Source organism: Lonchura striata, chromosome 8 (genome assembly GCF_046129695.1).
Source record: "Lonchura striata isolate bLonStr1 chromosome 8, bLonStr1.mat, whole genome shotgun sequence".
NCBI lineage: Eukaryota > Metazoa > Chordata > Aves > Passeriformes > Estrildidae > Lonchura > Lonchura striata.
In genome coordinates, this window is record NC_134610.1 from 28938795 (window position 1) to 29010883 (window position 72089).

Sequence of the window (72089 nt, forward strand, 5' to 3'; positions counted from 1 at the left end):
TGCAAAGGAAGGGGTACAGTTCAGCTCTCACATTCTGTTCAAAAAGGAATTATCTCATGCTTTTGAGAAAATTGATGTGTAATTGAATGGAGCATGTCTGTAGTGACAACTGCATTTCAAAAGGAAAACCATGACAGCAAACAGTCATGAACCATGCAGGAAATCAACCTGCAATTTATTTTGCTTTTCATTATGTTGAATAATATAAGATTTACACTAAGGCAACATAGATGGCATGTTTATAGATGGCACTTGTACATCGTAACAGAAATTTTATAAATTTGTATTTTTGCATGTATTTTATGTTTTCTTTAGAAACAAAAGATGATTTGGAATAATATCTTTTCACTGGAGAGGACACAGAATTTGACCCATCTGACTTGTAAATAGCTCATTTCTTCTTGAATGGTTTTACAGAATGAGAGAAGACAAGATTTCTTACTAATTTACCAAAATAATAACTGCCCTGGACTGTTAAAAAAAGAAGTTGATTTCTCATTTATACTCTTTGAATTTCATGTGAATTTGGCTGGTAGGATGAGGAAAACTTGGATCTTCTGTTTGTCAGATAAGGGATCTTAGGTGCATAGTAAAGAAATCTATATAAGTTGACTCAAAGGAGTTTACGAGATTTAAAAAGTGGCCTTGTGGGTTTGTTGCAGTTTCAGAGCAGTAGAAGCATGGTGTGTCATGCAACCTGCAGGCTTTATGCTTGCCATAACTCACTAAAGTGTGTATGGAAGAGGATAATTGCATACAAAGAAAAATATAGCACTTGCAAAGGGCAAACTGCACCAACATATATCCCTGCATGGAAGTATTACCTAGGAGAAAAGGAGGCCCATTTACTTGTCCAGGATTTCTGAATTAGTACCAGTCTGTCTTAATTTTTTTTTTTTCACTCGAGCCCTTTCTTGCAAAGGCAAATAGTGAACAGTCTTTCCTTGCACATACAGGGAAGCAAATAATTTTAATATATTGGAAGTCTATAAACACAGAGAAATTAATCATTGTGATCCACAAGATATTTCTCTGCACTTCTTCACCTGAGTCTTTAGTCAGCTACTCTTGCTCAAATTCACAGCCATTGATAGATACCTATTTCTCTCCCAGGCAGAATCCTAAATCTGAAATATGTGTTTTGGTGGAATGGATGTGCTTGGTAATCATGCCATGCTTTTTAATTCATCTTCAGACTTACGTGCAAGTCATGATAATGGTAGATTCACAGCTACTAGGAAGGAAGGACTAAAGGGGGAAGAAAGAGGGCAAAATGTTCCTAACAATTAATTCAGCCATTCTCAATGTTATGATATGGTCAGCTGAATACTTTTTGTAAACTTGAGGCAGGAGCCTCCTAAGAATTGTGTGCCTATACATCCTACTCCTTTTTAGGATAAAAATGACAGTTCATTTCTTTATGTCAGCTCTGATAAGAGCACATCTCTGCATGAAGACAGTTACTCTTTTTTTGCTCTGTTTTCATATCTCTCCACTCTCAGAGGAGAGGAGAGGGTTAGAGAAGGGGAGGAAGAACTGGAAAAGGCCTAACATATTTAGTGGAAAAAAACATCACAGAGAGTTAGAGGATTTTGGTACTGTTTTAAAACTGCTGTTTTATTGCTGTTAGCTCTGGCTTTTCTTTTTAAACATGGTGTTTTCCTATGCAATATGGTATTGTTGTATTACTTAATGAATAAAGAGATGAACTTAAAAATAATTTTTTATTTTTACCATATTATTAAAATTCCTAGACACACACAACAAAAGATTAATTTTCCTTTTGGCTCTGTAGGGAGGAGGATATGATTATATAATTCCTGTTCTGTTTCTCTTCCCTAATTTACACATACTGGTGCTTCTGTTTATCCTAGGTTATTATGGAAGGTGCTGTGGGAAATTTATGGCAATCAGGCAAATGAAAGGTTTAGATATAGAAGGCTAATTGACAAAAAAATCACTGGTAAAGAAAGTATAAAATAATCTCAGTGTTTAATTGGTGAGGCAAGGCTACCATATTTCTGCAGCTGCAGTCTCAGGTGCTGTACAGGGAGTCAACCCTTCGTGCATTGTCATCTTTCGCAGTTAAAGAAAGATAATACATAATTGGTACCTGCACTAGCTTCTCTCCATCACCTGCCCTGAAGCTTTCTTTCAGGCAAGTGTAAAGGCTCTGGGCAGTGTCTGCTCAGGATTAGAGTGCTGTGCATTTGCTGAAGGCAGCACCGTGTCCCTGTCTCCCAGACCATTCTTCAGTCTGTGCACAATCACACTCTCAGTGGCTTCTTCCCTTTCCTCATTTACAGAATCCAGCCTTGAAGAAACCTTTATTACTATTTTACACATCCCTTCTCATATAATTTTTCCATTTTTTGTTTCTTTGCCCCTGATCACTCCCCACTCCCTACCATGGTTTATAGTATTTTCCTTTACATTCTTCTCTTTCATATAAGTTTTCAACTTTTCCTTATGAGTTCCTACCAGGATTTGTCACTGTCTTTATCCATTTTCCAGGTTTTTCCTCATTCCTTCCTTTGCATTGATCTCTTATCTCCTTTACTTTATTCCTCTTTATAGTTCTGTGTCTCATTCCACTAGAAGTACCCTTATGTTGTTCTTTACTCTTCCTCCTGAATAGAGTGCCAGGGTGAAAAACGTCACCAAGAAATAGGAATCTCCTAAAAAGCAGTGCTTCTGAGGGCTCTAATACATGTCTGCTTTTTATAAACTTCAGAGAGAGAAAGCAACACAGAAATCTTATACAGAAAATAGCCATTTTCTCAACAGAGGAGAATTCACAGCAGAGACTTAGACCTCCTATTTTGACATATCCTCCCACAAAGAAGATGCCATGTCAAGGTATCAGAACCTGATATTGCCAGGTACACTCTCACCTGTAAAAGAGACACTGGAATAAGATGGGAACAATTCTGACCCAGCCAATGACTTACACTATGTTTGAAGAAAATGATGTGTTCTGGAGCTGCACTGCATGTTTTCCCAAAGGCAGATGAAGATAAGGCATTTAATATCTGCTTCTTTTCCTTGTTCCTGCACCACACACTGTGGAAGTGAAGTGCTGGTTAGAATTGTTCTGTTGACCTGAGATGTGCTGCAGCTGTGTGTCTCTGGGAGCACAAAGCAGTCCTGCAAGTGGGAAAGGATTCAGTTGGGATTAAATGGCTCAAATGGTCAAAGCCAGAGAGAATAAAGTCAGAGGGCAACAGCAACTCTTGAAGATCTTCACAGCAAGCACCACAATGAGCAGGGCTGGCTTGAAGGCAGTCTGCCCATCTGTTACAGGCTCCTGCTGTTTGTATGTGTAAATATGCCATTTATGTCTGAACTGCTCTTGTTTTTATTCACTGTGCGGGTGTAAATCCATGTAAAGGCAACGTCGGTGCCACTGGCAGTGTTGCCATCAAACAGTTCCCAGGATGTGCTGTGTGTCTGCAGAGCCCACTGGCTGTCAGAGCAGTGGGGTGCAGGGAGGGGGACCTGCAGGCACTGCCCTGCTTCCAGCCTGTGTGCAATAAAGGCAGAAGGGAGCACCCCACTTGGCTGAGTACTCCTGCTCACATCCACTGCTGCTGTGTGTGCAGACTGCTCAGGGAAAGGAAGCAGCCTGAGATGGCAATGGAAAGAAAGTGTTCTGCTTGCTGACTTATAACCTGTGAAATCTTGGACCTTCCAGTTATTGCCTCTTATGAATGTGTTAATTTTAAAACAGTACACTACAACAAGAAAATATTTTTAAACCACACTGGAAATATTCTGTAAGCCATTGTATACTCTCAGGTCTAACTCACTAGTATTGTAAATTTCTCTGTTGCAGGAATATCTGTATATTGAAAATGTTCTTATATTTCCTAACTGCTTTGTGAATGAAATGCCGTATGAGTGATATTTGTCAAGACTGTGGTCCAGAATCGTGGTGATGGCTGAATCACCATTCACTCCTTGTGGAAAGATGCATAGGAACTTATAAAGAGAAGAAACAAGTCTGAGCTCTCCCTGTCTCTCTCTCATTTTTTTTTTTTTTTTTTTTTATTTCCTAATAATACAGAACAAATACTATTTTGCACTTTAAGAGTTACAAAGCAAATCTATCTACTAATATATAACTATTTCTGGATTTGACTTTGATATTTTTCCTGTACATAAACCTCACAACATTTTACAAAAGAAGACAGCATTAGTGTCCCTCTTTTGCAGATAGGGAAATGAAATGATACATAAATGAAATACCATGAAGAAGAGCAAATCCTTCCAGTGGAAGAACTAGGCCAATGGCTGTTCTGGAGTATCTTAAGCACCTTCCACTCCAGACCTGTTGACTCCTACAGTTCGCTGGAATGACTTCTGAAGTGGTACCTAGCTAAGGAACACTGAGGTTATAGTCTTACTGAATGAATTCTCAACTCCAAATTCTCAGGATATATCATATCTTTGTATATAAACTTCTGCTTAAACAATTGTCTGGGCAGTGAGAGTTATATATTACTATTTTGGGACATAGAGATAATTATTAAAGTTAAAGCAATGAATACATTTACTCTTACTTGACAGTTTACATAATCCATGAAGTGTGCTGTGATTTATTGTTCACACTGGTTGATGAGAACTGAATATTTAAACCAACATTTCAGAAACTACACGTGGCAGGGTTGATTTTCCTGCATTTAAATTCTATGAGCAATTGCTCATTTTCATTTATATATAATTGTTGATACTAGAACAAATGTGAAATAGTCTGAAGAAAAATATTCAGAGTATGTCTCAAAAATATGCCCTTATAATTTTATTTTGCATAATAAATACCAGTATTGTATTAATATAATGTTGAAATTAATTGTGTGAGAAAGGTAATGGTAAGCATTCTGGTGCTTTCATAGCAGTAAGTATTACTGTCATTATATTTCATTACAGCTCCATTAAAATCTAAGATATCTCAATACACATCTTGGCCAGGAGTTCTGTGCTACAGTGTTGAAAATGCTAGTTAACTGCTTTTCAATAGTTTTATAATTGCTTATAATTGTATCAGACAGGGTTGTCAAAGGTGAGATTTTATTTTTTGCCCTCTAATATTTGTGTGGCAAATTTAATTTGCTTTAGAGCACTCATTTTCAAGAGATGAGCACTCTGCATTTCTGAAATATCACACATTAAGGGAAAACCACACTTCATAGAGTTTGAACAGCAAAAAACCCAATGAAAGTAGTTCTTAAAATGCTGAGACATTTTTAAAAAAACTCTTGTTTCTTTCCAGGATTGGTTGGAAGTACCACAGGAGTGTCATTAGTACCACAGAACTTGTGCATTCAAATACTAAAGAAGTGTACAGAATCACAGAGTCACAGAATATGCTGAGTTGGAAGGGACCTGGAAGGAAGAAAGCTTCTTGGTGAGTTAAAAAAAATGTTATTTGAATGATTTTAGCAATTTTTTAAGGAATGGCTTCTCTGTCTTTTTGTTTTTAAATGACTTATTTAATGAACCTCTTTCTCTCACTTGTGAAACTCTTCCTGGAAAAAAAAAAACAACCAAACAAAAAACCTGCAACAGGTTAACAAGTTAACAGGAAGAAGTGGAATTTGGGAAAAGAGACTGAAAACACTCTCCTGCCTCATCAGCATGTGGTGGTGGAGATCACTGTGCAGTAGGTGTCCAGACAATTTCCTGATTCTGCAATAAAGCTCATTTCTGAATAATAATAAAATTAATACCCTGCTGTTTCATAATTTGGTTTGCAAAGGAGTACTCTGCCTCATTGAAGTCAAATCACTTCAGATTTAGAGGGTAAGAGAACCATGAAATTTTAGCAGTATTGATAATAAATCATGCTTGACAAATTGTATTGCAGTGTATGGAAAAAGCCCCAAACTTAAATCAGTATTTGAAAGAACCACAAGACGCGTAGGGGGCAAATCTGTTGCTGGTACAGGGGCTCCACCACTGGCAATTACAGAAAAATGCACAGCAGAAAATTTGAAACTATTTCCTGTCCAATTTTAAATAAGAGCTGGGTCTGCATGCCCACACAAGGGTGTTATAAGGGCACAAGGTGCCCTCTGTGCTTTTTGTGGCTCCTTGTGCCCATTTCTCATTAGGTGATGCAAGAACTATTTGTTGTCTTCTGAAGACATGGCTACGGTAATTCTTTTCTTTTAAAATGGTGTTTTTACCTCAGGAAATATTTGGTTTCATCTCATAATTTTTTTGGCATTACATGGTCTTTTAAAAGCCAGCCTTACTTGCTTTTTCAGTTACAGGTCTTTCAATTTCTGACAGGCTGCTGGCAATCCAGCCAGGATGACACACTGTTTGATACCCCACGACTAAAGCATGTGCAGAATTCAGAAACTAGGCTGGGTTAGGCTCACAATTATTAATGAATTTTGAATTATGCAGCTAATCTATTTGTGAGTTTTCCAACTCTTTCATTCTGAAAGAAAAAAAAAGGAAAGAAATGCAAACAGACAGTCAAAAAATGATATCTAGTTATTGGGCCACATGTGGTAGAATGCTGAGATTTTATTTTCTTCTGGAAATACTACCTCTTATAAAGCCCATCCATCATATGTAATGAGGGCTGTCAGGAATATTTAGCTGAGAAATAGCTACTTGATATGCTAATGGTGCTCCCTTAGTGAATTCCTTTGGTTCTGCTGCCTGACATTAATGGTTTTCATAATCTAATGAATGATGTGTGTAATAGAGGTAAGGCCAGAGGGAATGACATTTTGAAACTAAGGGAAGTAGTATATATGTATTTTATAAATACGTGCATTTTTTATATATACACACATATAAACACACGTATATACACTCAGAGGGAGAACACAAAATTGCTTTTCCAAGCCAGATAAAATAAACACAAGGGAGAAACTACATAGATGAAGCAAATCTTTGATAGTGACACTTTAAATTCTAAAATATCTCTATTCCCAGGACCTCATGAAATATCCAGGAATGTAATAAGCATGAAGACTTCACTTCCAGAGCTCCTTCTGACTGAGACCTTGTCCTGCAGCTCTTGCCAAGGACAACAGCTCCTCTCTCCCAGCAGGATTCAGGTGGGTGGGAGGAACCAGGTCCCTGCTGCAAGGCTGAGAACTGGACCCTCAGCCTGGGGTGCTGAACTCATCCTGCTGACCAATATTACCATTTCTTGGTGAAATCCTATATTTGTATCTCCCCATGCCTCTCGTTTCTGGAGGAGGTGGGAAATGGATGCTAGTGCAACATTTGATATTCTAGAGCTGACAAATCCCTTGTGGGCTTATGTTTTGTCAGCTGTTTTTAACCACAAATGTTTGTGGCCATCTCTACCTGGCTAAAAAGACAGGGAAAGTAGGTTCTGAGATTGCCCTGAAAATCTACTGGAACCCAATTTGCTCTTTAGACAATTTCATCAGGTGGTGATATTCCAAATGACAACCTCAGCTTTTAGATGCAATGGAGCTTTTGCTGCCCCTCCATATCACAGCTGCAGATGTTTGCAGGTTTGATCCTATGATTTGCTCAACACCCAGTACCCATTTTTCTGTGGCTGAACTTCCTGTCTTTGTCTTCAGAGCACCTGACTTTGGCCCTGATCTCCCAACCAGCTCAGAATGCCAATAGTCACAGTGGATTTGGCATTCCACAGCAACTTTCTGTAGGGTAGTGATTAAAGCCCCTGGTGATCTAGACACATAAACCAGAAGTGATTTAGGTTCACAGAGGATTGCTGCTGCAGCTCCAGTGCTGTCTTTGCAAACATACAGCAGCATTAGGCACTGGGGAGAGTATGATGGGTGTAATATGAATTACATTAATTCTTCATGGATCTGAAAATGTGCACCCACAGCAATTACTTTGTGTGTGGACATGCAATATACATTACAATCCTGAAGAAGGATGAATACTGAAAGATAAAGTAGAATGTACAGGCTGCCACAAGAATGTTTCTTGGGTTTTAAGTTTCTTGTGTTCTGCTACAAGAATGTTTATTGTGTTTAATTTCATCTTAGAGGATACTTGCGTCAATTTTTTATACTTTTAAAAAGAGCAGGAAAATAAAATTAATGACAAAAAGATAAAATTAATGAAATCCATAGATGACATTAACTTGTAATCGGTTGCAAATACCATAGACCCAAACCAAATTAAAAAGAGCTTAAAGTACAGACCAAAAATAACAGGAAAGGTTTAGATGCCTTAGAGCCATCGAAAATTAAAGTATATCTAGAGGAAATTAACAGAAGAGAAATTCAGTAGAAGGGAGAGATCTAGGACAGCATTACCAATATTCAGGGAGATAACAGATCAGAAATTAGACATGATTTTGCAGCTTAGCACTGCAAAGTTAGGGAAGCATGCAGAGTCATTATGCCATGGAGCAAAAAAAAAAAAAAAAAAGGGTTCTTGTCTGTGGTTTTTTAGATGTAGGGATATCTGCATTGGAGATTAATGTCTGGGCAAATTAAATAAAGTTCAAAATAAGCCATAGAGTAATTATTATAGTTGGAGTGATTTACTTAAGATGAAAATTAGGAGATGGAAACATAGTTTATTTGGAAGATAAGAAGAGATGCTAGAAACTAGTAATGCTGAATGGGCATGAACAAAATGGGAACAGATCTTTTATATAGGAATAAAAATAACTGTGATTAAGAAAAAGCTGTTGGGAAAGCCTCCAGTACATTAAGATATATCAATTAGGAAGTAATCAATGGAAACTTCATTTTAATGACAATGCAGAAAATTTCAAACAAGGTTTTCCCTCAGTGGTTATTTTACACTGCTTTTTAGAGCCTTGTTGAGGCAGGCAAGGGCCTGGGTTGGAAAAGGTCTCATTGGTGATTCTGTCTTACAAGCAGGTGCTTGTAAACTATTTTTCATGGTTTCTTCCTACAACTCTTTTCAGGGAACTTGTGCAGCCTGACTGCCTTGTTCAGGTTCTCTGAGGATTCCTTTATCAAAGGGAGGGCACTTTCTATTTTTAGCGATAGTGAACAGACCTGATTTTTAGGATGGTTTTGTACAGCAAGATCCTGCTTGCTTCTAGGTTTTCTGTGAGTCCCCAGAACCAAAAAAGAGCAGTCCTTATGGCTTACATGACTCACGACCTTCCTTTACCTTTAGAATTTTCAAGTTGAGAAACATCATCTGCAAGGATTCCAGATCCTAAATTGTAATTGTGCTCCTATTTCCCATTTAGGCCAAAATTAAGAGAGTAAGGAACTTGGGTAGCTTGTTCCCAGGCTTATAACTTTTCTAAATAATAGGGAAGGTTTCATAAAATACTGTAATATTATATAATTAGGTGACAAATTCCCCATTAAGTCTGTATCTCACACATAAATAATGGCAACAGTATGTTCCTGTTTAAAAAATGTAATGATCTCTAATCTAATATGCTGAAAACATTTAACTATTCCCAGAAAGATTATTAATGATCTTATTTGATTTTTATTTGTCCTTCTACCTGACATACGGCACAGTACAGATGGTTCTGCATTGTAGCATCTTTTTTTTTTTGCTAAATTTAAATGAATGCATTAATTTATACATAATTTCTACATTATACCTTGTCCCAGTTGAATTAATACTCAGGTTTATTATTTAATACATTGTGCAATAGAAGGAAGTTGCAACAAGTGGGATATCTATCCTTTTCTTCTTTCTGACAAAGCCAGTGCCATAGTTAATTTTTTAAGGAAAGGTCCTGACATTAATTTCCCTGGGTGCAAAGACAGCTGCCTATCTTGCTGATTAAAATATTACTGTGGAGTTTTCACATTCTCCTCCAAATCATTAATTCTCTTTAATTTAACTATTAGAGAAAGTGTTTGTCTCTCTCTGATTTGTGTTTGTACCAAGTCAGCACAATGAACTAGGAGTCCAGACCACTGCTACTGTAAGAAATATTTGTGTTTAGTTCAGCTGTGATGTAAAAAGAATGGCTGTCATTTGACTTAATGTGAAATTGAAAGTGATAATTTCCTTTTTCTATATTGGACACTTCTAAGCTTTTTCTTCTAATAATTTCCAATATTTGTTTGCTAATACTTCCTCGCATTTCAGTTACCAGGTATAATCTAAGCAAAATGACTCCCCAGTTCCATTATTTATTCTTCAGTGTTGTTAACTGTTAGTCCTTTTTCCCCAAACATGCATAAAAGAGACTAACTTATGATGAAATTTAGCTGCAGTCTAAAAAGATACAGCTGGTTCATGCTGTAACATATTTTATGTCTCAAGAGACAAAAGGGTAAGTTGCTTTTTCTTTAAATTCAGATGATTGTGTAAAATACACAATTAATCACAGATGGGTTACATGGGAAAACAGCCTCCATTGTCAAATATACTTTACATTGCCAGAGCCAAAGTGTCACTTGTAAACAGTTTAAACAGCAAGTCCCATATGCTGGAGTCTTGAAATCATTCCCCAGTGGAAGTTAAATGGAAAACCTCATTAATACCCAGTAAGCAGAGGTGCATGTGAGAGATTCCCACTGGTTGATTTACTGTGGCACCTGCCACAAGTATGGAAATAAAGTAGAGAGTTATTTTCAAGTATACAAATAGAGAAAATGTAAAAAAAAATAGGGTACTCTGTTATCTAGAGGAATTTATACCATATATGTTTTAAACTGTTGGGGGAAGACTCCCTGGCACTGGGTTGGAAACCTCATTCATGAAATCTGGATAAAACATTTGTTTATTTGCTTGTTTGGTTCACATAATAATAAAAATTTGAGAAAATCCATGATATTCTTTACTTTTTCAAGCACAGTAGGACAAAAAGAGCTCTTTCAGTGATCTTAAATAGAAGAATGCATTCCAAGTTAGGCCCTTCCTACGACTGCACGTGGTGACCACCTGCTGTGGAGCAAACACATATTTTGTTAAGGAGTCATTTGAAGTTATTCAGCCTCTCTTTGTGCTTACTTGAGGTTAATTGCAGACATCTGAAAACCTATTCCAGTGTGATGCTCAGAGAGGCAGCCAAGTGATGCTCACCAACAGCAGGTGAACTGCCTATAAAACCCATTGATCTAAATTACACTCTTGGAGTAAGGGAAGCAGTGATGTTTAGTTAAAATGAGCTTTTAACACTCTGCTGGCATTTTAAACCAATGCTGGGTGTACTCAGAGTACTGCATTCATCTATTAAATAGGTAGAAGATATTTGACTGAGCCAAAATCAATCAATGTAGCTAACCAATAACTTCTACAAAGGTTTATTTTGTATTGGTTATGGATTTGGCTTGAGTTCAGGGAACCCACTCAGGTTAATGATTGGCCTGGATGTAGCCCTCCTAAAAGCAGTAAAGGAGTGTTCTTGCTCAGGATGCTTGTCTGTATCCATGTTTACTTTTCCTTCTGATGTTTCTCACACTGGAAAATTTCATTAAAAGCAAGTGGCCAACATGTATCCAGTCAGTTTTCTAGATCACATGCCAGAAAACTCCAGAAAGGGCTGCAGAGCCAGCCCTCCCCTCACCCTCAGCAGCTGAAATGTGAAGCTCCACTGAGGAGGTGAAGAATATGAGCTGTACCTAATAGAAATAAGAATGGGAGCGAGACCAGACATGAACAAATGTTGACACATTTAGTATGAAGAAAATATACTATTACGAACGAAGTGTCATATATGGTTTCAGAAAGCAAACAAGCAAACAAAACTAACAGCACAGAATATGAATTTGTTATTGCATTCACAGCATTATTGTATAGCTTCCTAAACTAATTTGTTGCTACAGGATGAAGAGAGAGGGGAAAAACTTCCTGTCTCCAGCATGTCACCTTTCATTAAAATTGTGTTTGTCTGAGATTTTGTTATTTGCAGTTGCTCATCTGTTAAATTAGAAGTTTTAATTCTTCACAGTTTGTCACCTTTTTAATTCTGGTCTGTTGACACATACTTCTCAGCAATGCAGGAAGGCTTGAAAATGAAATTTAAAAGAAAATTAGGTGAGAAGAGGATAATAAAGTGAAGCATTGGTTCCTTGCTTTTTCTCACTAAACACGAAATGGCTCTGGGAGTCTCAGATGGATGGATAACAGTGGAAGTTACCACCATGACATTGCACATACTTCTGTGTTTCTGATTTAGGAAAACCCACAGTCATGTTTCTGGAAAGCAGAGCGTATGGTAGCCTTGCTTAATTACGTTGAGGAATAGGTAACTCCTTTAAATCTCTGTTTATCTAAAGGAGTGAAGTGATTCTGAAGCACACATGGACAGGCACTGTCAGTGCTGTTTGCCTCGTGTACAGGGTGGCCCTGAGTGCAAGTTGAATGGAACTGTGCCTCAGCTGCTTTCCTGCCTGCTGAGCATTCCCTGGAGCGGGTGCCAGCCAGCTGGGAGGAAAGCCCAGCTGCTGTACAGAGCCTGGTGTTTCCTCACTGCCCTTCAGCAGCACCAAGCTTAGGCTGGATTCACAGTTTAATACAGGAATACTCAATAAGTTCTGGTTTTCTGTGAAGAAAATAATCCCCTCTCTCTGAAAGCACAAACACCTGCAGCTGCTGGAGTCAACCTCCACTAATGTGTTTGGTCCAGTGGCAGGTGAAGATTCAAAAGATTCACATTTCACCCTGGAGTGTGGCAATACTTGAGTCATTCAAAGCTGGTAAGGGAGAGGGAGCTTTTGCAACACCAAACCCTGAAACTGAACCTGGGGCTCCCATCCAGCATGTAGCACTCATCACAGGGTACCAGCCTCCTGACTGGGATTTGGGCATAAGCAGCTCTAAAATAAACCTTTTCAAGATTATAGTCAGGCTTGCCCAAACAGAGGCATTCCTTAGCTCTTGACTGACATTTTGGTTGGTTGTTTCTGTTTTCATCTCCAGAGGGAATCTGAGTGATACAAACCCCTACATTTAAAATCCTATGTACCTGCTGAAAATCACACAAAATCACACCAGAGCAGAAGAGTCCTCCACCACTTTTTCTCTTGACATGTACCATCTGGCTGCTTTGTAGCATCTCACGTTCTTCAAACTTCAGCAGCTTTGTTGGCAAAATTAAGCAGAACACTAATTCCTCATAAGACAGACTCATTTCTGGAAGTCAGTCTAAAGCTGCTTTCCTTGCATCTTTCCATTAATGCCAGAGAAAGAAAAGCTACCCCAATCAGAACTGGGTTTCAGCTGCCTATATAACCACATGCATAGATGTATGAAATACTGAAAAAGTAACATTTGGACATAATCAAAATTCTGATTTCACTGTAGACACAGCAACATGTGTACAGGCCAAGAATGTGGCACCATTCCTCAGCACATGGAATACATAAGGGGAAAGAAGAGGGGGAATAGAGAAAAAGAATCTTTTTTTTTTTTTAGAGAAGTAGTTTTTCTAATAAGCTGAATCATACAGCGAGGAAATGTATAAATGCAAGCTTAGGGCTCTATAGCCCTGCTTACTCCTGTAGCACCTCATCCTTTATCCATGGTATAGCTCTGTGGAAGAGAAAACACAGCAGACAGTTTCTCCAAAGGTGAGAATAATGAGAGCAAAACAGAGAGATAAAGACCCTCCTTAAATTCAGGAATGTGACCAGTTTAATCAGATGATGGTTTTCTCTGCCCAAACAGAGGACAACTTGATCTGCTGAAATTTCCACTGGGGTTCCTGAACCAGTTCAACTAAACTGACCAATTTTCGATGACAAAAAACTCTGTATGTGGCTCACATCTGTTCAATTTTTACCTTTAGCTGGCCAGAACTCTCACAGGTTCTACTGGAATTTTCCTTGAAGGAGAAACTGAGATGCTCTAGAATGAACTTAATGAAGCTTTGTGTAGTGTGCAGCATCATGAACTAAAGCATTTTGTCTTTTTAAATATTTATGTCGATTTTTCCCCCTCAGATTTGAATGGGTGGTTTTGATATGGCATTAGATTGAAAAAGCCTTAGGAGTAAGTGTACAAAAGTTTTCCTAATTCATATGGTTTTATAAACATTTCCAGTTCTAGGATGAAATTAATTGTAAAATTACTTTTGGTCTAATTGCTGTTATACTTTTTCTGCCCTCTTAAGGAATCAGGTTACATCCCCAAATTCCATGCTTCTGACAAATACAGAAAGGGTCATAATCAGCATCTGCACTACCAGTTACTTACTTACACCTGCAGTCAAAATGCCAGGGGGTTTTCTAAATGCATGAAATAGATGACATTGAAAAACTGGATATTTTCTACTCGCATTAATATAAAATTATAGCAACAAGAAACCAGTAGTTTTTTCTCCACAAATTTATGGTTAGAAAACATGGAAAAATATAAACCATATTGAGTTGGATTTATTTTTCTTGATTTCTTTTTTCTAGATTAACTACTAATTATTTCTTTTAATTCACTTTAAAAACTGATGTCAGTAGTTTGAATTAAGCAATTTAGTTTTTAAAATGTGCAAATAAAATAAGAAGGACATTACTGATTTTGATACACATAACTGGTTTGCTGCACACACAATACTCAAATATCAGTCAGCATCTCATAATCAAGGGAAAGTGATACTTGCATTTCCATATGGTGTCCCAATTCCCTTCTTTACTCTCATATTAAACTAGTAGAGTGGCAACACACACTTTGATGACAATTTTCATCACCTTGATGTTTTCCTTAGTATTTGAGTGAAATCAGAGTTTTGATATGTGTAGGTACTTAAATGGGAAGCTTATGCAAAATATTTGAATTTTATTATGACTGTGGTTATGCCACAATACAAATAAGATGAAGCAAGAAGTCTCTCCTATTACTCTTCTATTTACTTATTCAGATTAAAAATAACAAATTATGCTTATCCAGGACCTTAGGCACCATAACACATCATTAATATTACAATAAAATCTCAGCAGTATTAAACTAATCACTCAGTTCGACACACTCCTACACAGATTCCTTCTCAGTCTTTCCTTGTGGGAAAAAAACCCCATAACACTGTCCTAAATATTATCTAACCCAAACAAATTTTTGATCTCAAACAAATTTGAGGCGTGTAAATGAAGCAATTCTAGAAGCCTGAACTTTTATAAAAACGACTTGCTAGAGATTCTTCTGTTCTTTATGGTGAAGAATAGGATGTTCTGGCATCCTAGCTATTCACTGTTTAATGCTTGCTGGTGGCATGGTCTTTTTTCAGGACAGTTTGCTGAGCTGGCTGGCCTAATGATGCAATTTGCCATGGCTGTGATTGATCATTTTTGAGTGTCAGCTGTAGATGTTTTGTTGGAGTTCACCTGCAGTGCTCTTTTTATATTTCAGTGAACCAGAGTGGAGGTGGTAACAACACCCTGTACTACAGGTGGCCACATGCATCCTAAAACTTAGCATGTATTTTGGAAAAATATATTATTTGGATTTTGTCACATAATCCAGTCAAAATGAAAGGATCAATCATTTAGGGGGATGTTAAAAATAAGTTATTAATTATGTAAATATAATTGTTTGATTTTCCAAAAAGGTAGGGAAATGCAGCCAAAATCAACAGAATTTCATACAGAAAGAAGTCAAATCCTTGAAAGACTTGTTAATGAAAGAAGAAATTGAAAGGACATTTGAATTTACTTTAGTGTTGTATATATAGAGGGACTTTTCCTCTTTATTAACAAACATGTCCAGTATGGAAGTTCAGTCTGTATTTTGTTGACTGTTTTAACTAATGAGCTGTATAGGGGGAGAAACAGAGATCCTCACATCTATTGATGCCTCATTGATATCTTCTTGAATAGCATTTATTATTTTCATATGAGTCCATCAATTTAGCTGAATTTCCATCAGTAGTCATTATATCAGAGAAAATTACACCATAAGGATATGCAACTAGTATAATTATTTTCTTAATTTGATACCTTAATGAAGACTCTGCTAAAATAAGGATAGCATTTGTGTAGTGCTTTGCACAACCAAACCACTCTAATTATGACAGGACTTGTTGCATATGTTGAATTTCATAGGAGAGGTTTTTTCCCACACTTAAATCCATTTTTCAGCTAATTATCTGAATCAGAGATTACAAGAATAAGGAAACCTATGACAGAAAAGCTATGACAGAACCATGATTAAATTTCAGTTGTGTTTCTTTAAGCTTGCCATCAGACTGCAGTGCCCTGTGGGAATGAGTGGGAAGGGACCCATAAAGATCATGGTGTCCAGCTCTCAAGTGAATGGCCCATTCTGGGATCAAACCCACAGCCTTGGCATTATGAGAATATTTATTATGGCCTCAAGTCCCATAAAGCCTCCTGTATTTTCTGAATAACTTTTTGGACTTCTTTCTTGTCATGAGGGCAGAAGGGGAAGCTTTTTGTATCAGCCATATGAAACAGCAGAAGCCAAAATCCAGAAGGAAACAAAGCTTTTCCTTTTGAGTTTGCCTGGCCTCATCCTTTCCCTTCTGACCCATACAAGGAGGAAACAGAACAAGGGAACCACAGGGTGGTGCTGATAGTTCATTCCTGACACTTGCAGTATTTGATTCCTTTGGAGCCTGTCTTCCCAACGTTGGCTAAGTCAAAGCTATTTTGTTAATCATAACATCACTAATTTCCTTTCCTGCTGATAGCTGCATGGTGGTTCTGATGCTGTCACTCCACAGTAATGAAATGTCATTGCAGGTGGTACAAAATGTGGCAAAGTTAAACAGCTGGGAACAAACAGCCTTCTCAGTTACAGCAGTTCAATGGCATGGATTAATTTGAAGGGAGATTCCTTCATACTCTCAGGAAGGTTCACCTCTGCTCTCATGCAAAGGGTGTTGCATAAACGGTCTGTGAATTCTCACTGCTTGGGCTTTCTGGGGAGGGTGCCACAGATTCAGTTCCATGCTTGGCCTATCCTTTCTCACTAATGTGATCTTTTCTAGCCACTGAAACCCTCTTCAAAGCAGGGCAAGGCAACCCGGGCCAGCTGCATCTTGAGAACAGCTGAGAGAACACACCACACATCTTCCAGAGTTCACACAAGTGAAGGGAAACCAGGAGGAACTCTAGCCTAAGTCCCAGTTACCTCCCAAATGATCTCCTTGTGTGCCACAGCTCATATCTGTGTTGAGTCCAACCGTTCCTTTCACAGGTTGGAGGGTAATTTCACTTAAAAGATGAATTCAAGGCAATCACAACATGCTCCTGGAACACTGGAGCCCAGAAAGCAAGAAAAACAACAAAAAGGGGAGAAAAAGGGAAACCCCGACCCCCCACCCCAGTGTGTCATGAAATTGAAACCCAACAATTATAATGTTAATTGTCTCATCTCAAGCGATTTCCCAAGATATTTGATTTCTAAAGCAGTCATACATACGGCAAGGAATGTTTTAGGGGAGAAATTCACTACACTCCTATGTTAGTCACCACATCTCAGAATTATTTCAAGTGAATTTAAAGTGCTTATTCATCATGGTATCTGTAGGAATAATATTCCAGGGGACTCCATTTCCTCAAAAGTATTTCTCGGCAGCTTCTGAGCAGACAAGGCACTTCTAATGGTGCTGCAGAAGCCTCCTGGGCAGTTTTACAGAGCCATTGCACTCAATCTGTGCATGGAAAAATATTGCTCTCTTGTAAAGCAAATAAAACCAGGAAAAAGCTTATAGTGAGACAATATATCTTTTTCCCCCCCAATCTTCTATGCAGATCAATACAAACAGTTCAAGTTGATTGAATGTAATTCTTTGCCCAGATCAGATCAAAACCATAAAAACTAATGCACTGAGGTAGTCACCCAGTCTTGCTTTAAACATAAAACTTTTTTCCCTTGTAATGCATTAATTAATCAGGCAATCTGCTTGGTATATGGGAACCATCATTTACATTCCCATTTGCAAAATGTGTGAGAGCTTGTTACATAAATTCATATGTGATAACTTTTTTGAAGTTTCATTTGGATGGCAGTAGGGCTTGATAGCTCACTGTCTATATGCTTAGGTCAGAAATTGCAGCCTCTTAAGAAACGTGCTCTGCACAGCAGCTGAGTCTACATTATTGTAGAAGCACTACTGCATGTCCCACATAACCCAGTAAATGCAAAACCTTGTCTTTAAAATATTGGTGAAAGGAAAAACAAAAACAGACATAGGCCTGTTTGAAATGCATTCTACTTGCTCAGAGTGGGTTCCATTAAAAATCTTAGTTAAAAGCCTCTATTAAAAGGTTTTAGGAATGGAAGTGCCTTGTGTGGCCCCCTGAAGCCTGATGAAGCACCCACCAGAGTGATTTGTAGCTCAGGGAGGCACAAGCACCCCAGTGGATGTTAATTGCCATCATGGCAAAATCTCTGTCTCTTTTTTTCCCCTATGGTTAACATTTTATGGGCAATGAACCACAGGAAATAACTGCTACTGATTATAATGAAAATGCTGAAATCTCTTAAATTACGGCATCAGGCAGGAGCAGCGCTGATGTAATTACTGTGTTAATGATCAAATAATATTTAAGTACTCCTATGTGATTTCCTAGTATTTTTTAGTACTCATCTCTAATGTCCTGTGGAGGGTTGAAGAGCTGCTGCCATTCCCCTGCTGGGTTCCCATGCAGAGACTCTGAAAGCTGTGCTAGACCCGCTTAGGTCTCACAGCAGGCACCAGGACTCCTCCTGCTGCTCTGCTCCTCGTGCCAAGGAGTTGCCCGTAATCACCTCTAACAGCCCTTCCATCCTGCTGTAGGGCTCCAGAGAGGCACCAGTGCTGTGATTAGGTCAGGATTTTTATAGGAGACAGGAAATCTCTCACCATTCCCTCCTCTGAGTGCTTTGGTACCAAAGGCAGAGCCAGGAGACAAAAGGATAGGAATCAGAAATCGCTTTGGCAAAGGAGGTGTAGAACACATACCCCCATAATCCTGAATTTTCACTGGGCTACAGGCTTTTTTTGACACATCTCTTGCAAACTAGCATCTGGTAATTTTGGAAGTACAGCATTCATGTGTCTACATACTTTTGGGAGGAAGAAAATAGAATGCAACTGTGGTTCTAGTCTGACAGCTGGCTCCCAGGCACACCTGCCATGGAGCCGCCTTAACACCAACTGCTCTTCCCCTGACAGCCTTGTGAAGGCTAATAATTATTTACCAGGAAAGCAAGTGTTTTAATGATATTACTAAAAACTTTGTTGTTTTCTTTGTTTGTTTCTTTGCTTCTTGTTTTTATTCAAAGAAACCTTCTCCAGGTCTAGTGATACAGCTATAGTTTGGAACTCCTATACATTTAAAATTCAATCATAAGTTAAGGAAGTTTACTTTTAAAATGATATTATAAGGTCTTGTAATCCAGAGTGTATGTGCTAAAGCCACCAAGGCCTTTGGGACATAATGAATTTTAGAGCCTCCTGCACTGGTTACCACTTTTGTATTAGCTTTTCTCCACAGAAGAGGATATCTATTTCTGGGCTGCTATTTTTTGACTGGTAAAATTAACCCTGAAATTTTCACATGTGATATTTAATCCTTTATGTGTTTGTATTGTGACTATTGCATGTGGGGTAACTAAATCCAAAATGTCACATGTGTGTAGCTGAGCATTGTACTGTCACGAGGGGGGGCTTGCTCCAGAGATGGTGATCCAGGTAAAGTAAAAGATGAGTGCTGTGACACATCATTGCTTTTCTCTTTAAAAGGAACAACCCACAGCTCCAATAATAAACTGACATTTGTCAGAGCCCTGATTCTGGTGGAGCAATACAAACACAGGACAAAATGCAATCCTGCTGCAGTGGGGAAAACAAATGGATGCAAAAATGGAGGCTTGAGCAAAGTGAATCAAGGAGACAGTTTGTGAAAGAGATAACAGTCTCAGAGCTTCTGCAGTTTACTCATTACTTACACAAAGCTGACAGCATGACAAGAGATCTTACAGAACAAGCCAATAGGCTGTCCCCGGGCTGAGCAGTGCAGGGAGGTTTATGGCTAATTAACTTTAGCTGAAGGTACTCCAGCCAGCCTGCAGCTTTGCTGTGCTCCTTCCTCATCCACAGCTCTCCTGGCTGTGCTTGGAGCAACCAGGCTACCTACTGACCTTGGAGGCAAACAGGTACACAACCTGAGCCCTGAACAAGGAGGACGGATTTCTCCCTAGGAGAAATAAGGAGCAGAAGGCAGAGGAGGAAATAAAAGTGACAGGATTGCTGTGTGAGTCAGAAAGAACAACATTAATACCAAGTGGGGAAGGACAAAGACTGATGGAAGGGAAAGCCCATTTGACCATGAGTGGGTGTGGAGGAGTTGGGGACTGGGTCTCCAAGGAAGGGCCATCAGAGCAGGAAAATTCCTCTTCCTGAAGGTATAAAAGATACTAAGCTCAGAACATCCCCCCACCACAGCAGCTCCAGCACAGAGGAAGCCCTGCACACCCCACAGCCACAAGCATGGAGCTTCCCTGGGGTTGGCTGCCCTTGCACAGGAGTTTCCCAGCCTCAGGGAAGGACTGGCTGGAGCCTGCATGGCACAGCCAATGTCTTGCATGTGTGAAAGGCTGAAAAGCTGTATTTCAATAGTTCAGCAAGGACAGTTCTTATGTGTCTAAGCCAGAGGGCAGAGAAGTTTTTCAGAAGGTGGGAAATGTCAGACTCTGTCCCCGCTCAGTTCAGCAGATGAGCTCCTCTATCACATCACCCTCTCTCTGCAGGATAAAGTTGCTGGAAAATTACCTAGCTCTACTCATCCATATGCCTGTTCAGGGCTCTGACTCCTTTTATCTGAATATCTTACGTGTCTTTGACCAACCAGAATTTTAGTAGACTTTTGATATGACTCACCAAAGATACCTTCTGTGTCCTTTTCACACTTGTCAGGTGTACAGAGTTTGGCAGGGATTCCTGAGCACTGCTTATCTCTCATCCATAAACTATTGGAAACACATGATGGAGGAACAAGTATCCCTAAAAAAAAAAACAAAACAGGTGACTAAAACACAAACAATCAAGATATTTTTCATATTTTCTTATTGGCAAGTATGTGTAGTTTGAGGACAAATATTTGAAGATGCTAAATGGCAAGCAGAATTAGCTTTTCTGCAGATAAATGTCTTTATTTAATTACAGAAAACTCACTGGCAGAATTCTTTTAGTGTTCATTGGTGCTTTCCCCATAAATGCCAATTCAGCAAAGGGATTCTTAATTTGTAAATGTGCATCACTAATTTTGATTTTCAGTCAGTAATCTCAGCCTGAGATTGTCTATGCACATATACATTCTGTACACACAGAAATTCTTGCATCTTGTTCTGTTTTACAGAAAGCAGTTAAATCTTGTACATTAAGCAGATTTTGTAAGAAATTAGTAAGTATTGAAAAGAAACCTGTTCTAAGCAATAATCTGAAACCAGAATTTTGCTTTTAAACACTTCAGGAGGTCCATAAGCATATTTCAAATGATACTTTAATAACTGATGCTTAAATGCTTTTAAAGCAGTACTGTAATTAGAGGTGTCTCTTTGAAACTTTCAGTTAAATAATTGCACACTAATGTAAAGAAAAACAGCTTTTCACTAAATAATTTTGCTTTCATCAGCTGAGACTAATACACTTAATAAGCAGTTGTTATTAAACTAAACATTCAATAATGAGTTATTACAGCTATATTAAATTCTTAGGGCCAAGTGCTGCAGCTTGTACTCCTGGAAGTAGGCAAAGTTCCCACTGCCTGAATGGGAGCTTTGACTGTACATTAATTGTAGGACTCGTCTCAAAACTAGCTTGAAAAACTAATAAGGAAAAATGAGACTGTGTTGAAGCTGAGTTTGAAAAAAGACATTTCAGTTCTCATATATTCCTTCTGCCTTATGTCATATACTTACATTCCATCTGCATATATTTCTTGCACCATTCATCATTGTATAAAAGCTAAAAAGGAAGTGCCTAGTTCTAACTTAATGAAATTTCAATTTAACACACCTACTCTAAAAGTCATCACAGGAAATAAGATATCTCTGGAGATCTTGCTCAGTTATTGTTTCTTGAATATGAGCTTGTTTTTGAGTAAGAATACCATTCAGATCTAAAAATTAATTTTAAAATCACTTTTGAATCAATAAAAATTCTGCTAAAACCAACAAAATTCTGAACTCGGTTGACTTAAAAGAGAGATTTCTGTAAAATTTATCATCTTACGGACAGATATTTTTATTCAAAGTGTAAAGTTCTGTGAACATTAGCAAATATTCTTTCACATTGTTGAAAATGCATTGACTTTTAATAATGATAAACTTTTTAAATATGAAGAGGTGTCCAAGCCAGCTGCAAACACTTCCACTGAAATTTAACTATAGCATTTTAAAAGACATGAGAAAGTTATTATGGTAGGACAAATATATAGTAGCACTTGGTGGGACATTCCAGTTAGTACCACCAAAGAGCTGAACCAAAGGACTTCACTGATTTATGATATGATTTATTTAATAATATATTTATTTAATGATTCTAGTTGCATTTCTTGTGTATAAAATTTGAGTATTAACTCTGCAAAATATTTTTACTAGATCGGTATTGGATAATGGAGTTTTAGGTTTTGTTCTTGTGTATAATTTCTGAGCCATCATGGCATCTTCTTCATCACTTATTAGCAAGAATTAACTTTCCAGCTTTAAAACACAAGTATTTTACTTTCTGCTAAAGTGACAAGAATATGCATAGATTTATTATCCTTGTGAGACATGAAGATAATAATTTGAATTTGAAAACAGTATTTGGTTCCTTTTAAAGTTTAATTCTTGTAGTCAAAAACAATTTAGTATAGCAATAGTCCTTGAAATGTTGAAATGCTTTTGAGACTTGATTGAGACTTGATCCCTGAATTACTACTATGTAAAAGGAACTACTCCTTTTTTTTTTTTTTTGTTTCAAATAATGTTGTTTGGGAGTTCAGGCTGCACAATACACAAATGCCTCAGTGTGGATCCCAAGTGGAGTTTGTGCTTGTTATTTAAATGAGGTGTCTTTGAGCTTGTTAAGTAGAGTAGCATTTGAGCTCTCTCATCCTAGAGCTCTACAAGGTGAATGACTTGCACAAGGACTCCTTGTCACTCCTTTTCAATTTACCTTCAAACTCCCTCAAGCCCTAAAAGAATCAGTTTCACTATAACAAGAGTTTAGCCTTTAACATGCAAAGCTCACAAGCCCTTAGTCTTCAAAAGGCCAATTTAACAGGAACAAGAAGAAAACCCACAACACAAACTTGTTTTGTTAAGTCTGTAGGTGCACTGCATAGTTTGTGGAAATTCTAGATTCTCCCCAAGTCTGACATTGGAAGTTTGAATCTAAAAGTAGGAAAGGTTGGAGGTTTCTTTGCATTACTGAATATACTGATATATGAATTGAGTCTTACTCAATACCATACAGATTTAAAGCAGTTTCAATGACTGACTAATTAGAATCACTGAAATATAATTAATGGAGTACACCATTGATTCACCAAGGGCAGTAGTGGCAAAGCATGCCACTGCCTTTCTTTGACAAAAACTGGTTTGTGGGTTTAGGGGAAATGACAGACCTAACTTCTCTATGTCCTGCCAATGAAACTGATACATCTCATGAGATTCTGTGGTTTAGCTGAAGAACATCAGAAGGATGGTAAGGAAGGTAAGATTCTGGCTAATGTGAAGCTAATGGTAAGTCATAAAAACTGGGAATAATGAGGCTGCAGAGGACTTAGTGAAAAGGTCGACCTGGCATTAGATATCAGTCAATATTTTGTCAATTATGTGACAGAAAATTAGAACGTGCAATTGAAATTGCTCATGATGTGAAGCTGGAAATGTTCATCGATATGGGAAGTAAACATTAGGACAATAAGGAATGCACTAATAAGATCCTGTACTATGAGAAGCTTCTCCATCCATCCTAGGGAAAGTTTAGCAAAATTATTTTCTCATCCAGGACTGTTCAGTTTGATATTGTATTTACACTGCAAAAAGGTTCCAGAATCATCAACCCATAAAAGGGCTTTGGCTCTAGTATTTTGAAGCACAAGGTTATTTGAAAAGGCAGTGATTGTGATGATCTCTGTGGCTCTGTAAGTACATGCTACCACTGTAAGGGTCAGCACATCCTTGCTGGGAAATGGACACACACAGCACCAGCAGACCCTCCTTCAATAAGAACAGAGAGCCAGCCCTCTACTTTCATTTTTAGGATACAGGCCTAATTACCTCCAGGTCCAGATCATTGCCTTCCTGTAGGAAATTTCAGCTGGAAATCTGAAACATCTTGCATTTCTCTCATAGTTGCACCAACAGGCAAAATGATACAGGCTCTGCAATAATTAATTTACAAAAATAATAGTAAATTGTAAATATACCATCACATGAGAAAATCATTACAGGTTGTGTAACTCACCTGAAAGAGATCAACCACTGTGTTCTGCCACCTGCAGCTGTGAGTGCTTGAGCTGAATTTGATCCATGCAAAGTCTCAGAGACTAATTCCTGCAGAAATATTGTGGTGGAATTGCAAGTTCACTCTTGAGAACTATTATGTTTTGGTGTGTTGTCAGAGTCTGAGCTTAGGGCTAGAGTTCATTAAAGTATTGTCAGACTGCTGCAAGAAAAGAACAGCTTATGTGGACTTTTCCACTCAAACTAATGCTTTGAATATCTTCTATTGCTCCTGACAAGTTTTAAGTTACAATATCAGTCACATATAAGATGTTGAAAGGTTGGTAAGGGAACTAATAAAAGTTTGCTATTTATCAGGCAAGTGCCTTGTTATAAGAAGCTGCAATAATTTGAGTAGCAATGATGGTTTCTAAGAGGATTGCCACATACATAATGCCAGAGATTTCTAGTACTTTCTCATCCCTGTGGGAGGATGGACATATATATCTGGAATTTGCTTTATAATGATGCACAAAAAAGGCAGTTCAAAATCCCAAATAAATTCTTATCTGTCCTTTTAAACCAAGACATGTGATTAAATTTCCAAATGGATACAAGTTCATGCTACTCCCACTCTAAAAAAATATTTCAAAAGCTTTTTAATAATATTTGTTCATGGTTTTATTATTTTCCCTTCATATTTATTCTTTCCTCTTTATGTTCAATATGTGTTATTAAGTCAATGAAATTTAAGAGGAGCTTCTGAAAGAGAAATGGGTACACCTTACTTTACTGAGCAGCTATACCAAATTACAGGGCAATGTCTGTTCTTACAGTGGGATAAATCTGGAGGAAATGGGCTCAAACTGGTAATGCCAATATCTTTTTGCACTGGGATAGCAAAGTAGGGCTTGGATTCAATAATTTGTCATAGCAAATGAAATGGGGAAGGCAATGTGCTCTTGGTCTGCAGTGCTCAGGTACTTGAACTAAATGCAGCTCACAGGTACCACTCATTCCCCAAGAAACCTCCATCCCACACTGTAGGTTCTGTTTCTCTCATGAGAGTCGTCTCTTGACCAGATTTACCTTTCCTGTAAGCCAGCAAATGGTGAAAAAATAAAACAAAAATATATGAGTTGTGAACTGTACTATTGGATTGACTAGGCTTGCTGATAAAAAGCCCGTAACTAAAATAAAGACATTATATTAGATTAATGATCCAGCTACCATACAGCAGCAGCAGCAGCAATGTGTTTTAGTTACAGTATTTTTTGGCTGGCTGAATAAAATAGCTTATTTACTTATAAATACTTAAAGAGAAGCAAAAACACCCTAAATGACTTACATAATGATCCTTCTTAAGAAATGATGAGATATTCACTTCTGAATCTATTCATGAAAACAAATTAATACAACCATAACAAGAATATATACATTTATTTACCAGCCAGATGACAGAGGAAGGTTTTACTAAAATAAGAAATACTCATAACTGTGTCAATTTTCTTACTCAGAAATATTCCTGAAATGAATTGTTAGAAGTTTTTTTTCCTATTAAGGATGCTTCTGTGGGTAATGCATAGAAAAAATTAACTAACTTAACCTCCCATTGTGATATTGTTCCAACTGACACCCTAACCTTGACCCATCTGTTCCCTTCTGTATTACATTCACTTGGTATTTGTATATTGGGCTCACTTGTATGGTATTTCCCCATGCCATGTGATATTTTGTAAAGCAGCAATCATGTTTTGACAATTCTGGTAAAATTACTATGTAGATTATACATTGATATGTATTTATATATATATTTAAAGAGGACTTTAAATAAAAATGTTTAACTGAGAAGTTCAGTTATTTACTACACAAAACTCTAACCCTCAAATGACAATTCCTTAAGCATCCCACAAATAAAGAACTAAAGAAATACATTATAGTGCTTAATTTTCATTGTTTTGCACAGTGCTTAACATAGTTGCAGTCTCCACCTCCCCAGCACTTGTGAGTGAGGTGATGTGCACAAACTCCCAGATTTTCACTGAATGCAGGAGAATTCTGTTTCAGCATAGTCCATAGTGAAGGAGCTGGTGAACTGCTCCAGTGAGTCCAGAGTGACCTGGAAAGGCATTTTCAAATCTGTGTTTTCCCTGTCCACAGGGGTTACAAACCTAAATCTGGATTTGCTGTGGGGTGAGGGAGCTCTCCATTGCCCCTGCAATATGGCTTAGAAGAACTGAGGTGCCTGTGTTTAGATTAGGGGACACTTGGAAATTATTTTTGTTCTTTGACAAGCACCAGGAGATGGAGCTCCAGACTGCACAGCACAATTTTTTTGGTGCCAGAACAATGAAACCTGTTATTTCTGCACTGTTAAATGGTTCTTTCTTTTCAGCTCATCGTTTACAGGATTTCTTTAAATCATCTCTCTATTTATGGGAATTAAATGCTCCTTCTTTGAAGCACTGTATTAACCCCAGGGAGCAATTGCTCATGTTTTTCTTTATGGATCTACAGCCTAAAGTTAAAGAAAAAAATCTGATTAGGGAGAAATCAGAGCAGACATTGATTGGGGATTATTCTGGTAGTATACAGTAACTTTATCATCTTCTCAGTTTTACAGGTATATGGAAATGCTCAGAAAGTAAAATTCTTTGGAAAATATGGTCAGGTACATCCCTACTGTCTCCCTTTAGAAATGGAAAGCACAATTTTTATTAATGTAAAAGCATAGTAATTAGAAGGGGGAGAAGAAAACAACATGAAAATTCTTTATGCTACAGCTTGTATATTCCTTCACTGGCATTTCAAAAATGGGAGGTTCACATTTTGGGGCTTCTAATAATTTTAGGTCACATTTAATCACTTCTGTGAAGAAAAAAAAAAAAAAGTCATTGCTTTGTTCAAAGCAGTGAATTTTGGAGCTGTCTGAGAAATCAACAGCTACTATGGAGGTCTAACCAGAAAACTGTTGTCATATGTACAACAGTTTTCTGGTTAGAAAACTTATGAGAGTTTCTAGCTTTCTGGTTAGAAAATTTATGAGAGCAACAGTCTCATAAATCCCTTAAAAAGTAAACCCTTCATGAAAAAAAATTAGTTAATTCTGGTTAGCCTCCCACCTCATGAGAGGCCTGATACAGCAATTAACCTTGTTTTTAACTGATATTTAAACTTAAAGTGTATGCACATGCTTTGATCTCTAGTCAGATTTTTGATACCAATCAGGGAGATTGTGTCTAACATCTCAGAACTGCAGGTTTCTCAGAGCATATTGCTATTAATATTTTCTCAGTAAAACAGTTACATGTTGAGAATAAAACTTTAAAAAGCTATAAAGAGGCTTAAGAACATAATTCATGCTGACTTTAACTTTTTGTGTATGTGTAAATATATTTTCATTAAATTACAGTAATTGAAACTGATTTTTTTCCCTCCTCTGTGCTATGTAAGATTAGGAGATATAGTAAAAAACAGATCTTGTTTTTATGCTATAGTGTTTCCAAAGTGTGATATTAATTCTGGCAAAAATAGTCTACAAAAAAGCTTTATGCTAGTTATAAATGTTTGACATAGGAAATATGTGAAAGACCAATTATTGGCTGATCAGAAATATCTCTTGACATTTTTAGAGTGCAATGTGCAATGTGAGAAGGGTTCATGAATTTAATTATGACTTTTTCAAATAGAGTTCTCCAACTCCATGGGAGCCACCACACTTACTCTTTCAAGGAAAGATAAGATTTTTATGATAGGGGGAGGGAACAGAACATGTCTTCAGCTTGAAATGGTTATCACTTTTTAGATCAATCACCCTTATGTAAGTTTTTCCAGTGGTAGCAAGATATTAAGATATTTACAGCCAACATATATCACACTGAATGGATTGTATGAAGGACAGAAAAATGAGAATATACACAACATGCAGACTATAGAGCTTTCATTAAGAGTCTAAATAAGATCACTGTTAAATAACTTACCTCAGACTGTCCTGCCAAAGATTTGAGAATGAAGTCCTGCTGTAAGTATAATATTTCTTTTTTATATTTTTTAAATTTGACTTACCAGTATACCATCAAAATTTCATTTTCCTAAATTACTCTTCCGTGTTTATACTCAAAATACTTGGAAATACAAAAAAAGAGCATACAAAGTATTATTTTCCTGACTTGTGAAATTTATGGAATGAATTGGCCATTTGGGCTCCTAGAACTATGAAAAGTTTTTTTTTTGTGAAGACTGTGGGCTGCCCTCATAGCCTTGTTAGCACAGCACACCTGGATGTGATCACAGCAGTGCATCTTGAGTGAATGCACAGATTCTGCTTGACCCAGCTGCCCAGGGCAGCAAAGAACAAGAGGAGAACTCACTCTAGACAGTTAATTCAGAGCCCTGCCTGTGGTCTGCCACCAGCACAGGTACCACCTCTGTGTGCTGGTATTGTTCTGCTGCTGGGTCCTTGTGCTGTAGAACACAGCTTCCTCTTCATATCAAAATAAGAAACTGGGCTCAAGAAATGCTCCAAAGTCAGAAAAATATTAGTTTCAATATGTGCATCTTCCCAGGCTTTGGCTTGTTGTGGGTAAGTGGTGCAAGAAAAATAACTAGTCCCAGTTTTGTCTATTAAGAGGTGGTCAAATAAATAAAACACTGCTATATTTACACTACTTCATATATGTTATGCAATCATGAAGAGAAAAAGCCTCTTCTGGTCTGTTGAATTGTAAATTCTCCCTATGTGAGACAAATTTCTGTATCCAAATACAGTTAACAATGCAAAATGATGAGAATTCCTGTTTCAGTATGATAACAGGATCACAGAAAGTGCTCTTGTTACTTCCAGAAAATAGGGTGGGTATATATAGAATATGCCTGGTAGCAGCTTCTATAATTAACATCCAAAAGTAGTTAGCATTGTAATTCCCTGTTTTCAATCACTTATAGCTTTATGAAATATTTCCCTTTTGTGCTGCAATTTTCATCCTGGATTTATGCCAATGTCAGCGTTTCAAATTACAAAGAAAGAGTCTTCTGTATTCCCCAGAAGACTGAAAATACATACTCACAAGAGTGACTGCTCCATGCAGTTCTGTGCCCAAAGTTCTGCTTGAATCTTGCATTTTGCCAAGGAGTGGACCTTGCCAAGGCCCATGACTTTGTCTCAGGAGTCAGAGTTACTGATCTGTTCATATAGAAAAGGAAGAGTATATACTGAATGACCTTATGCTCAGGCAATCGACACAGGGGTTTTTGTCCCCTACTTTCCCCACAGGAAAACCTTTTTTGGTGAAGAAAATTGGAAAAATCTATCTAAACTCACACCTTTCTCTTTTAACTAGCACTAACAGCTGCCTTACATACTGATAGTCACTGTTGCTTGCGTTCCAGTAGCAGGATACATGGACACTTGAAAAGAAACCAGGCAAAATTTCCATATCTGAGCAATGCTCACACACATACTTAAGCATTGTCCCAGTTTAGAGCAGAAAGAAAGAAAAGACTTTTGGTGTGTTCACAGCTTTCATAAATACCTACAAAGTATAGAATTCTTGTGTCTTCAGTCATAAATATGTCTGTTAAACATGCAGTTCTTAAAGGTCAAGTAGGACTGTTTAAATTTCTTGTAATTACAACCTTTATTCTGAAAGGATATTAGTGTGTGCTTACTCTTAAACTGTTTGTGAAATACAGCAAAATGAAAAAAATTCCCTAGGTCTAGGGAATATTTGTAAAGCTATAGCTTAATCCATGGTGAAAGGAAAAATATTTTGCCTATAAAGCTGATAGAACCCAGCTTGATAGGTAAAACACTTTTTTATTAATTGATGTAAACATTAAAAATAAATTATCTCATCTATACATGTGGAAGTGCACACAAAGAAGCTGTGATGTTTCATGGAGAGCTTAAGGGAACTTCTAAGGTGTTCTCTTCCTCTTTACCTTCAGAATCTCTGCCACCCAGGGAGATCCAGAAAATGCTCTAGCTCAGAAAAGAAAATAAAAACTTCTAGATGGGCTACTCTCCCCAGTGACCTGCTGCTTTTAGGCCCTTGGCTCTGCTGATCCATAACTTATTGCTCTGAGCCCAGTTTCTCTCCAATGAATTTGCTTCAATTCATACTAGAAATGGAAGGGAGAAGTGATGTAACTCCAAAACCATTATCTTCTTCCCTGTGGATTGGTACATGAACATGAAATTTGTACAATGTACACAAAAATGTACAAACAAACCAGCAGTGCCTAAAGATTCCCTGCTATGCCAGCAGCTGTACAAATAAAAGCACATATATAAAGGAGTCATAATCTTGGCTAAGTGTAAGATACAACAAGAAGAAAAAACATCCTGACTAGTAGTAATTTTAGCTTGACTTTGGGCAGAGAACCTATGGATGTAGGTACAAAGGCAAATCCATCAGTACTTTGTGTTCAGCAATAGAAAAGTAAAACTTTGCTCACTCAAGGATACTTAATGTTTTAGGAGTGGCTTCCATTGTTAAATATTTTAGGCAGATCAGAGTCAAAAAGTGACCAGATGCATAAATATGCAGCAAGCTGGAAAAGATGCTTTAGAAAGGCCCCCAACGGATGAGGAGCTGATTCCAGCAGATGCAGAAGAGTCAGTCACTCTTGCCCAGCTCTGAGCACCACACACAGATGCTTCCTGCACTGCAGCAGAGCAGACACCTCTGCACACCTGACCCAGACAATTCCCACAGTTTTTACCTGGAACTCTTACCTTAAATAAAGAGATATGAAGCAGAGTGTGTATTTCAGCCCCCTTTTTTTCCCCTCTTTTTTTTTTTTTTTTTTTAAATCTTTTACCTAGTCTTGAAAATAATTATCTGCTGACCAGTTCAGTTTAAGTTGTGTATTAAAGGTGCCTGATTTCCTGTGCATATGCATCTCCTAGACTATCCTGGCAGTTTAAATATTGGGCCCCTTCAGCTGAGTCTGAGGCTTGCCATTGCAAGCCTGATATCTTTCATTTTGCAACAGCAATAAAAGCCACAAACACACTAAGTTTTTTTCTTGACTTTGTCTCATTGATATTAAACTGTGGTTTCTGATAGTTTTCTTCTTCTTTGGCTCCACAGGTCACTCCTAATGATTTTTCCCTATTACGATTGGTATGTTTAGCCCAACAGAACTGGACAGGAGTCCATTTGCACCCATAATACAGTTTTTCATTCGGATAAACCAATTTTCAAGTGAAGGAAAACCCAGTTCCTTGTCGTAATAAATGGTGTAAATGGCCAAATCATCAGAGCTAAATAGAGGATCCAAAAGACCTCTTGTTTGATAACCTATTGCCAGCCACCAGACAAAAAAAGAATTCTCTGGTAACATTCGAAAACACCTAAAGTCAGAAAAACAGGGATTTAGCAAGTGATACTTCCTGTAAATTATACAGCATATCCCTAAGGATAGGAAATATGAATGTGTGGAATTAAATGACAGTTTTCAGATTGGTTTTAGCCAGAGGTTAAGCCAAAGGCTAAACTTGTCCTTACTGAGCAGGAGGCCACAGGCACAATGCTCACAGCTGAAGTGTCTAATTACCATGGTCAGATCAGGTTGAACACTGGCCTTGATGTGTGTTGGATTTCTCTGCCAGGTCTGAGACCGTGCTAGTGTTATCTCTTAAAATCCTTTTTGGTTATTGATCAGCATTTGTCCAAGAACCTTTCGGGGCGCACTCAAGGGGTTACACAAATGATTGGCAAACATCCACAAAAAGGAACTTGGTGTGAGTGAGCATCAGGCATTCAGTGGTCAAATTCAGATTTGAGTATTCAATTTGGATAATAGTTCATTGCAGCACTGAAAGTGGTGGCCATTGGAATAAGGAGCTTCTGAAACAACCAAGGGTCATACCCATAAGTCTATTTTCACACATCATCAACCCAATTTAAGGGTGCTAGCTAATACACAGAACTTGTAAACCTTTCTGCTTCTGGAGACAATGGTGGTGCTATTGTTTGATGTGCCTCTAAGTAATTGCTTGATGGTTCTGCTTAAGTAGAAAATTTGACCTTTTCCTATTTTTTTTTCCTACTATCAGTAAATTATGCCCAGCTGAATTCTAAAAGCTTCAAGCTCTTATTCTTCTCTAATGAGTAAGCTATTTACTTCATTAGAATGATACTAGGCTTACAGAGGTAGAGTTTTCACATAGCAATAAAATGGCATGAGAGTGGTTATAATGGCACTTCAAGATATCCCTCTTGCATTCAGTAATTTATTATTATTCCCTCAATTATATGCTCAATATAGAGGTTAAGTATTGTCAGGTTTTCATCACCTTCATATACAAAAGTATATATAAATTGGAGAGACCCTTTTAATGGTGATATTTGCTTCCAAATAATGGCCATTGTGCTGGATGAGTTGTTTTCAAGACTCAACTCATGCCTGCAACACTGCTCTGGTACTCTGACATATTTTAGCAACCTCAGTAGAAGGGACCAGACTTTGATGACAAAAAGCTGCAGGTTTGAGGCTTCCCAAGACCTCATGGAGTTTTCTCTTTCTGATTATATCCCATTCCTTCATACCGAGTTCGACATTTTGTACAAAGGGTGGTGATGCCACCTGTCAAACAAAATTCCTCATTCTACTAATTCTAGGAAATCAGCCTCACTTTTTAAAGAGCACAGAGGTTTCTTTTCTGAAGCTCCATGCTCTCTGGAGGCTATTTCTTGACAGGTAGAGTATGATGGCTTCCAGTTGCTCAAAAGTATGTCTCTTGCCATCCTTGTACATGGCTAATTGCATTCTATAAAAATGGTTTGCAAGTGATTTGTGAGGGAGATACACATTATAGCTTGCACTTCATGTTCATTCCCAAATTCATTTGTCTCACATAAGTGTTTTCTAAAAGTCAAGAACTAAAAAATATAACTAGGAATAGTTTTCAGAAGTCTATTACTGCAAGTTCTTCTACAGGGAAATGAGCAAAATAAAGTTTAAATGCTTCTTCATTCCCCTTGATCCAATTATAACTTCTTTACCTAATGTTACACAAGACTGATTTAAAGATAACTGTCCGGATTGATCTGAGAAGAAATGCATTAAATCATTTCTGTTATTACAATATACACAAAATGCATTAAAGTAATGAGACCAGCCTGACAGAAACTCACGAACACAGACTTTCACAGGGGAGGTTGAAATGTCATTTTTAACACACCCAGCAGAGAGATTACAGCTTTTGTAGAAGAAAAAATTACACACTTTTTGGAGGCTCCCTAATAAAGGATCACTCAGGCTTATTGTAATGGTTTCAAAATTATATAGTATTTTAATCCTTTGAATCTGTCCTTGCATTATGTAAGTTAGATTTCTATCAACACTTCAACATCCCCTCTTAGTCAAATTACTATATTTTCATTATTTTTTCATAGGAGTAGCAGTACTTATTATTAACTGTCTCAGTTCTAGAGACCTTGTTCTCTCTTTCAGGAAATTAGTGGGGTTTTTGTTTCAGTTTGGGTTTTAGATCAGCAGTAAAGTTACATACTTCATCAAAGAACTTTGAAAACTAGCTCTTAAAACTAAAGTCAGCTGAATGGCTGCTGGTAACAGCACAAAATGCCTGATTCTTCCCTCAGAAGGAGTTTCTCCAGCTCCAAGCAAGTTAAGCAATTGCAGCATGAGCACTATTCAATACCCAGCACAGTCATACTTCTTGATGAACAAGAAGTTTTTGCTACCAAAGCAATGGTGAGGGATAAGATGGAGGTCTAATAAACATGCTGGACAAATTAGGAGACATGAGTACTAAATATCAAGAAAATCTGAGCATTTGCATTTCTCTCTAATGCATTTTTTATGTTCAAAACCCTACTTTCTTATTCCATCTATTGCTAAAGTACCTGTCACAATCGAGAAGGCCACAATACACAGGGTATCATCATACAGTTTCAGAAGGCTTCAGCCCGTGCAGAATAACACCTTACCACTTCAGAGGGCTTCAGATATCCACCCTTCTTGTACTCTAGCTCAACCTTTTATACCCCTCATGTTGATGCAGTGCACCTGTGTGCCCTTTGGTGGTTGCTCAGTGTCCCTGGGCACTCCCTGGCTCACTGCTGTCAGTGCTGCTCACCTGCTGCTCACAGCTGAGCCCCTGGGGATGAGGCTGGGCTGCAGCCCCATCCCAATCCCACACACCGAGTGCCACAGCACAGCCCCATCCCAATCCCAATCCCACACACCGAGTGCCACAGCCCAGCCCCATCCCAATCCCACACACCGAGTGCCACAGCCCAGCCCCATCCCAATCCCAATCCCACACACCGAGTGCCACAGCCCAGCCCCATCCCAATCCCAATCCCACACACCATGTGCCTACAAGTATCCAGCTGGTCAATTGACAATGAATGTCTGAAAGTTCAGCAAAAATATAAACCAAGTACAGACCTTTTTTATAAATAAACAAATAAGCTAAAAAATTAATTTTGAGAGGAGATAGCTTCTAGGTTTATCTGCAGTAACTTTGGTGTGGGCCCAGGTGTGCCTCAGCTCTGATCTGGGGTGAATGCATAAGTCTAGGCTGTAGTTTAAGAGGTGCTAACCCTTTCCAATTTCCCCTATTATTAAATAGCAACCTCAATAAAAGATTACATTTTTAAGATAATCACTGTGCAATTTCCAGAAAGCACAATTAATCAGTACTTTCCTGATCCTTGCAGGCCAGGACAAAGGAGAGTTTGGTTGACTCCTTTGACCATCACAATCCATTTTCTCATTCTATTGTCTGTGAGAGATGGCCTGGGCCTTTTGCTGTTGTCACTGACAGTCAGACACATGATGTGGTGACTGACTGGAGACAGGCAGCCATCGATCACCAAGAAAAACTGTGTGTTCTGGCAGGGCTCAGGCACATCCAGGAGAAACAGCCTTAAGGACATTAGGGGCTGCTTCTGTGTTTCCATGTTAGAGATTTCAATGCACTTCTGGTGTCATGGCCCATTCTTTGGCTCATATTCTAGAGAGAGAGAGAGAGAGAGGGAGCGAGGCTCTCTGTACCTGGAGAGAGGCTCCAGGTAGAGAACCTCGAGTTCAGGATTTTATGCTCTCCTCTGAGAGTGGATGCAACTGTCTGGCAAAATTTGCCCCTGAAAACTTGAGTTTTGCCTTGTGCCTATTTACCAAATGCAGTGTGAATGAAGACACAGTTGTGGAAAAATCATGCTCAGCATGAATTCAGGTGTGGTTCAGAATGATGCACTTGAATTTCAGAAAGCTTAATGCTCATTAACTGCAGAGAGTTTGCTGTGTCTCCCCAAACTAAGACATGTTTCTCCTAAAAACTACTTAGTTCTTGAGGACTGGTTCAGCATAAGAGTAGCATGGTGTATGAAGGGCTATAGTTTAAAATAACTGCTGACAAAGAAACTTCAGTGGGAAACTTGCCAGGCTTATAAAAGGAAAAGATACCACAGCAGAATATAAAAACAGATAAATAATAAATTGCAACTTCGTCTGAAGCTGTGGAGTGTGCTAGTATTTACGGTTTTGAAAGGTTTTATGGAGAAAATATTTTATTTTTTATGTTGTGAAATATATAGCAACATAAAAATGTAATGGTTGGCTTAACCTATAAAGAGTTTTTTAATCAGTAAGTTCCTGACAGAAGGTGGAATTTGTATCTCAGTACAGATTTTTTTTTTCTTTTAATTTTCAAAGTTCAGGATGCCTTGAAGTTAGCCTGACGTTATAGGATAAATTTTCAAAGCTCCATGCAGGAGAGATGCCAACATGAAAAACATCAAGTAAAAGCTGAGTTATGTTTGTGCATCTCCTGTGTTGTGTTTTGATAATTTCTCCCATATATCTGCATAAAGATAGGGTTTGTGAGCACAGTGAAATTATAGATTGAGCCGGCTATTTTCCTTCTTCCATGTTATGTGGAAATTAATAAAGTAATTAAATGTTACATTTACTGTTCATTGAATTACTTGGTTGTTTGGTAATTATTAGTGTGATTACAAAGTGACATAAACAACCGTGTGGCTCAAATGTGCAATTATGTACAATATATGCTGAGCTGACACACACAGAACATATTCCCCTGATTTTGCAGGCAATTAATAAGTGCTCATGCAAAGCAGCCTGTGCTAAGAGCTGTAGATGCTGCAACAGAGTCCATTTCTTGTTCAGCTTGTGCTTGTGCTTGCACTGAAGCACACTGCCAGTGAAGTCAAACAGAGCCAATTTGAGCTGTTCACTGCAAAAGGTCATTTAAATAAAAATAAAGGCAGTTCTGCTCACCAGCAGCGTCCTTGTCTGGCTGCTTTGTCTCTCCTGCTGGGACACCTGTATATAATGTCACACTGTTCTAAGAAAGTGGTAATATCGAATTAGCAGAGATTTTGAGGATTTATATGATTCTGGCCTTGATTTCTCTAGTAATGTTGCACAATTCTGAAAAAGAGACATTTTCTATGTTTGCACATGGCAATATTCATGTTATACTTTCATATTTTCTGGTCTATTTACTGTAAAATAAGATTACACGTAACTGCAACTACTGTTTGCTTTCTGATTATAAGAGAGATCGGTTCTTCCATTTCCTGATATAATTTTTGGTAGGACAGCAGTTGTTCATGAAAAATGAATGAAGTAATGACTCACAAGGTTGAACCACAGCTATCCCATAAACCACAGCTGTGTTGTATTTTGTAAGGGAGGGCAGCAACAATTAAACACTTTTATACCAGACATCTGGTGGGCTCCACCTTTGTTAGGAACAAATGAACTTTGTGTATATTTAATGTATCTGACTGTGAATGTGGAGGTGCTCTGCTCCACTCCGTTAACTGCACTGGCCTTGAGTTGGATTTTGCTGGCTGGGATGCATATTAAACCTAAAGAGCTAATGTAGGCAGCAAGGGTGACAGTTGGGCACACTGTCTTCTTCTGCAGCCACTCAAATTATGCAGAAGAGAATGAGCCATCCTGGTACCTCATTTTTTCCCTTCCTTTTCCTTTTTCATCTTGCATCCATTCTACACCATGCTGAAATTTTATGCTTTTCATTGCAGTCAAGTGTTTGGCAGTTTAAGGCTGTGAATAATCCATTCATGTGTCTCGACACACTAGTTATTCTCACTAGGCTGGTAGGGAGATAAAGAAGAGCAACATAGAACTAGGATTGTACGTGTATGTTACAGACATCTTCTTCTAAAAACTCTGAAACCTCTGGGATAATATGACCTTGAAGAAAAATCTTCCACCAGCACCACAGCACAGTAAATTTGCTTCACCCTGGGCTGATGACTTCAGCTGTGTTTTCTGCATTGGCTCACTAATGTCTATAAATCTTGCATATTTTGCTGCTAGTGCAGGTCCAGGTGTGGCTTTTGGTGTCACTAGTTGTTGCTGTTTCTTCAATCCCTTTGGCAATTTGAGTCATTTCCTGAAGAACTTGCACAGACTGATTTATGAGGGCATTTGGCTTTTGCAGAGAAGGAAGTAAGAGAGGGAGGGTCTTGGATCTGTGTCCCAGACAGCTCTGAATGTGGAGGAACCAATGCAATTCCAATCTGTAGATTGCCAGTATTGCTGTGCTTCACACTCACTGTGACCTTCAGGCCTGTGCTGTGCTGCACAAACCTCTTGGGCACAGGATAAACACACCCAGCTCAGTGAGCAGAGGGGTCTGTGGCAGGTCCTGCTCTCTTCCTCCACTGTCTCACCTCTGTGGCACCTTGCCTTTAGCCAGGGGGGCAGCAAGGAGTTGGCATGTGAGCACCCTTGCTGTTTGGCAGTGGAAGGGATGAATAGAGTCATTTTTGTGGAGGAAAGTCACACAAAGTTGAATGGCAAAGGGTAGAATCTCTTCTATGGACATGATGTGCTGCACACACAGAGGTCCCACGGGTGTTTAACTGCTCATAGTTCCTGCTGTCTAGAAGAACACAAGAGTTTCTATGCTAATCCATCCTTGTATTGCCAGCTCTAATAAATGGCATAACGTTGTCCTTCCTCCACAAAGCCTCAGAGGATTTCTTACTGCAAGCACCTCTTATTGCAAGCACCTTAACAGCCCAGCACCTCCAGCTGCAAAACACCCACACCCTGGGGGATCCAGAGCAAGAAAATAGTGCTCAAATGAGATAACCTGAATATCTTATACAGTCTTGGCTGAACTACTGATCTGCACTGTGACATGGCACAATAAGCTCCTGGTGAAGGTATTCCCTGTGTATTATCATTAGCTACAAGAGAACAAGTACAATGGACTGAGCCAGGATTTATTGAGTCCTGATTCATTAAGAGGCAGAGGCAGGTAGGCTACAGCAATGAAGTAGGATAAGCCATGCAGGGGATAACACTCAAATTTAATGCCAGGAAGCAGCTTCTGTGAAGATGAAAAGACAACATTCATCCTGACATTTCTCATGCTTTCTGAATATTTTTTTTTTTTTTAATGCAGTGGCAAACTATGCTGTTGGAGGCAGAAAATGGATGGTCTGAGTGGAGAAGCTGTAAAAGAAAGAGCTTCTGCTATAGCCCTTATCTGCCCTGCTGGGTGCACACAATGTGGCATTGTATTAAACCCTTACAAAGTGCTGTTGCCCTCCTAGGTCTCTGGCTTTTTTTTGAAGGCCTGTAAAATGGTATGCAAAGGGATAGTTTTTGAACAATACAATCAAGCTATGTAAAATAGTTTTCAGTCTATTAGCAATTAGGCCAGGGCTCTGCACCAGATTTAAAGAATCAGATTTGTCTCTGAATGCTAAGAGGAACTGTGGAGAAATTAATTAAGAAAGAAATAGTGTTGAGCTAATACTAACCCAGTTTCTGGGTTCATTTTCTAATTGCCATGTTCTTGTAAAATGCTTAGAAAAGCAGAAACAAAATTCAGTGTTTGCTCTTCTTTCACCCCTTGCCTTGTTTTATTTTGTCAGCACTATGGTGTGACAGACAGAGACAGGGATGAAAAACCTGCCATTTAGCTGTTTCTCAAACACAGCAACCACATCCAGTGCTTGAGAGCTTGCAGGCTGATTGAAATTCTGATATATGTATCAGAAAATGGAGTAATCATATTGGTTTTCCTATTGGGCAAACTCTCAGCCCTTCAGTCATATTTGTGTGAATGCTTTCTTTAGCTCTTTTCTGCAGATCCCAACAAAGTAAGTCCCTTGCACTCTTAAAAGTAAGTGGGAAACAGAAGATCAATCCTGTAGACCTTGACCTACCATCCTGGGTAAGCTTTCCTTTCAAGAGGAAGGAAAATGGCTCTTTCCATTAAGAAGTTTTCCTTTTCTTCATTTTGCTGCAGTAAATTTGTGCCTGCTTTGTGGGCTGGTAGAAAGGCAGGGCTTATCACATATTTTAGACACGGATCTCATCTTTTTCTGGGCATCTTTTTGAAAAAAAAAAAGATTGTAAACAGATATGGAAAAGTCAGAGGATACAATTGTCACTGGTGTGATGATGCCACTTTATCTGTTGTTTTTCTATAGACAAACCTCTAAGGTGTCACCTCTTGATGGTTCTTTGAAACACCAAACATCACCTTCCATTAATTTCCTTGGGAACAAAGTGCACTCAGTGTAATGTAGCTTTGGCACTGGAATCAACGGGAATGATTTTTTTGACCTCAGTTTGCTCTGGACAGGGTCCGTGGTGACCAGCAGCAAATTTATGGTGCCACCTAGCCCTTCAGGGTATGCATGAGTCATCTCTGTGATGCTGAGGCAATCACAGTAAATAAGAAGAGACAGCTTCTTTCTCAACAGGTGAACCAAATCCCCAACGTAAATTTTTTTTTCCCCTCAAGAAAGCAAAAGGTTAATTTGAACTGCTCATGGTCTTCCATGAATCAAATGAAGTAATCCCATGCCTGAGGTTTAAAAGCATCCGTAAATTAGAAGGGTGTAGTGTGCAGATCAAAAAGAGGGTTATCAAAGATTAATAAAAAGAGAGAGAGAGAGGCAAGGGAGGCAAAGAGACTCTGCTAGAGTCTCAAAACTCCAACCTGGAAAGTACAGTTTAAATACTTGGGGTCCAGTTAACACACACTGCATTGTAGAGCTCGGGGCAACAATACTAAAATATCAGAAGGAAGACATAAGATAATTTGAGAATGTGGAAAATAAAGTCTGTAAACAAAAAAACAAAAACAAAATGAGGAATGAATATATGAGAATATGTGGAGAAAAAAACTTCTCAGCTATTTTATCCGGTATTAAGCCTGGTTATTTTTTAACGCTAGCTCTATCTGAAAGGCAAATTATATAATGAAAAGAAAGGGAAAACCAGCTTTTTTTTTTATGGAGAGTAATTCATTAGATGGAATGAAAAACTGATTTCTTAGAGAAAAAAAAAAAAAAGCTGATCATGCAAAGGGAAAAACCTTGTATCACAGAAGGAGTAGTGATGACTCTGTGAGACCAACACATTTTGTGTTCTCTAATGGTGACAAAAATTTCCCCAGGCCAAATTAAATTGCCAGGAGTATTGCAGGGGACTGTTCATGTATCCTGATTTTTAGCTAGTAACTGAAGTCCTGTACACACCCTAATGCTTAGTATTAAACAGTGTGAATTAGTTCATGCTACAACATGCAGGGTACTGGATGGGATTTAGGAGCCACTGTGCAAAGCAAGCAAGGTAATTGTGTCCTTTTGCAATGGAGATGTCACAGCAGTCCCCAAACCAACAAGGCTTTCATCTTGCATCTTCTTGCACATGCCTGACTTGGTCCACTTGGGCAGAAGCTATGTTGTCTTAATAAGACAGAATCTTTCCCTCGCAACAAAAAAATCACACCAAACCCACAATTATGCTATTGAAACACTGCAGCTCAATTACTTTGCATGCTTGCCTCTGGTTAAAATTTTATTGAAGTGAGCAATCTTCAGGAGCCCATATTTTGCACAGCAATCTGTGTTGCCAAGCAGCAGTTGGAAGAGCAGAAGATGGAGCAGAAAACCAAAAGACATTGCAGAAGGAATTTCAAAACACTGTGGAAGGGTGAGAGAACTCTCTTACCTTATTTGTTTTTCACAGATAATTGTTTATGATTGAAATGTGTTGGGAGAAAACATTAGCATTTGAGATGGAACAAGCAGATTAAAACTTCCCTCTCCTAGTGGCTGTAAAAGTGTTGACCTACCAAGACTGCAGCTACATCAGGGTCTTGGCAGATCAGGGGATTGTCCTGGCACAGCTCTCAGCTGCCATGCATGACACCCTGCCAAGGTGGAGTGGCTCTGTGCTTAACAGGAAATCTCTGCATTTCACACCCCCACAAATGGAAGCAAAGCAGTTTCAGAGGAGAGGGAATAGAAGGCATGAAGAACAAAACACGCAGCAAAGACTTGCATATTTCATGAGGATTCATTTTCAGTGGACGTCCCTGTATAGAATGCTCTGATATGCCATCTTTCTGAGAGTTTGGCTGTAATATGAGAGTGCACACAATCTTGGATTGTGTTATCACACACAGAAAATGCCTTTCAAGGGTTTTGTCTTAGCAAGCAGATAAAGGCCTTGACCCTGTGCAGAGTGCTGTGTGTAAGCCCTCATTGCTGGTACCCAGCAGCAGCAGCTTGTGCTTGTTAGTACCTGCAACACTGAAAGAGCCTGGCCCATTTCCCCTTTTTATTCCAGCACAGCTGGGCTCTACTGGTGTGTCTCCTCCACTGAGGTCAGAGCCTGTCTGCCAAGCTCCTAATTATCTTATACCACCTTCTTTTCTCTAGAAAAGAATGTTTTAAGTGGTGAGTGTTTTAAAAGCTGTGCAGGTAGCCTGCCCTAAAAGTTGTGTGCATGTCAGTAACCTGGCTCTACATGTTTCTCAGTGGGGACATTAACCCCCAAGGCTGATGTTTTGGGGCAAGGTTCAGAAGGATGCATTCAAGTCAGAATGTCTCCAGCCTGGTACTTCTGCTTTATCTTCAGTTTATCGTGTAACTTGTCACAGATTTAAACAATACCATCATCCTTATTGTCCTCCACTGGAAATTCTTTCAATGGCCAAGAAAAGCATGGCTTCTCTAAAATTCTTAGTAAGGCCCTGATCCATTGCTTGTGGAGGTACAAGTGAAGTTCCCTCTTGCCTAAACGAGCATTGGACTGGATCCTGAAAGGAGACCAACCCTCATCTTAGAGTGTTTGGTCACCTTTGTTGGTTTGTGGCTGAACTGGCCTGCAAACTGCTGGAAAACCTGGACTGGTTATTTCAACAGCCATAATGGTGCAGACTGAAGTCATGTTAGTAACTCATCAGCTAACAAAATCAGTGAACATGTTCAGATTATTTCCCTTTAATGTGATGCTAATTTATTGCTGAGGCATCATACTTGATTTTTTTATGTGTCAATAATTAAAAAATAGTGATTTGAATAAGAGACTCAGTTGTTCAATTAGAAAACTGTACTAGGTGAAAAAAAATAAAATAAAATAAAATAAAATGTATAAAATGTGGCACCATGGAGATAACAGGCAATTAACTTTTAAAAGTGCACTCAAATCTGTCATTTGGTTACAGAAATTGTCCAAAATATGGTGAATAACAAATCAAAACAATTGTTCCTCACTATTACTATCAATTCAATTAAAGTCTAAACCAACTTTTCATCATGACTATTTTGAAAGCTTTGAAAACTGCTGTATTTCAGCATTCCCATTCATGGTCTTCAGTGTCTAGAAATTAATTTGAGAAAGCAACCAAAAAACTGAAGCATAAACCACTATCAACTTTGTACTCCAAGAGAAAGCCATTTCAAAGTTTTATATCGACATTAATCACCAGCTGTCAGTTAAATAGCTAAATAGGCCAACTCTAAATACACCAAGATTTCACTGCTGATATTTTGAATCTGCATTTAAATCACTCTTCACTCCCACTCTATAAGCCAATATTACTCCTATTTTTTGTGAAGTCATGTTCCTGATTTCTTCTGAGCCTGCACTGAGGTTATGTCCTGCATGGTATCAGAGGTTGTGCTGTTACAGCCAGATGTCAGCAATGAAACAATTCCTGCTGTATTCTGGGTATGATAAAATAGCAAGATTCCAGCTCTTGGAAAATCTCTATTAGTACAGCAATGGTTCTGTTTATTTGTAGCCCAGGTTTTTCATTGTTCCTAAGCTTTTATTGATTTTTTTCCCCCCTCAATGCTGTGCTTTGATTGCATAAATGCATGCAGGCCTCAGTATGCATCTGGAGAGGTATTTGTTATTTATACTGCATATGATCACCAATGTAGTTATCAAACTTCAGTCACCCAGCCAGGGAGCAGAAACAGCTGCTAAATATCCATTTGCACAGTGTGCTCCATGCATAGATAAAGCCAGGCCTCTCAAAATGGGCACGGGCTGGATTATGCCTTAAAAGATCTTTGTAATTTTATAGAAGATACTTAAACTAAAACCACTACAGCTGCAAGGGGCTTGCCCTCCAAAACAGACCCCTCAGCCACCCCACTTCCCTCACACCCAGTTTTGCTAGCTGGCTTGTTCAACAGTTGCTGCTCATACATTTTTTGTCCTGAAGCAAGGTGCAGGATGAGAAAGGCACCAGCCAGTGTGTGTGTTCTGTGCCAGAGACATGCTCAGCATGGAAGCCTGGGGCAATTCTTTAGAGGGAATGTGAATGCCATGAGAGCATAAACAGCAATGGCATGCAATAGGATTGTGTCCTTTGAGGAAATGTTATATTTCATATATATATATATATATATATATATATATATGTGTGTGTGTGTGTGTGTGTGTGTGTGTGTGTGTATGTATATTTCAGATATTCATATATTACATATTTGAAAAATGTGTATTTGATGCAAGGCTGCTACTTAAAGATCTCACTTTACCTAAAATTTTGTCTTCATGCCATCAAAAGTTTGGTTCTAAGTTGCTGTTCAGCTGTCTAAGGTGGTTCTAAGGTGCTGTTTCAAAGTTACATATAAGTACCCTTGAGATTTTTACTCCACAAATCAAGGAGTAGTTTACAAACCAATTTCTCATCTTTGAAAGTGTTAGTGAGGCCTTTTGTACATGATGCATTTATTTTGTTGCAGTTGTGATAACAGTGAAAGAGAAATTGAACAGGTGTGGTACAGCAGACAGAAAAGCCTTGATTTAAAACCCTTAAACAGTTTCAATCAACAGGAACATTAAGCATCTTGCAGAATAATCAAATGTTTCCTAGTGCAAGTATTGATGAATAACAGCTCACAAATTTGGAGTGGCACAGCAACCCCCTCTCTGATTGTAATTGCTCTGACTACCTTTGCAAAGTGAAGAGCATGTGCCTGTGTGTTTGCACACCTGAAAAAGAAGCCCAGACTCTGACAGTAGTCTGATCATCAGCTGCACAGCTGAAGCTCTACTTAACTACAGAGGGTCTAAATTATTCATCATTGCACAGGCTGGAGCAGCAGTGACTGAGCATTCCTGGGTAGGACAGGACTCACCTGTCTCCACTGACTGCCCAAACCCATATTTGCAACTGTAGAGATAAATGGTAAAGATGTGCACATAATAATTTTCTAATATGGACTAAGTAAAAACTATTTTAAAAAATCATACAAGTGAAAAACCTCACAAAGAGGCAGACATTGTTTTCACAAGAGTGTTGTTACATCTGGAGTATCTCTCTGTTTCTACTTAACATATATTATGTGGTTTTGTGTAGATGAATTCCCTATTTAAAGTATGGTTTCAATGAGTAAACTAAGCACAACAAGTCATGCTGTTCTTTTCTCTTCCTTTAACTCTTGTGAGGAGTTAAAGCCTCTTTTTTTTTATGCTGAGTTGGAATAGTGTTGGGCAGATTCTTTCCTATCCTTAATGGCTTTTTATTCTCACAGTTAAAACTTCCAGTTAGGATTTGAACATCTGAATAGTTAGGGTTGGAAAAGACCTCCAAGATTGTCATGTCCAACCTTTGACCAAACATCAGTTCTTCAACTAAACAGCACCAAGTGCCACACTGAGTTGTTCCTGGAACCCTTCCAGGGATGGTGATTCCACCAGCACCCTGTCCAGCCCATTCTAATCCCTGAACACTGTTTTGGCATAGAAATTCTTCCTGTTGTCCAGCCTGAACCTCGTCTAGCACAGCTTGAGTCCATGTCCTCTTGTCCTATTGCTAGTCCTGAGACCCACCTTCCAGGGAGTTGTAGAGACTGATAAGGACAAGATGAACACACCCACAATATTCTGAAATCAACTGGAAAAAACTACAACAAACAAATTAACCCACAAGGCCTACTTACATGATGAAGTAGTCCAATCCTCAAAGTGCTTCGTTGCTTTGTGTCCTCAGTATTGGAATTTATCTCTTCTTTTTAGCCTTCTTCTGTATGAGGTAGAATAAAATACAGCATGTTTTAAAAAGCTGAAATAATGGTTGTTGAAAAATAAAAATATTTCCTTTGAAAATTCAAACTCACTACCATTCAAAAATGGTAGGAGCTTTATATCTGCCCCCAGCAAAGACACTAGCAAGCAGCTCACAGTGGGTGAATATTTTGAAGATTATGAGGAAATGGGTTATTTTATCTACATAACAATTTTGTAGCCTGATTCAAAGGCTGTGTAACTGGAAAGCTTGTAATGGTTGAGCATATACTGCATGTTGGCTATCTTTGATGAATTTTGTTTGCTCTAGGAAAGAAAAAAAGAGTAAATAAATACTCATTCCATCTTAATAAACCTAACAATAAATCTATTATGTGTAAAAGTATGCCAATGATCTTGAAAGTTCAAAGCCAATCTTCTAAAAATTGTGCAGACATGACATCCTAAGATATTGTGCAGCTGGAATGCTGGGTCTTACCTCAATTCCATAAATCTAGAGTTATCCTTTTGTTATCATTTTCTCTTTCCACAGAAATAATTTGTTACAAATTAAGTTCTAACAAATTGCCTTGTTATCTTTGCTGTACAATCAGTTCTTCCAAACCGCAGGCACAAACCTTTGGAAAGTTTACAAAGATTGATGTGGTGTGTTGGATGTGCACCAATAAGCCAAGATTGCTACATGTGATTGTTTCATAACAATTATCACAGATATTTTAAAGACAGCTTTTCTTTCTTTTGGAAAATGTGGGCTGGAAAAAGAAGCAGCAGACTTTTAAACAGACCTTATGATTATGACTAAATTATCTTTTCAAGGACATTTACATTTCAGCCTGCACCTGTTTTTTCTTAGGAGAAACTAGTCTTTCTGTGCTCTAGTTTCTTTTTTTTTGTTTTTCTTCCCCCAGTCTCTGGACCCCCATTTATATTTGTATTCCTCTTTTAGGGCAGGGGATAACCTCAAGCAGAGGGGCCACAAAGATTTTCTGACAGCCATCCTGTCTTTACCCTCTGATGTCCTGTGGGTTTTCAAGTGCTATTGCTCTCTTTCAGCCCCTAAACGTCCCCTGACAGAAATATTTAGTGTGCACATTTATATTCTTTCCTCCAGCATACTCACTCAGAAGACTGTCATACCCACCTCAAAGAAAAATATGTGCCCTCAGGAACAGGATAATCTCCTGAGTGAGCAAGCCCAGGGCTTGAAAGGGTGAGTTGTTCCCATGCTGACTCTGGCCACTGGATGTCAAACTTGCTTTAGCATTTTCAGGGAGCAATTTGCATAGCACCAGGCTTCACTGTAAAGCTTTTCTTTTTCTTTTTTTTTTTTTTTTCCCTGTTTATCACAGCTTGCCTGCTTTAAAAGAAAAGATTTTGTTGCTAGCCTTTTTTTTTAATGGATTCTGCTGGATGTATATATTCTCTGTGATCCTCCATGCTGATGCAGGTTAGCCAGACCCTTTGTAGCTGCCCAGGACCCTTCCAAGAGGAGGATGCCTGCAGCACTGGCCCAGGCACTGACTGCCCCTCGGTTCTGCACTCTTAACCTGATTGTTCAAAAGCAGAGGTAGATGAAAGGCTTTATACATATAGTTCTGGCTGAGCTTTATGGGAAAAAGGATCCACTGAGTTCAGTGGGGGCAGGATTAGAATGGAGCACTGGCACATTCTGAAAACAAAAGCAATGCCTGTAGGGCTGCCCAGGATATCCCCACGTTTTGAGTGACATTGATTTCCTGCTGTGCGCACATGCAAAACCTACATCTCCTCAGTAGGGAAGAGAGCATCATATTTATTTTATGCCTGGAGAAAAAGCCAGCCTGCTGACTCCTTAAGATGCACATTAGATTTATGTCTTCCTCTAGGAATTAATGAAACTTCAGGAATTATGATGAATGATATGGAGTGATTTATGAATGTCCATCACAGTTAGTCATTGTGCTTGTTGAGGAGGTTTCCAGGTTTTATGAACGCTGCTTTTGCAGGTTCATTGCCCCTTATATATGAACAATAAATGTCCTGTTTCATGGTGGAAAAATGGCTTGATAAAAAAAAAAAAAATAGGCAATGTCATAAGGAACATTTATAAACAGCTCCAGTGTAAAGCTGTGATCAGATAACAGCCATTCAGAAAAAAATGAGGAGCTGTCATGCTGGAAAGAGTCCTTCAGAGCAGAGCAGTGATAGATAATAAAAACCAGTGCTCATATTGTGGATTGGGAACTTGCTGCTTGACCCTACTTGCTATAAAGTTTGATCCTTCAGTCTCTGATCTTTCACACTTGAAGCCAGTGGAAGTTTTTCATCCTACCACTAAGCAAATCACAGGACTTTAGTGGAGCTACTGTTTGGCTCTGTATGTCAAATTAGGCATGTGTGTGAAGGAGTGACATCAGAGAGCCAGGGCCCACCTGAATTAAAACATTCAGCAGTGAATCATGGAGTGGAACAGCCTTTGTGGTATTTGCTTTCACAGGAAGATAGATGGCTTTTGTAAGCTCAATATCTTTTTTCATCCCAAGGCAGACACTCAGTGCTTGTGGTTGTGTTTGCAGTATTGTATGTGCCAGACAAATCCAGCCCTTCTCACTTTCACACAATGAATTTTCCTCTAATTTAATGGGTTTGGGATTTTGATCCTTTGCTGAGAAATAATCCCTGAAAAAAATTGCCCCCTTGGCTAGGTTTGTAGTGATGATTCCTCCACTATCTAATTATCTTCTGATTGATCAGATTTGGACTATAGACTATAGTTAAAAAAAAAAAAAAGTTAAACAGTCAAACTGTTTGAAAGAGTTAAACTGTAATGAAAACACCATTCTATTTCTCATGCTTCCTTCTTTCCTTTTGGCATAATATGGGATTGTGGTCTGGGTAGCATACCTAAAATATTGTAATGATTAGCCTTGCAGAGGAAAAAGACTTCCTGAGATACTTTTCTCATCCTTATAATAGAGCTTTTGGCATTGTTTATTAATTCTTTGAAATATGAAGTTGTATAAAGGCAAGTTTAGTAAGTAGTTCTGTGTTCTGGATTTTCTTCAGTCTAATGTTCTCAGGGAAATGAAACACAGCAGTGGGATCTGGAGGTTTGGAAAAATTTACTATTCAAAATAGCCAACCTCAAAACACTGTTCCTGGGAGGGGCAGGGCATAGCATGAAGATGACTGATGCCTTCTCACTTTGGTGTCAGTTTTTACACTGTTCATGGCACTTCTGATGCTTAAGTGGCCTAATCACATACAGCCTATACATCTGCCTGATCTGGTTCTGCAAAATGATGTTCTTTGTAACCTGTTTGTGAAAGTGACTGTTGTTACCTAAGGGAAATTAATAAATACCTAAGCATTGCTAGCTACTGTGTCCTAGTTCTTTTAACTCAGTGGGCCTTGAAATATGTTTCTCTGAATTTTATGTTGCTTAATGAGAATTATTTTAATACCTAGGTCCTACTTCCTAGCATGAGGGTTTCTCAGTCCTAGGATTTGTTAGGGTAAGTAGTAGTGGATATTCATAAAAGCTTACTTTGATTAAAACATGGTGTGAAATTGAGATGTACTGTGAGTAGGATCAAATTGGATAAAACCCTCCAACAGCTGTCTTTTTCTGTCAGCAGCACCATGGCCCTGTGTTCTCTGTTTTAGCTCCAAACTCTAGACTGTGTATAGGGCACTAAGTCAATGAGGCTTAGAAAGGATTTTTTAGATGAAAAAGTCATCTCTAATTTCAGTTATAGCACCTGTTGATCCCCAGAACAAATATTAACTCCTCAAGAGATGCCATAGCTTTATGAACAGAAAAGCTCTTCTAAATTACATTATATACTCATATAGTCCTTAACAAGGTGGCTTGAAAAGTTAGATGTGAAGAGCAGCACACATTCTGGTGTTCAGAGCAGAGCTATATATATTTTTTAGTTCTGATGATTATGTGGTATTCCATGAGCTGGAGGTCTGAGTTGTGAGTTTCAAAACTATGGGGAGACATCTGTGCCTTTGCAGCCTGGGAAGAACCTAAATGTGATTGTGATCTATTTTGGAGCTTAGGAATCCCTACAAGACAGGGATCTCTCTTAGGAAACACACAGCTCAGTCCAGTCAAGGTATAATTTGGTTTATAATGACAAAAACAAATAAAATTGTATGTATTACTAATTTGTTATATAGGAATATTTCTATTAGTTTAGTTCACAATGCATATTTCTCTACATATGCTAGAATTTTGATTTTTCTTAGTATCAAGTTTACTATAACATTCCTGTCAATATTACTAAATTCTGTTGGGCTTCAGCTGCAACTCCCTTAAAAAAAACTTTCCTTGAATGTTGTGCAGGGCTGCGCTAAATTCATCTGGGCAAGTTGTAATGTCTGTATTTTTGGCACTTTATTTTCTTCCTGGGGTCTAGGTCATTAAATGAAGAGATATTTCCCTTACTGCCATTGAACAACAGTGTGAATTATTGTATTTTGTAAACTGTTGGACAACATGAGGGGAAGCCTGATTTCTGCCTTAAGAGAACTAGTTTTGGATATATAACAACTGCAGGATGTATTGTAACAATGTACACCTGTCTAACTGCAGGCCTTTTGTTTCCACGTCTTCTGCCTTGGAATTTTTGATCTTTGTGACCACAAGGTCACTGCAGCTGAAATTCTGACTTTTTTCAGAGAGGTAATGGCAGAGGTGAATTTGTTATGTTCTCATCCACTCTCTCACATACAAGCAGGAGATCCTGTTACTGTTATTTCTTTCCAAACTTGAGATAAATGTGTTCCATGCTGTCAGATGCAGACTTTCTAGAGAAAAGTGTAATCAAAGCTACTGTAAAATAAAAGCACAGGGCAAACCGGCCCGCTCAGCAGTAGCAGCAAAGGAAAGATGTGGTTACACTGCTTTGTGCTGCTTTTTGTGAGTAGATGCTATTTGGGGAGATTTCTCAAGAAAAATATGTACTAAACTACGTCTAACTATTGAATTAATATTAAATTATTGAATTATTTTGCAAAATATGACATTGGTTGGTTTGCAATGATGGCCTAAGCTTCGAGGGTCTATTAGAAGATTTAATTTTCATTTATGCAAGGTATATGGCAGAAAGTAACTACCACAAATGTTATCATTTCACTGACACCCAGAGACCTCAGCTGATTTGCTTTGGTCCTGGAAGTACAAATCCAGGTCTATGCCTAAAGGAAAGGTGTACCTGATGTACCTGTGGACAGCCATGGTGCACAATGGCTGTGAGCAGCCTTTGAGCATCCTGTGAGCACACCCACTGGCCCTGCCTGGGCACTTTGGGATGACCAAGGGGGACCCAGCTGAGGCTGCAATTTCCTTTCATTCATACTTAGTGACTTAAAAAAACATACCAGATCGAGGCTTTCTCATTAAAACTCTTAACATCTTTTGTCAGGTTACAGGAAAAAACAATCCCAAACCCATTTAAGGTTAGGTTCTGTTTCATTACATGCACCAAGTTGCTGAAAATTCCAACTTTGTTTTCCTGGCATTTAGTAAAAGCTGGTCCACAGCATGTGCTTGGTTTGGGACTCTACCTTCTCAAGGCAATGGTTTGTGATTTTTGAGAATTAACAGGCAAATGTAAACTGTTAGCCTAGGCTGTTAGGCTTCATTTTTTGGTGGTATGCCCCAAAATATACAATCCTGTACAGTTCCTATCAGTATTCTAAACTGCATGTACTCAGGGAGAAAGCAGAAAATCTCGCATGCAGGTGACCTGCAGGCTACACAAACTTTCTGTCAGGGAACAGTGAGACTAAGTCAGGATTAGTCAGGAAGGATCCTTCATGATTGCTAATAGGTGTGGTTTTGGATTCATTTTGTATAATTGTCCACGGGTTAAAAAGGGTCATTCCTAGCTTCCATTTGTGCAAAATGCAGTTATTTGTTATGATAAGAGGAACAGACTTTATTTGGACCTGTGTCAGAGATGACAGCAATACCATCTTCTCTGTTTTTCATATTATCCAGTGTGTTTATTTGGAAGTACAAGTAAGGCTCTTTCTGAAGAGGCAGAAAGATGGGTAAGTTGCCCTGAAGGTTTTGCAATCTGAAGATCTAAAACATGAGAGAAAGAAGTATAATATCCATATCTCCTCATCCCGTATCTGTGGCCTCTTTAAAACCAGCTTGAGCACTAACCATGGCAGAAAAACTTGCGGGACTGTCCAATGACCTCAGGGAATTTATGTTTGTTTCCATGACTGCAATTTAACTGCATCTGAGAGCAGACTAAAGGCATGTCTCTGTGTCCCTGAGCCCTCCTTTGTGCTGGCATTAATAGCTGAAGGATTGTCCAGGGAGCCACCTCACGGAGTCACTGTTGTAAAGAATCTGGTAATTTTGTCAGGTCACTTTTCAACCAGACCACTTCCCTGTGCTTCCCCTGCACTCACAGTGTCCGTGCTACACAGTGGCCAGCACCTGGCAGGCTGGAGCACCTTCCTTGTGAAGCTATCCATGCTTAAATGAGATTAATCTGATTGTGACTATGCAGGTGGAGCTCTCATTTCACACAGAGGCAGTGTCCAACCCAGAGTCAATATTAACAGGGAGGTCATGGAGATGCTTTTGGCAGGAGCAGTGGGAGGAGTGTTCCTTGGCTAATTTTGTAGCCCAGTGAAGGTCAGAGAAGCCCACAGGCCCTAGAATGGCTGTCTAATGTCACTGGGGTCCCTGGGAGTCTGGTGTCAAGGCATTGTGTGATTAAAGGCACACTTTGTGGAGATGTCCAATAATATGAGTGTGGAAAAAAGCCCAAATGAATTCCAGGGAAATCTGTAGCTGTTGCAGCTATAGGAGTTCAGACATGTAATGCTGATGTTCCTGAAGGCCTCAGAAACCTTATTGTGATGGTGTTCAGGGTCGAAGATGGCCAATACTTTTAAGTTCCTGCTTTTTGAAGTCAAACTTGTCATGCTTGGGGTCCTGATTTATGATTTTTGAACATTTAGGTTGGCAGCAGAGAGAAAAGACAATCTTTAACTTGATTTAAGGAAGAGGCTTGTCTTTGGCCTCTGTAATTGTATTTCTGCCTGCATACAAATGCAGCCCCTGAGCTACCTTCCCAATTCTCCCCCTTGGCTCCAGCTGTGTCTGTAACTCTGTGCTCTCATCCCTGCCCAGGGATGATGCTGTGCCCTGGGAGTTTCTCCTGGCTGGGGTCTGGGCCTGCCTTGCTGAATGGGATGGGATCCTCATCCCTGTCCCTGGCTGACACCACCCTCACAGACAGATGGAGAGCTGGCTCTTAGTCCAGGCTTCAGGAGATTTTCCTCCATTTGGGATGATGATGAACAGAGCCATCTATTTTTCCCCTGTATTTTTTCCCCCAACTGCTGTTACAGATTTTTTATCTTTTATCATTAAATAGGCAAACCATTCATCAAGCAAATCTGGTACTTCTCAAAATAGCATAAAGCTAAAAGGAAAAAAAAAAAAAGCATAGGAAGATAGATGTAACTGTTTGTTTAGTTTATCTTTATGTCCAAAGTGACTAATTGATTTCAAGTGATATTTTATAGAAATAGTTGATATCCAAAGCTAAAACCTCATGTAGCAAATCTCAGCACAGATGGTATTGTGGTTGCAATAGAAGAAAAATGGCATATAGTGAATGAGTAGAGAAGATTTCAAATCCAATATAGTAAGTCTTGAAAGATGGTTGGAAAAACAACACTTTATGTGTTGAGAAATTAGAAAATCTTAGCTTCTGACAGAAATAGCACAAAACCTGGCCATAAATGATTTAATCTGCCAAACTGAGCTAAAGATACTCAAGGTAGGTGTGGAAATGAACCTTACATAAGTGAAGGCAGATAGCAGCCTCTTTGCTGAGTAACAAAATAAATCCCTTAGCCTGTACCTACAAGTATCTTGTGTTATAGAAGGATATTTTGAGGAATAATATTGAGATGGTGACAGTGTTGATTTTCTGGGTAGAGGGAAATACCTGCCTTTAGCCGATGCAACAAACCAGCTTTATGCCTGGACACTTTCAATTCAACAGTTCTGAATTAGTATTCCAGGAACAAAGAGTTGCTCTGAGCTCATAAGCACCAAAATACAAAACCAGACACAACTGAATACCAAAGCATAAATTTGTGAGTGCAAATACGCTGTGCATGGAGGAGGATGTGCCAAGGAAGAGTGGCACAGAATTAGAAATGAAGACTGTAATGGTTAAATAGGCACAACTGGAAAATCTGCCTGGACAGAACACAATTACTGGAGAGGCTGGAGAGGCTGGGTCTACCTGGAATGTCTTGGGCTGAATGTCTTTTAAGACCTGAAAGCTGAATGTCTCCTTGGCTCAAGGGTGACACTCAGCACACTGTGGGATGTCCAGGGGACATGACTGAGAGCAAAGAGTGCCTTCAGCTGCTGCTGGAGATTGGTTGCTGTCTTGGACAGATCCTGGGTCTGACCCAGTTCACATTTTCTCCTCTTCAGTGACAGCAGATGAATGTTGTGGAAGTCCTTAACAGCAACAATATGTTTAGTGAAAACCTTGGTGTGCTTCTGGGAGGTGGGCAAGGTTGATGTATCACAGAACTGGGCAGATGTCTGCAAAGCCTTTGGAGATCAACTGAGATATAATAAATTTAATAAATAAATGTACCTTTCTCTAATGAACAGGAACATTTTCAGTGTTGGTTTTGGCAGGCATATATTTTGCACACATATGTAGGAAAGGTTTAGGTTTCAATGGAAAGAAATTAATTAAAACTCATTGACTCTAGCCTCAATAACAATATTCTGTAATAATATTCACATTTTATGCTGACTGCCCATTAATGCTATTTCTTTTACCTATTCCACTGCTGCTGAGGCATACATTATTTTCTATAAGCCTTTGAAAAGCACAGACAAGCATCCTCAATGAGAAATCATTTACCTCTTGTTATCTGTAAGTTTTATTAACTCTTCTAAAATAAATTTTAGGACAGTCTTGAGAGTCACATTAGTTCATAATCTATATGGGTTCTGCAATGAAACAACAATTAAAATAGTGTCTGTAATGCTAAGGTTACTGATCTCAAGACGACAGTATTTGTTTCAGTTTCAGGATCATTTACAACTTCCATGATAATGGAACTGACATCTAAAGTAATTATTCTCCAAATAAATAATTAAGCTGAGTAAAGCAGGGCAATTTTAACTATGTATAGGAGGTGTCCCAAAAGACACTAATCACAATGATTTTTTTTTCTTAAAGAAAATGGATTTACAGAATTTCTGCAAGTCATTACACAGGTCAAAGACAGCAATGTCCTCTGCTTTCAGCTAGAAGCCTTGAAGTGGCAGTCAGTGCTTTTCTTACTGCAGTTCAGACAATCTCAATGTTTTATGAAAATTATTAAGGAAGTTGGCAATGTCCAAGTCTTTTCTAGTTACTTCTGTTAATTACACAGATAGAAAATTTTCACTGCTTTTATGGAAGACTATAGATGACTAACAGTCAAAGGATTTTAGCCTGTGTTATAGACTCATTTACTAGATCTCCACTGAGTATAATTGGAGCCCAGTGAGGACCCTAGCTGTAGAAAAGTATAATGGGAATGCAATAAAATATGGTGAGCTGATTCACTGATGTAAAACAAGTATAAAATTCTAAGCTGGACAAGATATGTCTGTTAGCACAGTCATGTGGATTTTGGCTTTTGTGTGTAGAAGAGATGCAGAGACATTTTAGGATAAGTGCAATATAAAATGCATCACTGTGTTCAAGGTTCATGTAGTAAATAACTCATTCAGAATGCTGCAAGGGGTGTTTGCATTCCTATCTTATTAAATCAAAATTCCAGTCTCAGTCCCTGGGACGAAGAAATTTTCTTTGTTGTAGACAGTGTAATGGTACCCTGGGGAGTGTTAAGGGCACAGATAAGACTAAAGATTCTATCAACAGGATCTTTGAATTTACTGTCTTTTAGCACCACAGGGAACTTTCTCTTCAGCCTGCTAGTCTTTGACTTTTTAATTTATTTTTTTTTTAGGAAATCACTACTCATTAAATATAATTCATACCAAGAAGAATGAGAGAACTCAATTAAGCCAATGTCCTCTTGTTTAAGCACAAACATTTTGCCAACAGTTTCTCTGGAATTACAACATCTCAGGTTTCAAATTAAACCTGACATCTAACCTACCATTTGGGACACTAAATATATGACTTTCTCTAGAGAGAAACTGTCTGTTCAGTTTGAGTGCTGCTGCATCAGCAGGGACCTACCAGGAGAAGGAAAATTCAGCTCTTAGCCTTGCTGCCAAGCTGCTTCATACAGCATTTGAAAAACACAAAGTTGTTGATCCTGGGAAATGGTTCCAATCTGCTGTTAACAATTATATTATATAATCATAACCTTTCAGTGTGGCTGAAAGATTTACTTGTGTCACATACAGAGCTCTCCTGGGCATCAGAGTGAATGGCAGGAATTCAACCATTGGTTGTATTCCAGATAATCCAGCTCTCTGAAAGGGCCCAGGCCACTAATTTGTGAAATCATGAGCAGCATCCTCTGTTGCATTGCTACCTTGGTTCCCAGGGTAATTTGTGGTAAGGGAAAGAAGAGGACTAAGTCTTTAAATTCCACAGATATTTTATCTTTCATAGCAAAATTTATGCTAAGTATAACTGCTCTTACAGGTGGAAAGTCCTGCCCCAAACTTCCCAGTAAAATCCCAATTAGAACTTGCTCTCGAGAAATTTGAGACATTTGCATTTGATTTTTATGTGCCAGTTGTGGTCCAAATCAAAGGGATGTTTGTTGCCTATAAATCATGTTCACCATGGCACTTCCCCTGGCAGGGAGCTCAGAGTAAGTGATCCAAAATATGTTAGGATGGCAAGGAAATGGGCATGCAAAGAAAAACGAGTGTTTCTCCTCTTAGCCAGCTCAGCCCTGGTGCTGCAGAGCTATCCCTCTATACCTGCTCACACATGCTGCACGTGGCAAGTACCAAATTAGGATGTTAATATGTGAGCCCCCATGTGCACAGGGACTGTGTGAGATTGGTCTGGCCTCCCAGCCAAAGTTTTGCAAGTTAAAGCTGAAAGTTCAATTTGCTTCTGAGGAGCTACTGTACAAATCAGAAGCCATGCAGGAGGCAGAGTGCTGCATTTGCTGTCTTTTCCCACCTTGTGGATGATTTATAAGCAGTTTCCCTGTTAGGGGTCAGCTCTTACTCCCATCTCAGTTCTTTCACAGGTAGGATCATTGTTTTGGTCAGGCTGTTTTCTCCTTTGACTTCTTTTATCAAAACTGGACTGTTAATTGGAGCCAGGGTTTGGCTGCCTTTACTGTGAAATATAATTCTGTTATCACTGCAACCACATTCTTCCCTAGGTGATTTCCACTTTGGCTTTAATTATTTTAATTTTTTTTTTAATCCCATGAAATATAAAGTATTTACTTACTTGGGTAAGCTGGATAGCCCTTTGGTTTAAACAGAGTTCTTTAATTTTGAGATTTTTGATATGCTAGTCCTCTGTGAAAGTTTGATAAAAGGTAGCTTTGAGGCTTCTAATTAATTATGTACAAAAAGTTGACAGTACTCCACTGGGAGGTGTTCCTAATAATCCATGCATGTAATATAGTGGGAACATTGTTTATAAATATAAATGAATTGGAAGGTTTGTAACCTTGGAATAATAGAAGATGAGAAATCAAATCATGGCTGGCAACCTCACAATTAAATGTTTCAAGATTAAATGACCTACTTGAAAGCTACATTTTTATCTTTGTTTTCCAGTAAGTAGAGGAAAAATAATCCCTGTAATAGCTCCTTTAAGCTCTTACTGAGAGTGAAGCAGGGAAATGTTTGTTTTAATATTTCATATCTCCCACAAATGAAAAGACACACTCTTACAGTTTGGCCTGGCTGGAAAATGCACAGCTCACATCATGCTGAAAGAGAGGGTAGAGAAGGGAGAGAGAAAGAAGGTGTCAATAAATTAGCTACAGAACATTGGCTAAAAGATATTGAAAGTCACAGGTAGGAAAGGAAAAGAAGTCTCAAAATTGGAAAAGTCTGTCTGTGGGGAAAATATTTAAAATATTAACAAAGCAAGGAGAATCCAAAATGTAGAGTAAAAACCAATATTCAGATTGAATTCACTTCTGTCATCATAGCATTTGGTGGGTTAAGAATGCTATTACCATTGGCTAGCATGGATTTTAAAATCCCTACATTATCATCATCGGTGTTGCACCTATTTTGCTTATGCTTGGCAGCAGCAGAGCAGCCACCTCCTGGAGAAGGAGCAGCACATCAGTAGTGCAGGGTCAGGTCACTCAGAGCCAGCCCTCTGCAGCTGCTGCTTCAGCTCTGTTCTGCTGGCATCACTAAAAGGAGCATTTACAACCTGAAAATCACCTTTCTGTCTGTTCTCATGAAACTTAAAAGGGATCACCTTCATAGTTGTGAAGTTAAAGAAGCTGAGAATAAAAATCTACCTTTTAGTTTTCTCTCAAATCTGTTTCAATGAGAGCCTTCTCAAGGCTACTACAGTAGTAAAGGGCACAAAGTGCCTCAAGATTGTTACAGGGAGAAAACCCGACTGAGCAAACCCTGCTTTTCTCCCTGCTGCCCCTTGCTAGGCAGAAGTGCTCCCTGACTGCTGCTCTGCACCAGCAGCAAGGTTTGCCAGGCTGCCCTGAGCTGGCTCAGCCTGGCTGGCCCAGGGGCAGCACCACCCTGCTCACACCTGCTTGCTGGAAAGACCCTTATGCAACTTTTCATCTTTTGAAAAAGTGCTAATTTCAAAAGTCAGCGAGCTCACTTTGGCTCTTTCTGATCTTTGTGACAGCACTTAAAGCTCGAGGGCTCTGGGATTACTTTTAAACATTAATTTCCATAGAAAACACTCCTGTTTCTCAGACATAGAGAACAAAATACCTATCCTGCTGCCTCCTCCTTTCTTCACTGGCATGTACAGCACAGCTGACATGATTTAAAAAGTCTTCTAGACAGCAAAATTCTAAGGAACCATGTTAAAGTGTTTTGCTTCTGCCACTGACCAATGGACCAGCAGATCTGGGAAAATGCTGTCCTGCTTTGCAAGAACACTGAATAAAAATGAAGAATAACTCATAGCTAACACTTCAATGTTCATTTTCAGTATGACAGAGGGAAATGCTCATTTAAGAAATAGATGTTTTTATATCTGATTTTGAAAGCAGAGCTCTGTTTGGGATCCATCTCTTCATTTCCATATGAGTCACAATAAGATGCAAAGCCCCAGAAGCACACAGTGGGCTGCAAACAGCAGATGCTGAGTTAATCTCCAACCTGTTGTGATTCCTTTTGCTACTCTGCTTGCTGGTCCCAAGAGATTTTTATCAGGGTAGACATTATAGTTAATTCTTCAGGGATATGGAGAAATATCTAGGGACAGTGGGCCTTGAATCTCTTTATGTTTATTTAACAGCTGATTGTTATTTAATTATTTGTTGGAGTATTTTTTTTTTAATATTTGAAGAGAAGTACCTTGTTTTTACCTTGTTTCTGCTTCAGAAATCCAGGAAAGAAAACATGTGGCAGATAGTTCATGACTGTATTTTTAACCTTCACATGGGAAAACTGAGAGGGAAATTTGCACTTCAAACTATAGCTGGAAACAAACCACCCACATGCAGAGATAACAAAACATCAAAAGGCCTGTGAAATATGCTGGCACATGTATATGTGTTTAAAAGTGCAAAAAATGAAGAAACTGGGAACAGGAAACCAAAGTTCTTTTCCAGCTGTAATATTAGTTATAATAAAGCAAAGCACTAAATTTTTTAGTCTTTAACTCAAGCTCAGCTGAAGTGGTATGGTAAAAATGAATGTTTTCTGTAGTATTCAGATTGCTGAACATAAACATATCTGCTCACAGGATTGAGAATATTGAAAGATGCAAAACATCACTCAGCCTCATTAATTCTATTTGGCTTAAAAACTGTTGTACTCTGGGTAGCATGCTGTTTTATTAAAGTTCTGAAAATGTATAATGGAAATGTAATACCATATTACTTGTGATCTTAAGGATCAACACTGTGTTGAACCCAGAAGAAGCTTCTTGTTGACTTTTGCCAGGGTAACGTGGCTGCAGGAGCAGTTCCACACATGGTTCCCTCTCATTTTGACATGACAGCACAACGAGGAAAATTAAATTTTGCAGTGTGGGCTGTCAGAGAGGTCAGAGACACCACAGGGCTGCTGGAGCACCCTGTGCTACCTCCTCTTGGTTAGCCATGGAGATTCCTGCGGGGGACAGGCTGGCACAGCTAAAAATATTGAAAGCTGGAGGTCAGATTAGTGCCCTAGGACAGTCTGCTGCTAGGGAAAAATCCTCCAAGGGCTTTTCTCTTTTCTGCTGGCAGTTTCTCTCTTGGTCTTTGCTGGGTTTCTCTGTGAGCTGGGATGAAGCTCTGGGTGTCCCAGGCTGTTAGAACATCCTGCTCTGCCCTCTGCTCCTGCCAAGCAGTGCCACCCCAGCACAGGGCACAGCATCCCAGGGATTACTCCTTTTGGCTTGTGACAATTGTTGAAGTACATTGTCAAAAGCAGAGTTTTTGAAGTTTTTGACCTGAGGGTTTTTTTTTTTTTTTTTTTTTTTTTTTTTTTTTTTTTTTACTTTCAGTTTGATAGGCTTTTATTTTATTCTGCAGCTGTTAAAGTGTACGGTATTAAAATTAAGTCTGGGAGTACTGGAAAAATCCTGTACAGTGAGCTGTGCCCCAGTGCCTGAGGTCTCGTTTTGAGGTAGATCTGTTATCAGACATGAAACTGGAAATAGCAGCTCTCACTTGATGGGCTTTTCTTTGGTAGAGGAACAAAGGTACTAAGAATCTGTAGCTGATAGTCATTGCTATTTTTATATCAAAGCTTCCTTATCTACTTGGCAAGTGATTCAGGGATTTTCTCTCTCTCCTAGGTGCCTCTGCAATATGTTTGTTGTAATCTCTCATATATCCTCATTACGCTTTTTGCTCCACATTAATAAGAAATGAAGAAGTCAGGTTGCATTAGTTCTCTTATCTTATCCATCTCTTTTAAGAATTCCTCCCCAAAAAGTTAAATGCCCTCTTTTCACTTGACTTTCTCATTTCCCTTTCCTATGAGCTTTTCTTTTCCATTCTGTGCTCACAATATCTCTGCTCTGTGACCTGAATTGACCTCCCCAAAGCTTTTAACAAAATGATTAAATACAGAATTTTTAGCTTTCATATGTGCATTGCACACACCAGCATTATTCTTATATGCATAGATATACTTCTGCTTAGTTTTAAATCCTTTTCTTATGTCTTCCTCCCTCCCCACATTTTCATGCAAGTGGGTTTGCTTTATCTGCCCCAGCAGATGTTGTGAGCTGTGACAGGTTCTCCTTAGCACTTCTGCCAGTCTCTGCTGGCTCCAGTCAGATCTGTTCTGCTTTCCTGCAAAGGCCAGCTCTGAGGCTTCACTTTGGCTCTGCCATGAGAATTATCTCAAATGTTGATGACTTCAAACTCACAAGAAACAGGGACAGGCAGAAGTTGTGATATTTGAATTTGGGCTTGGATTTTAAGTTCCACAGAGTTCAGGCTATCTTGATCTGCCTAGAATAGTGATAAAGGTTGCAAGCAAAATAGCAACTGAGGTAGCTCTGATTCTAATGATAAGGAAACTCAAAAGCCTTTGGTTTGGCACCAGCTTCTTCTATCAGAAAAAGTTAATTCCCAACTGACCATTTATCAGTCTTTGAGTTAACAAACACTGATTAGCAAACACTGGCTTTTGTAATCAGCTGGGAAACACTGCTCAGAGCCAGTGACTTCTTTGTGAAATGTTAGTGTGTTTCCTTTCCTATACCAAAGGAAAAATAAAAGGACTGATGGCATGTTTTTGGTAATGTATAACTGTATTTCAAGTAACTCTGACATAATCTCAGAAAAAAAAAAAAAAAAAGTTACCAAAGGGGAGAATCACACCTCTGTAGCCCTTCCCAATACTAAGAACCAGGCCATGCAAAACTGACACTGTGCAGGTCTACTCTGCTGGGGCAAAAGTCCTAAAGCCTCTGAAACACCACTGGCTTTATTGCTCTATCATGCCAAAGATACCAGGGAATTTTGGTAAAGTGCTGATGCAAAATACTATGGGATGGCTGCAGTAGCTGCTATACATTTTACTCCTTGCCTACAGTATCACTCTTTGAGTCCCATTTCACTGACCCTAAAGGGGAGGTAAGGATGCTGCGATCCCCACCATCTAGAAAAATGGCTGCTGTATGATAGAAAACCAACAACAACTTTTCTCAAAGAATACTCCATAATCCACTGACCTGTGGGTGTCTGAGATGCCAAAAGATGAGGAGGCACGGCTGCACAGGGTCAATCGCAGGAGCTCCCCAAGACGCAGAGGAAATGAAAATGCTGCTCAGAGCAGGAGCTGAATGTCCTTTCATCTGCTGGCATTGGAGAGACCAACCTGCAAGTGAAAAAGGCACATTGACAGCTGTAAGCCTTTTGGTCAGTGCCTCCATTTTGCTAAAGCAATTCCTTAACAACATACAGTTCCTGGATTCCTTTTTATGGGCTCAGTTATGAGCATTGTGTTGGTATGCTCCCTGCTCTTTGTGAGCAGCAAGTAGTGGGAATATAAACCAAAATGCTGCTTCTGAGCCTGTGCCCTTAGTAAATCAGATTTTTACATCAGTTCTCTACCTATTCACTTTCAGATATTTTTTTTTTTTTTTAAGAGTATTTTGCCACAGCTCACACTAAAAAATTCTCTGTTCTATTGCTGGTGCTTTGGCATAGCCTCCAGGCTCCTGTAGTGAATTGTGTCTGATGCAGCTTCAATCCACAATATATCTCCTATTTCCCTTCAGTTGCTCTCCATTTTCTTTTAAACTGTGAGCCAAAAATCACAATTCTTGGAAGGACTTTTACACCTGTACTAAAAAGTATGCTTTTGACCAGTGACTTCTGCTTGCATGTGAAAGACAGTGAAAAAGGAGACAGGGAAGCATGGTGGGAATTTTCTCCTCCTCTTGAAGCCCTGCATGAATGTGCTGCTTTGGAGGGACAGTGCTGCCCAGTGCTGAGGGTGTGTTGGGTTGGATGTGTGTGTGTGTGCCTGCATGCAAACAAAGGTGCTCCCCTTCCCTCAGCACCTGTCTAGTAAGGGACACAGCCACTGCCATTGTCACTGCCATCAGATAATCTTTATACAAGATGAAGCTAGGGGAAGGGCAAAGCCACATTATCTACGTAGGCTGTGCTTCCATCACAGTTTTGTAGTTGTTTCAAGTTGCATAAGCATGCAATCTCATTTAAATCCTGGACACTAATCCACGTGTACTGCTTCTGAAGACACCACTGCTGCCTTTTACTGTGTCATAAATTTGCACTTATCTTAAAATAGAAATTCAAATTTTGTTCTAAACACCTTTGTAGGTGTTAAAATTGGTGTTTTAGATACCAATTCATCAAGTATTGGAACATCTGCCTCTCCTAACCAGAGTGTTTTGAGGATCATGAGCCACTTGAAGGGATTTGTGGGGGGTGTGTGGTGCTTCTGAGTGTGCAAAATTATATGAGATAGATTTGGGGCAGCATTTCCTTTTTACTTCCTGGACCCACAACACTTTGTTATCCTGTTGGTTGCCTTCAAGACTTGCACTGAGTGACTCTCTGGAGTGAAAGCTGGTGTTGGGGGAGAGAATAACAAGCTGGGGTACTCTTTACATTTATGGGTCTAAGGCTGCCTTCTAAAGTTCAGAATTTTTATTTTCCAAGACTTTTCTGGATGGTTCTCAGCTACGGCCATGGATGTTTGGCAGTGAAGACCCAAACTCTGCAAAAGGAGACTCACACCCAGAGCTTGTGTTCCCTCTTGTTGTCCAAAAGGAAGAGAATAGCCAAAACAATTGTTTTGAAATATGTAGGATTATTACTACTCTGTTGAGCTTAACAGGCCATTTCCTTCCCATGTAAATATAAACACTGGTCATAAATGGAAAAAGATGCAAGAACTACAGATTAGGAACATAAATTGTTAACTTGTTGGGCTTCATGTCCCCACTCTCCAACAGAGAAGGAAGGGCCATATCATGGATGTGAACAAAGTAAATGTCAAGTAAAGGGAGAAAAATGAGTGTATGAATATTTGCATATATACAGGAGAGAAAATCTTGGGCAATTTTCTTATGGCATTTCTTTGCTCTTGAGATGAATTTTAAATAACAGGAAATAATTCCTTCTAGCGTTTTCCATAAATGATGATTTATATAATTTTGCCTCAAGGCAATTCCTATGATATATAGATAAAAATATATCAATATTTGGGCAGATACATCTGCTATGGATGAGTCATGTTTCTTCAATTAAAAATGTATTCTTGATGCAAACATTTCTAAAAGTTGTCATGTTCCCCCATTCATCTCCTGTTGCATTTTCCAGTTTTCCTTCACTTAGAAAGTTATTTTTATTAAAATAAAGTGTTTGCAAATGTCCTGGAGCTTTTTGTTAAGTAATTAAGAGATAGTAATAAATTAATGTATTTTTATAGAATTCCATGAATTGTGTTGACATTGCAATCCTGTAGACTTAGTTCTAAATGAAGCAACAAGTCTGGCAGGGGATTTTAACTTGCAAATGAGTTGTAGAAGTCAGTCCCAGCCACATGCAGTGACGCTGTCCTCTGGAACACAGCAAGTCCCAGTTGCAGATTTGCTGAAGATCTGTACCCTTTCCTCCAGAGTGGGATTTGTGTAAGGAAGAGCAATCCCATTCATAACACAGTGCACCTATTCCAGCTTTCCATTTCCATTCATCTGTGCTATTGCAAGCAAATCTGCTGCTCCTCTTTAGTGGGATACACAGCCAGTCTTGGAAGAAACAATGCCTTACAAAAATCTGGCAGCAATCTGTAAATATACCTTTAATGCCCTAAATAGAAAGAGCACAGTATTCAATTCTACAGCTAAATATAAGAGTAGGATAATCACTGGCCCTCATCTTTGGTATTTGTTTGTATTTTTTGACCATTGTTCTTAAAGCACATTCTTGTATTTTCTTGACTTTGCTTTAAAATTAGGTACATATATAATTCAAACTCAGAAAAACACAAGCTGACCTGGACCAAAGAATAATAAATTTCTAAGGATTTCTCGAGCTCATATCAATTTCCTTAAATGAATGCATAACATAAACAGAGAGGTTAAAAAACATTACGTGTTTTGATTACAAGAGGCTGGATGTTGTACAACCTTTTTTGCTGGTGTTCTCAAGTCATTTAGAAAAATTTTTATTCACCAAAATTGGGTTTTCCATCAGGAATATTTTTGTTTATTTGAAAAGAAATCTTGGGGAAGCTGATGAGAAGCCTACATACTATCCCAGGAAATAAAAAAGATAAATCTTTGGAAATATTCAAATTTTAGTCTTTCATACAAAGCTGTTTTGTGAACAGACTGCATTCTGTCTTTCTGTTTCCCTTTTTATAGATCACCATATTATGCTTCTGTGTAGAGTTAAAACATTTACTTTTCACTCTTGTGTGATAAATAAAAGAACCAGTTTCTTATTTTCATTAATTTTGCTTCCTCAGTAATTTCCCACTGTTACTTAATGAGTGCGATCAAATAATTTCTGTGCCATTACTTAGGCCATTTTAAGCCCAATTTTAAGCCATAGCTCAGGGTAATTTTGAACTCAGAAGTCATACCAGTTCTGCAGCAACTTGTCAGATGAAAGCTGAAAGGACTGGCTCCCTCAGAGGTGATCCTTGTTGTCAGCAGAGTCCCTGTCAAAGAGAACAGAGCACAGTTGGCCACACCAGCTCCTTGCTAAACTAAAGAGTAAAATAAGGATCATGCAAAAGGAGTGCAACTCCGGTAGAAATAGAGTAAAACAGAATGAAACCCTTCTAAGCTTCTGGTTCTTTTTGAGGAATTTTACTCTCTGTGACTTGCTGCTCTGCCAGCTCTAAGTGAGGGTGGTGCTTCCCAGCTGTGCTGCTGGAGCAGACACGGGCTGCACACAGCCCCTGGCCAGCCCTGGCTGCCAGGACCAGGAGTCTGTGCTCTGCTCCCAGATCCACAACCATCCATCAGGTGGTGTCTGAAGGGAAGGAGTTTGCAAAGAGTTTTGGGAAGGGCTCATGGGAAGGAATGAGGCATTCAGTTTTCAAAGGATAGGGTTTGTGACTTGTAAATTTCTTACTATTACAGATAATCATGAGTTTTAGTATCTTTTCTTTCAAAGGTAACAGAGGAAGAGCTAAATACACTATAAATTGAAGTAAGGAGCAGGTCTCCAGACTCCTCATAGGACAGGCTATAAGCATATTGCTGTTGTGCATGGGGTAGAATGCACTGTACTTTCCCTGTTCTTGTTCCATGAGCCATCAGTGATGAACAGACATAGATCTTAAAACTATTGCATTTGCTTCACTAAAGCTGGATGTAGTGATACCAGAAATGGGTTCTGCAGGCTGTTGAAGAGATTCTTCATTGCAACTGGCAGTCACATTGGGAAGCAGCTGTTGGCTGTAGGTAGATAATTTTAAAGTATTTTTTGAAAAAGGTAGAGGATAATTCTAAATTTCTATAGCACAAGCCAAGATAATTCCCTGAGCAGTCTAACCAAGAAAATTGCACAGGTCCTTGACACAATACTACCAGATTTGATATAGCTTTTCTCTGGGATCCCTTGTACTGGAGAATTAAAGAAAATGTAATGAATTCTGTGTGGGTATTGTAATTGGCACGCAGGGTGTGAAGGAAAAAAAATATATAGAATATGTTTAGTTACAGTCTCAGGAAATAGTCTCAGGAAATAGTAAAACCTCCCTGGTTTATAGAGCCTGTAAAGGTGCTCTACTGCAGCTGGCCATCGTAATGATAAAATACATTTTATGTGATCACAGGCAAGTTCTCCCTGTGTGTTGAGCAAATCCCTCTGAGCTTCTACCTTATAGATGCAGTTGTATTTATCTACATTAAAGGTTGCTCAGAGACTTTGAGGTCTTTGTGTGAAACTCCTTATTGTAGGAAGTCAAAATAGTATTATGCAATCTTAAGAATAAAATCTGACTTCCAGCTCCCAGGCTGTTAGCAGAGAGAACTTTACCCAGGTGAGTGACACTGAGGTGTTGTGAATACAATTTTGCTGATAAAGTGAATAAGCTACCACCTTTGTGGATTAAGAAAGATTTAAACAAGTAAAGTGCCAGCTTCTCCTATTCCTATTCCAGTGGGATTAGCATGAAAGCTGAAGCTGCTCCCCACCTTTCAGGAAAGCCAAAGTATATAATATAGTGTGTTTTGAGTAACAATTATTAACAGCTTTGGCAAATAAAAATAGGGTACCCCTAATTTTGTATGAAACATGTTCCAAGTAAATACTAATCTTTATTTAGGCTTTCTCATAAAAGTCTACTTCTTGTACGTGATTAGGACACAGAATTTTAAAAAATTAATATTAAAATAGCTGTATGCTTTGGGATAATAAATTAGGAACTGTGGTACATTATAATAAAAATAATCTCCATTTGCATATGCTAATTAATTTCTACTTTATTACATCAACATTTGGGAGTAGCTGCCTTTTTAACAGGAATAAGTTTGCTTATAGTCTGAAACTAAACACTGAACAAACTCAGTGAAGGTGACCCTTTTTCCTTTCAATTATCAAGGTTAATGATAAAATAAATTAGATTGATTTTTAACCTTTGATTAGAAGAATTTACCTTCCTTCAGCTTTGACAAAGAACCTGGATCTGCAGTGAAAGATTTTGCATTGTGTACTAAACTCAGTAGTTTTGTGACATCCTTTTTAAAAACTCTTCCATGTTTTTGCTACGCAGATGATGTCACATTATTGAACTCAAATTAGAGACTCTGTATTTGTTTTATCTTGTCATTATCCCTTTCCTGCTCTAATTCAATAATGAAATCTGCTTTTATGAAATAGTTTAACAATTTAAGACGAAACAGATTAAAAATTAATTGGTTTCTGTTCTTTTCATGTACTGCCCATTATAGCTGCAGTTACAATCTAGAGCACTGACATGAGTCATCAGTAGAATATTACCTTTATTTCTGATTTGCTTTTCTCTGTAATTAGCCTGATTTCTGTTCTTCGGCTGTTATAAATATAATGAGGAATAGCTGAGGACATTAATTTTGCTCAAATATTCTGCTGCTGTCTGGCACATTCTAAAAGCATTAACAATGGTTTAATCTTGAATGGCACAAAGGCCCCAACATCATACATGTGCTCGGGCTAAGCACAGGCATTCTCCTCAAGAGTTTGTAGGCTAAATAAACATGGGTTAATTGGCAAATATAGAAAGGTCTGGAGAACAAATAATTATCTCATTTACTGGTGGGTAACAAAAATTTTAATTGATTTGCCCTCTGTGACAAATCTGTGCCTGGATCAATAGTTTAATCTTAGTCTGAAATTTATTGCCTTAATGAGAAGGACATCTTATTTCAGCTGTAAGATGACCCTTTCCTGATTAAGCAGACTGAGAAAGCATTAGTAGTTAACTTCTACAACCTTCTGCCTCTCAGCATTTAACAGAGGGACTAATTCTGCAAGGTAAGGAAGCCTTTCTGGGTGGTGAAAAATATTTCTTTCATTACCGAGGAGTTTGAAGTCTTGGTATTAATAATAATACAGAAGAAATAAAAGTGCCATGTCAAATAGGAAAGGATTAGGAATGGTTTGCATCCAGATCATAAGAGATAATTAAGCAGCTGAACTTCACTTTGTCATTGGAGGGTATAAAGAGATCCTGATGGGACAGCTTCCAAAGGAAAATTCTGGTTGGTCTCCTTTTACTCTGATATTCCCACGTTTTCTCTGCTCACACACTTTCACTTTTCCTACACTTTATATTTCTTCTCATTATTATTTCAGACATAGCCTCCCTTTATGCACCCCTGTTTTCAAAGCATTTTAGAGGGTCTCTGTCAGCAGCACATCCATAGTGCAGTAGTAACCCTGTCTCCCTGTTCCGTGCAGCTCCAGCCTTCAGGGCCTGGCTGGTGCTCCACTGCAGCCCACTCATCGTCAGCCTCGAGGGGTGTGTGCCACTTCTCAGAGCTGCACTCAGAAACACCTCTCAGCTGCACCTTTTACAAGTGTGATTGTCAGCCCCCTACTCCAGAAATGAAAAATGGACTCTGTTCTCCTCGAGTGGCTGGGAGCACCCAACACTCCAAAAAACAAGTCATTGTCTGCAGAGGTCTCATACCTTGGTGAGTAGCTCCTTTTTTAACCTGTCATAGCCATTCTAAGAGCAGAATGGCCTTATTTATTTTAGCATGATTGACAGGCAGCCAGCATGCTCATCAACCTCAGTGAACTCTGCTCTGTATGAAGATCCATTTGACAGCAACCATGAACTCTTTCAGCATAATGAAAGTCACTAAAATATTTAATATTCTGCCTTTAGTAGGAGGGGCCATCCAGAAAGCACCAACATTTCCGCTGGGCTATTTGTTTAATAGAAGATTGATCCAATTAAATGTGATTTCCCTATCCCAAGGCTATCAGAGATAGGGATCTTTAGTTATTATAATTAACCTATAAACAGTTAGAAGCGAAGGATTAGGAGGATTATATATATATATAAAGAAAGTTGCAACAAAAGTCTAAATAGAACTCTTAAAATTTCCTTTTCCCCTTTTCTTACCAGTTTTTGCCATATAAAGAAAATTCTTTTTTTTTAAATTAAGAGATCATTAAAGTCTCCTTTCCCACTCAAGTGATCATATCTTAGCTGCCTTTTAGCTATTGAGCAATCTGTTTTTCCTCTATCTGCTAGTTTGCACCTTCATATTATTTCCTGCTTTTATGTCAACACTCCATATTTGCACTCCTGTGGTTTCTCAACTGTCATACCTTCAATACAAGAAAATTCACTGGCTTTCTCCTTGTCTATTATAAATTACATATGTGATTTACTTTGAGTATTAAAAGCAGGAGTGTAAGAAAAGTCAAATATTTGTTACTTTATTGGAGATGAAGACCAAATAAATAGCTCCATGACCATTCCCTTACATTTCCTTGCCCATAGCTATGGGTTGTCAGTAGTGAAAACAGATAGAGTAAGTTGTTTTCTTTTGTGAGCAATAGTCAAGAATGTCACAGTCACTAAAATTCTGCAAACTAGCAGGTAGCTGCTTGGAATTTTGTTGGCAACTATCTCAGTTCCACCTTTCCTTACATTGTGGTGAAAGCCTGTCTTTGTGCCTCAAGCTTGAGAAATCTGCAGGTATCACCTGAGGAGTTCCAGCTGAGGAGGCTGCACACTGCTTTGGTGCCACTTGTTCTGCTGACCTGCTTCCTTTTGCTGGAGGACATTAGGGTACACTGGCACACCATGTAATCACAGGGCTCTGTCTGTGCAGTACAAGTCACAGGAAAGGAGCTTACATTTTTCTTTTAATAAGTCAAACTTGTTTCAGCATGTACAGTCCCGGCTTGTCAGCTCCCTGCTGCTGTGGCTTAGCTTTTGTGTCTTGCCTCATCCTCAGATGTGTCCTAAAGGTTACTTGCCTACACCCCAAGCAAGCGTCTTAACTGTTAGCAGAAGGGGAACACTTTGGCTAAGCTGCTGTGTAACCCTAAAAATGGAGCTAGAGGTAATAAAATAATGATAATTTGAGTCATTGTTTTATCCCTGCACTGAGTATTTAGCAAGAAATTTGAGGCTTGGAAATATTCTTGCCAACATAGTCACTTCTTGCCATATTCAAAATGTTTTTGAAGGCAGTAAACAAAGCACTTCCAAAAGCATTCTAAAAACTCAGGGAAAATGAATATTTACTGTTATTTGTGGAATTGCGATGGATATATTCCTTTTCCCCTGATCTACAGATGGAGAGAGTCATGATCACAGTAATACTGTGATGGGTAAAACATTGACAAGAGAAGAGGAGCCTCCAGCATCAATTTACAGTGACCAAAACTGGAAATGGATTTGGATTTGATTTGGAGATAAACCCAGTGGCCTGGGCACCACTGCCTATGTCTACAAACACAACTGAATTAAGGTGGAGGGAGTTTTAGAATTAACAGTACATGGACAACACCCAAATGAACACATTAGGTATATAAGCCTCCCAATCACAGCCAACATTTATTTTTTTCCCTGTAATTAAACCTTTGTTTTATGGTTTATTAACTCACCATGCCCACAGAGAAGTGCTTTTGAAGGGAAAGCCACCAAGAATTACAACTGTGCCACTAGAGTGCATTTTTAAAATACAAGTCAAGGTAATTTTGCAAATGGACAGTGCCTTCTCATTGAAAATTTAATCACCCTGTACATGGAGTTGATAGCTCGAGCATAGCTAATGTCTCCATTCATTTATCCTTTCATCTTGGGATGTTGCAGCTCAGTATGGAGGAACAGCAGAAATCAGTGCAGTGACTTCGGCAATTATCACAATATTTACTGTGCTTCATGTGAACGAGACTGATTCATATGGTCTGCAGGTAGCCTGAAGGAATGGCCTACTCAATTTCCTCTCCCCTGATGCAAGTTCAGGGTCAATGCAGCAGACAAAGGCAGCTCTGCTACCCCAGTACCTGCATTCATTCTTCAGGCAGACTGAAGCTCCAGTTTGCTTCAGGGTACCAAAGAGCTGGTACCAGTGTCACCAAGCTGAGTCAAGTTTCCTTTTTTGCTGGATTTCTTTGAGAAATGATGACCTAGAAGTAGCTATGAAAATTTCCTCTATCCAGTGAATATTCCCTGTTCCTTTGAATATGTATTTTAAAGTCAGAAGTTAATAGGAAACTTTACAGCGTTTTCTCTAAATTATCTTGTCTTTAAAACCTGAAAGAATTCTTCTCCATGTAAGGTACATTGCAAAACCACAGGCATTTGCATGACATTCAGAGTCCTTTTTAATATCTGCTCTTGGCTGACTGCATTTAGCTGCTTTTCTTTATGACTACTAGAAGGTTCAGACATTTTATCACTTCACTCCCAGTCTAAGGTCCCTTCTTTTTCAGCTCATAGTAATTGTGTGAAATGGCTTTCCATTCACTTTTTTTCAGAGGATAGAGCCCTGCTGAGGCAGCAGCAGATCAGCAACATGAGTGATCTCTCTGGGCTGGTCGGATGCACCCACTGCTTCCCATGCCCTCATCCTTCAACTCAGTGAAAGGGGCACTGCAGAAAACGCCACTAATACACAAATGCAGCTTGTTCACCTGGGGAGGGGAGCTTGCCTGTGCTTTGTTGTCCTTGTTGTTTTGAAAGGCAAAACAAAGCAACACAGCCTCGTTTAAGGGAGCACCAGATTTCAAATGCAGAAATTTTGTCAATTAGCCCCCCTTGGAGCAATACAAAGAGGCTTGTTCCTTTCTTGATATCCTACTAGTTCTGAGGAATCTTAGCGAAGAGGATGGCTTCATTTTTCTGTACCAACACATCCAGG

General features: G+C 38.8%; 1 long non-coding RNA gene across 1 annotated transcript; it reads right to left on the reverse strand.

The window, feature by feature from the left end:
- Positions 1 to 20754: 20754 nt before the first annotated feature.
- LOC144246654 (uncharacterized) lies at positions 20755 to 45562 on the reverse strand. The gene is made up of 3 exons (XR_013340322.1): positions 45546 to 45562; positions 24139 to 24242; positions 20755 to 20872 (listed from the first exon to the last, which is right to left on the reverse strand). It is a non-coding gene; the product is annotated as an uncharacterized LOC144246654 (long non-coding RNA).
- Positions 45563 to 72089: the final 26527 nt, after the last annotated feature.